We start from the raw sequence: 72,089 nt of genomic DNA, 5'->3' as shown, positions 1-72,089 counted from the left end.
CAGTCATGTGGCCGTACATACCAGGATTGGGGGATGAACAGGCCATGCATACCAGGATTGGGGGATGAGGAGGCCATGCATACCAGGATTGGGGGTTAGGAGGCCATACATACCAGGATTGGGGGATGAGGGGGGGGACATGCATACCACGATTGGAGATGAGGGGGCCATGCATACCAGGATTGGGGATGAGGGGGCCATGCATACCAGGATTGGGGATGAGGGAGCAATGCGTACCAGGATGCGGAAATTTACCAGTAGCTGCTGCATTTCCCACCCTAGGCTTATACTCGAGTCAATACGTTTTCCCAGTTTTTTGTGGTAAAATTAGGTACCTCGGTTTATACTCTAGCATATATGGTACATTTTTTAAAATGACCAATAGTACCATATATAAGGGAAAAATACCGGCACACCATGGCCAGACCACATATTACCACCACATAGTGACCGAACAATACCACATACAAGGGACAAATACCGCCACACTATGACCAGACTACATATTGGCACTAGTGACATTATACACAGGAGCTCTGTATATAGTGTCAGTGTACAGGTAATACAGGGATCACTGATGACATTATACTCAGGATCTCTGTATATAGTGTCAGTGTACAGGTAATACAGTAACTCACCGCTGACAACATACACAGGAGCTCGCTCTGTACATACAGTGGGGAAAATAAGTATTTGATACACTACCGATTTTGCAAGTTTTCCCACCTACAAAGAATGGAGAGGTCTGTAATTTTTATCGTAGGTACACTTCAACTCTGAGAGACAGAATCTAAAGATAAGAACCAGAAACTCATATTGTATGATTTTTAAATAAATTGCATGAAATAAGTTTTTGATCACCTACCAACCAGCAAGAATTCTGGCTCTCACAGGCCTGTTAGTTTTTCTTTAAGAAGCCTTCCTACTCTGCACTCATTACCTGTTTTAATTGCACCTGTTTGCACTCATTACCTGTATAAAAGACACCTGTCCACACAATCACACTCCAACCTCTCCACCATGGCCAAGATCAAAGAACTGTCTAAGGACACCAGGGACAAAATTGTAGACCTGCACAATGCTGGGATGGGCTAAAGGCCAATAGGCAAGCAACTTGTTAAGAAGGCAACAATTGTTGGCACAATTAATAATATTTTTTTTATTTATATAGCGTCAACATATTCCGCAGTACTTTACAATTCAGACACATTATCAGCACTGTCCCCATCGGGGCTCACAATCTAAATTCCCTATCAGTATGTCTTTGGCGGGTGGGAGGAAACCCACACAAACAGGGAGAACATACCAACCCCTTGCAGATGTTGTCCATGGTGGGATTTGAACCCAGGACCCCAGTGCTGCAGGGCTGCAATCCTAACCACTGACCCACTGTGCTGCATTTTATTTGAAAATGGAAGAAACATAAGATGACTGTCTATCTTCCTCGGTCTGGGGCTACATGCAAGATCTTGCCTTGTGGGTTACAGATGATTCAGAGAAAGGTCAGGAATCAGCCCAGAACTACATGGGAGGACCTGATCAATGATGTGAAGAGAGCTGGAACCACAGTCTCAAACATTACCATTAGTAACACACTATGCCGTCATGGATTAAAATCCTGCAGGCCACGCAAGGTCCCCCTGCTCACGCCAGCACGTCAATGCCCATTTGAAGTTTGCCGATGATCCAGAGGAAGTATGGGAGAAGGTCATGTGGTCAAAGGAGACCAAAATAGAACTTTTTGGTATCAACTCCACTTGCCGTGTTTGGAGGAAGAACACCGCCCTAACCGTGAAGCATGGTGGGGGAAACATCATACTTTGGGGGTGCTTTTCTGCAAAGGGGACAGGACGACTGCACCGTATTGAAGAGAGGATGGATGGGGTCATGTATCGCAAAATTTTGGCCAACAACCTCCTTCCCTCAGTAATAGCACTGAAGATAGGTCGTGGCTGGGTCTTCCATCATGACAATGACTTGAAACACACAGCCAGGGCAACTAAGGAGTGGCTCCATAAGAAGCATTTCAAGGTTCGGGAGTTTCCTAGCCAGTCTCCAAACCTGAACCCAATAGAAAATCTTTGGAGGGAGCTGAAACTCAACATTGTCCAGTGACAGCCCCGAAACCTGAAAGATCTGAAGAAGATCTGTATGGAGAAGTGGGCCAAAATCCCTGCTGCAGTGTGTACAAATGTGGTGAAGAACTACAGGAAACGTCTGACCTCTGCAATTGCAAACAAAGGTTTCTGTTTTTCTATTGTATCAAATACTTATTCCATGCAATAAAATGCTAATTAATTATGTACTAATCAATAAAAATTACAGACCTCTCCATTCTTTGTAGGTGGAAAAACTTGCAAAATTGGCAGTGTATCAAATACGTATTTTCCCCACTGTAGTGTCAGTGTACAGATAATATAGTGATCACCAGTGACATTATACACAGGAGCTCTGTATATAGTGTCAGTGTACAGGTAATACAGGGATCACCAGTGACATTATACACAGGAGCTCTGTATATAGTGTCAGTATACAGGTAATACAGTGATCATCAGTGACATTATACACAGGAGCTCTGTATATAGTGTCATTGTACAGGTAATACAGTGATCACCAGTGCCATTATACACAGGAGCTCTGTATATAGTGTCAGTGTACAGGTAATACAGTGATCACCAGTGACATTATACACAGGAGCTCTATATATAGTGTCAGTGTACAGGTAATACAGTGATCATCAGTGACATTATACACAGGAGCTCTGTATATAGTGTCAGTGTACAGGTAATACAGGGATCACCAGTGCCATTATACACAGGAGCTCTGTATATAGTGTCAGTATACAGGTAATACAGTGATCACCGGTGACATTATACACAGGAGCTCTGTATATAGTGTCAGTGTACAGGTAATACAGTGATCACCAGTGCCATTATACACAGGAGCTCTTTATATAGTGTCATTGCACAGGTAATACAGGGATCACCAGTGACATTATACTCAGGAGCTCTGTATATATTGTCAGTGTAAAGGTAATACAGGGATCACCAGTGATATTATACTCAGGAGCTCTGTATATAGTGTCATTGTACAGGTAATACAGTGATCACCAGTGACATTATACACAGGAGCTCTGTATATAGTATATAGTATACAGGTAACACAGTGATAACCAGTGACATTATACACAGGAGCTCGGTATATAGTGTTAGTATACAGGTAATACAGTGATCACCAGTGCCATTATACACAGGAGCTCTGTATATAGTGTATAGTGTACAGGTAATACAGTGATCACCAGTGACATTATACATATGAGCTCTGTATATAGTGTCAGTGTACAGGTAATACAGGGATCACCAGTGACATTATACACAGGAGCTCTGTATATAGTGTATAGTATACAGATAATACAGTGATCACCAGTGACATTATACACAGGAGCTCTGTATATAGTGTCATTGTACAGGTAATACAGTGATCACCAGTGCCATTATACACAGGAGCTCTGTATATAGTGTCAGTGTACAGGTAATACAGTGATCACCAGTGACATTATACACAGGAGCTCTATATGTAGTGTCAGTGTACAGGTAATACAGTGATCACCAGTGACATTATACACAGGAGCTCTGTATATAGTGTCAGTGTACAGGTAATACAGGGATCACCAGTGCCATTATACACAGGAGCTCTGTATATAGTGTCAGTATACAGGTAATACAGTGATCACCGGTGACATTATACACAGGAGCTCTATATATAGTGTCAGTGTACAGGTAATACAGTGATCACCAGTGCCATTATACACAGGAGCTCTGTATATAGTGTCATTGTACAGGTAATACAGGGAACACCAGTGACATTATACTCAGGAGCTCTGTATATAGTGTCATTGTACAGGTAATACAGTGATCACCAGTGACATTTTACACAGGAGCTCTGTATATAATGTATAGTATACAGGTAATACAGTGATAACCAGTGACATTATACACAGGAGCTTTGTATATAGTGTTAGTATACAGGTAATACAGTGATCACCAGTGACATTATACACAGGAGCTCTCTATATAGTGTATAGTGTACATGTAATACAGTGATCACCAGTGACATTATACATATGAGCTCTGTATATAGTGTCAGTGTACAGGTAATACAGGGATCACCAGTGACATTGTACACAGGAGCTCTGTATATAGTGTCAGTGTACAGGTAATACTATGATCACCAGTGACATTATACACAGGAGCTCTGTATACAGTGTCATTGTACAGGTAATACAGTGATCACCAGTGACATTATACACAGGAGCTCTGTATATAGTGTATAGTATACAGGTAATACAGTGATAACCAGTGACATTATACACAGGAGCTCTGTATATAGTGTTAGTATACAGGTAATACAGTGATCACCAGTGACATTATACACAGGAGCTCTGTATATAGTGTATAGTGTACATGTAATACAGTGATCACCAGTGACATTATACATATGAGCTCTGTATATAGTGTCAGTGTACAGGTAATACAGGGATCACCAGTGACATTGTACACAGGAGCTCTGTATATAGTGTCAGTGTACAGGTAATACAATGATCACCAGTGACATTATACACAGGAGCTCTGTATATAGTGTATAGTGTACAGGTAATACAGTGATCACCAGTGACATTATACACAGGAGCTCTGTATATAGTGTCAGTGTACAGGTAATACAGTGCTCACCAGTGACATTATACACAGGAGCTCTGTATATAGTGTCAGTGTACAGGTAATACAGTGATCACCAGTGACATTACACACAGAAGCTCTGTATATAGTGTATAGTGTACAGGTAATACAGGGATCACCAGTGACATTATACACAGGAGCTCTGTATATAGTGTCAGTATACAGGTAATACAGTGATCACCAGTGACATTACACACAGGAGCTCTGTATATAGTGTCAGTGTACAGGTAATACTGGGATCACCAGTGACATTATACTCAGGAGCTCTGTATATAGTGTCAGTGTCCAGGTAATACAGGGATCACCAGTGACATTATACACATTAGCTCTGTATATAGTGTCAGTGTACAGGTAATACAGGGATCACCAGTGCCATTATACACAGGAGCTCTGTATATAGTGTCATTGTATAGTTAATACAGGGATCACCAGTGACATTATACACAGGAGCTCTGTATATAGTGTCAGTGTACAGGTAATATAGTGATCACCAGTGACATTATACACAGGAGCTCTGTATATAGTGTCATTGTACAGGTAATACAGTGATCACCAGTGCCATTATACACAGGAGCTCAGTATATAGTGTCAGTGTACAGGTAATATAGTGATCACCAGTGACATTATACACAGGAGCTCTGTATATAGTGTCAGTATACAGGTAATACAGGGATCACCAGTGACATTATACACAGGAGCTTTGTACATAGTGTGTAGTGTCAGTGTACAGGTAACACACTAGTCCTTCATCTTCGCTTTTTTCTTTCCAGCGCAGACTACCATCACTTCTTCCAGCCACGACTCATCTCTGCATATAATAACAGAGTTATCTAGAGCACCGCTTCCAGAGCACATTCCCCAGTTTTTGCCCAACTTCTACACTACGCAGCTGAATACACACGTGAACCCACCATTAATATATAATTAGGTATTATGCAACCCACCATTCGAAATATAAATTTCAATCTATCACTGTACCCTCACTAACTATTAATAGCCACTTTCCCCCACCCAATAAATATATAAATTAATTAGCACATGTACTCTATTCCCAAATTCAATACCAGTCTCACTCCTGCATCCTCAACACCCCCCACTCTGTACCCGCCGCTCCCCCAATTCATTATATTTACATGCCCCCTTTCGCCCCAATTCATTATGTCATGTCCTCTCTCTCCCACCCCCACCCTCTATTCATTATCAGCTGCTGTCCCCCACCCTCCATGCATCATATGCTCTCCCCCACCCTCAATACAGCATCTTTTGCTCTCCCCCACATTCAATACATCATTTACTCTTCCCCATGTTCAATGTATCGATATCTGCTGCTCCCGACCCCAATTCATCATTTGTTGTCCCCTACCCTCCACTCTCAATTCATCATCATATGCTCTCCCCCACCCTCAATTCATCATCATTTGCTCTCCCCCACCTTCAACACATAATTCTTTACTCTCCCACCCTTAATTCATTATCATTTGCTGTCCCTTACCCTCAACTCATCATTACTTGCTCTCCAGTCCTCATCATTTGCTGTTACCCCCAGTCTCATTTCATCACATTTTTTTAATCACTGATAACAAATGAATAAAATCATTCTGAATATAAGAGTGGGAGATATAACCTTGCCAACATGTCTATCAGTTCTGGCATTCTCATGGAGTCGTTTGATAATCATTATCTCCAATACATTACATCTACCTGGCACACACTGAGCAGGGGGTGCAGCGGGACCCCATTCATATGAACTGGGCTGCCTTAGAAGCGGATGCATTACATCAGCATTAGGGAACCTTCACTTTTAGGATTGAGGATGATCCTAAAGGTCTTGGTCACATAGGTTTGACCCACAATTTATAGTATAAAACAGGACTTATATTTGGTACTTGTTTGGGGATTTTATCAAGACCGGCTATAAGCTTGCTGGAGTAAAGTAAGCCCAATCTATTAAAAGGCTCATGCCTCTTGGCACATTTGGCACATTTTGGGGGCTGTTTGTGCACCAGAAATAAAATATTTTCCAGCTGTGGGCTGTTTTACATTTTAGCTACAAAGTATGCCAGTTTTCTAGTCTTTAAAGTATATTTGTAATGTGGCAGGTGGCCATGCCCCTTTACCTTAGAAAAATGTTGGAGGCGCTGTAAAAGGGGCAAAACGCAAGCCGGAATTACAAGGTTATTCTCACAATCACATTATTTTTCACAAATCGTAGTGCATATTTATTGTTAATATACAGACGAAGCTCAATATAATGTTTCTTTCCTATTCGTACACTACTAGAACTACAATTCCCAGCAACACTGCTGCCAACTCCTTTCTCTGACGCGGACAAATCAGTGAAACTGCAAATGCCACTTTGTTGATGCACATGGCAGAGGATTATCTTCTGTCAGAGCTGCAGGCACCGCAGAGCTATGATAGAAGAAAACCAGCTGAGAGACCCTGCACTCTGCATGATTGACCACAGCAGGAGAACTACAGAAGCACAGATCTAAAGGCAATACAGCCTGCAGGCACCGCAGAGCTATGATAGAAGAAACCAGCTGAGAGACCCTGCACTCTGCATGATGGACCACAGCAGGAGAACTACAGAAGCACAGATCTAAATGCAATAGAGCCTGGAGGCACCGCAGAGCTATGATAGAAGAAACCAGCTGAGAGACCCTGCACTCTGCATGATTGACCAGAGCAGGAGAACTACAGAAGCACAGATCTAAAGGCAATACAGCCTGGAGGCACCGCAGAGCTATGATAGAAGAAAACCAGCTGAGAGACCCTGCACTCTGCATGATTGACCAGAGCAAGAGAACTACAGAAGCACAGATCTAAAGGCAATACAGCCTGCAGGCACTGCAGAGCTATGATAGAAGAAAACCAGCTGAGAGACCCTGCACTCTGCATGATTGACCACAGCAGGAGAACTACAGAAGCACAGATCTAAATGCAATACAGCCTGGAGGCACCGCAGAGCTATGATAGAAGAAAACCAGCTGAGAGACCCTGCACTCTGCATGATTGACCAGAGCAAGAGAACTACAGAAGCACAGATCTAAAGGCAATACAGCCTGCAGGCACTGCAGAGCTATGATAGAAGAAAACCAGCTGAGAGACCCTGCACTCTGCATGATTGACCAGAGCAGGAGAACTACAGAAGCACAGATCTAAAGGCAATACAGCCTGGAGGCACCGCAGAGCTATGATAGAAGAAAACCAGCTGAGAGACCCTGCACTCTGCATGATTGACCAGAGCAAGAGAACTACAGAAGCACAGATCTAAAGGCAATACAGCCTGCAGGCACCGCAGAGCTATGATAGAAGAAAACCAGCTGAGAGACCCTGCACTCTGCATGATTGACCAGAGCAAGAGAACTACAGAAGCACAGATCTAAAGGCAATACAGCCTGCAGGCACTGCAGAGCTATGATAGAAGAAAACCAGCTGAGAGACCCTGCACTCTGCATGATTGACCAGAGCAGGAGAACTACAGAAGCACAGATCTAAAGGCAATACAGCCTAGAGGCACCGCAGAGCTATGATAGAAGAAAACCAGCTGAGAGACCCTGCACTCTGCATGATTGACCACAGCAGGAGAACTACAGAAGCACAGATCTAAATGCAATACAGCCTGGAGGCACCGCAGAGCTATGATAGAAGAAAACCAGCTGAGAGACCCTGCACTCTGCATGATGGACCAGAGCAGGAGAACTACAGAAGCACAGATCTAAATGCAATACAGCCTGCAGGCACCGCAGAGCTATGATAGAAGAAACCAGCTGAGAGACCCTGCACTCTGCATGATTGACCAGAGCAGGAGAACTACAGAAGCACAGATCTAAATGCAATACAGCCTGGAGGCACCGCAGAGCTATGATAGAAGAAACCAGCTGAGAGACCCTGCACTCTGCATGACTGACCAGAGCAGGAGAACTACAGAAGCACAGATCTAAATGCAATACAGCCTGCAGGCACCGCAGAGCTATGATAGAAGAAAACAGCTGAGAGACCCTGCACTCTGCATGATGGACCAGAGCAGGAGAACTACAGAAGCACAGATCTAAATGCAATACAGCCTGCAGGCACCGCAGAGCTATGATAGAAGAAACCAGCTGAGAGACCCTGCACTCTGCATGACTGACCAGAGCAGGAGAACTACAGAAGCACAGATCTAAAGGCAATACAGCCTGGAGGCACCGCAGAGCTATGATAGAAGAAAACCAGCTGAGAGACCCTGCACTCTGCATGATGGACCACAGCAGGAGAACTACAGAAGCACAGACCTAAATGCAATACAGCCTGGAGGCACCGCAGAGCTATGATAGAAGAAACCAGCTAAGAGACCCTGCAGTCTGCATGATTGACTACAGCAGGAGAACTACAGAAGCACAGATCTAAAGGCAATACAGCCTGCAGGCACCGCAGAGCTATGATAGAAGAAAACCAGCTGAGAGACCCTGCACTCTGCATGATGGACCACAGCAGGAGAACTACAGAAGCACAGATCTAAATGCAATACAGCCTGGAGGCACCGCAGAGCTATGATAGAAGAAAACCAGCTGAGAGACCCTGCACTCTGCATGATGGACCACAGCAGGAGAACTACAGAAGCACAGATCTAAATGCAATACAGCCTGGAGGCACCGCAGAGCTATGATAGAAGAAAACCAGCTGAGAGACCCTGCACTCTGCATGATTTACCACAGCAGGAGAACTACAGAAGCACAGATCTAAATGCAATACAGCCTGCAGGCACCGCAGAGCTATGATAGAAGAAAACCAGCTGAGAGACCCTGCACTCTGCATGATGGACCACAGCAGGAGAACTACAGAAGCACAGATCTAAATGCAATACAGCCTGCAGGCACCGCAGAGCTATGATAGAAGAAAACCAGCTGAGAGACTCTGCACTCTGCATGATGGACCACAGCAGGAGAACTACAGAAGCACAGATCTAAATGCAATACAGCCTGGAGGCACCGCAGAGCTATGATAGAAGAAACCAGCTGAGGGACCCTGCACTCTGCATGATTGACCACAGCAGGAGAACTACAGAAGCACAGATCTAAATGCAATACAGCCTGGAGGCACCGCAGAGCTATGATAGAAGAAACCAGCTGAGAGACCCTGCACTCTGCATGATGGACCACAGCAGGAGAACTACAGAAGCACAGATCTAAATGCAATACAGCCTGGAGGCACCGCAGAGCTATGATAGAAGAAAACCAGCTGAGAGACCCTGCACTCTGCATGATGGACCACAGCAGGAGAACTACAGAAGCACAGATCTAAATGCAATACAGCCTGGAGGCACCGCAGAGCTATGATAGAAGAAAACCAGCTGAGAGACCCTGCACTCTGCATGATTGACCACAGCAGGAGAACTACAGAAGCACAGATCTAAAGACAATACAGCCTGCAGGCACCGCAGAGCTATGATAGAAGAAACCAGCTGAGAGACCCTGCACTCTGCATGATTGACCACAGCAGGAGAACTACAGAAGCACAGATCTAAATGCAATACAGCCTGCAGGCACCGCAGAGCTATGATAGAAGAAACCAGCTGAGAGACCCTGCACTCTGCATGACTGACCAGAGCAGGAGAACTACAGAAGCACAGATCTAAATGCAATACAGCCTGCAGGCACCGCAGAGCTATGATAGAAGAAAACCAGCTGAGAGACCCTGCACTCTGCATGACTGACCAGAGCAGGAGAACTACAGAAGCACAGATCTAAAGGCAATACAGCCTGGAGGCACCGCAGAGCTATGATAGAAGAAAACCAGCTGAGAGACCCTGCACTCTGCATGATTGACCAGAGCAGGAGAACTACAGAAGCTCAGATCTAAATGCAATACAGCCTGGAGGCACCGCAGAGCTATGATAGAAGAAAACCAGCTGAGGGACCCTGCACTCTGCATGATTTACCAGAGCAGGAGAACTACAGAAGCACAGATCTAAATGCAATACAGCCTGCAGGCACCGCAGAGCTATGATAGAAGAAAACCAGCTGAGAGACCCTGCACTCTGCATGATTGACCACAGCAGGAGAACTACAGAAGCACAGATCTAAATGCAATACAGCCTGCAGGCACCGCAGAGCTATGATAGAAGAAACCAGCTGAGGGACCCTGCACTCTGCATGATGGACCAGAGCAGGAGAACTACAGAAGCACAGATCTAAAGGCAATACAGCCTGGAGGCACCGCAGAGCTATGATAGAAGAAACCAGCTGAGAGACCCTGCACTCTGCATGATGGACCAGAGCAGGAGAACTACAGAAGCACAGATCTAAAGGCAATACAGCCTGGAGGCACCGCAGAGCTATGATAGAAGAAACCAGCTGAGGGACCCTGCACTCTGCATGATTGACCACAGCAGGAGAACTACAGAAGCACAGATCTAAATGCAATACAGCCTGGAGGCACCGCAGAGCTATGATAGAAGAAAACCAGCTGAGAGACCCTGCACTCTGCAGGATGGACCAGAGCAGGAGAACTACAGAAGCACAGATCTAAAGGCAATACAGCCTGGAGGCACCGCAGAGCTATGATAGAAGGAAACCAGCTGAGAGACCCTGCACTCTGCATGATTGACCACAGCAGGAGAACTACAGAAGCACAGATCTAAAGGCAATACAGCCTGGAGGCACCGCAGAGCTATGATAGAAGAAAACCAGCTGAGAGACCCTGCACTCTGCATGACTGACCACAGCAGGAGAACTACAGACGCACAGATCTAAAGGCAATACAGCCTGGAGGCACCGCAGAGCTATGATAGAAGAAAACCAGCTGAGAGACCCTGCACTCTGCGTGATTGACCAGAGCAGGAGAACTACAGAAGCAAAGATCTAAAGGCAATACAGCCTGGAGGCACCGCAGAGCTATGATAGAAGAAAACCAGCTGAGAGACCCTGCACTCTGCATGATTGACCACAGCAGGAGAACTACAGAAGCACAGATCTAAATGCAATACAGCCTGCAGGCACCGCAGAGCTATGATAGAAGAAACCAGATGAGAGACCCTGCACTCTGCATGATAGACCACAGCAGGAGAACTACAGAAGCACAGATCTAAAGGCAATACAGCCTGGAGGCACCGCAGAGCTATGATAGAAGAAACCAGCTGAGAGACCCTGCACTCTACATGAATGACCAGAGCAGGAGAACTACAGAAGCACAGATCTAAAGGCAATACAGCCTGGAGGCACCGCAGAGCTATGATAGAAGAAACCAGATGAGAGACCCTGCACTCTGCATGATAGACCACAGCAGGAGAACTACAGAAGCACAGATCTAAAGGCAATACAGCCTGGAGGCACCGCAGAGCTATGATAGAAGAAACCAGCTGAGAGACCCTGCACTCTACATGAATGACCAGAGCAGGAGAACTACAGAAGCACGGATCGAAATGCAATACAGCCTGGAGACACCGCAGAGCTATGATACAAGAAACCAGCTGAGAGACCCTGCACTCTGCATGATGGACCAGAGCAGGAGAACTACAGAAGCACAGATCTAAATGCAATACAGCCTGGAGGCACCGCAGAGCTATGATAGAAGAAAACCAGCTGAGAGACCCTGCACTCTGCATGATGGACCACAGCAGGAGAATTACAGAAGCACAGATCTAAATGCAATACAGCCTGGAGGCACCGCAGAGCTATGATAGAAGAAACCAGCTGAGAGACCCTGCACTCTGCATGATTGACCAGAGCAGGAGAACTACAGAAGCACAGATCTAAAGGCAATACAGCCTGCAGGCACCGCAGAGCTATGATAGAAGAAACCAGCTGAGGGACCCTGCACTCTGCATGATTGACCAGAGCAGGAGAACTACAGAAGCACAGATCTAAAGGCAATACAGCCTGCAGGCACCGCAGAGCTATGATAGAAGAAACCAGCTGAGGGACCCTGCACTCTGCATGATTGACCAGAGCAGGAGAACTACAGAAGCACAGATCTAAATGCAATACAGCCTGGAGGCACCGCAGAGCTATGATAGAAGAAACCAGCTGAGGGACCCTGCACTCTGCATGATTGACCACAGCAGGAGAACTACAGAAGCACAGATCTAAAGGCAATACAGCCTGGAGGCACCGCAGAGCTATGATAGAAGAAACCAGCTGAGAGACCCTGCACTCTGCATGATTGACCACAGCAGGAGAACTACAGAAGCACAGATCTAAAGGCAATACAGCCTGGAGGCACCGCAGAGCTATGATAGAAGAAACCAGCTGAGAGACCCTGCACTCTTCATGATTGACCACAGCAGGAGAACTACAGAAGCACAGATCTAAAGGCAATACAGCCTGGAGGCACCGCAGAGCTATGATAGAAGAAACCAGCTGAGAGACCCTGCACTCTGCATGATTGACCACAGCAGGAGAACTACAGAAGCACAGATCTAAAGGCAATACAGCCTGCAGGCACCGCAGAGCTATGATAGAAGAAACCAGCTGAGAGACCCTGCACTCTGCATGATTGACCACAGCAGGAGAACTACAGAAGCACAGATCTAAAGGCAATACAGCCTGCAGGCACCGCAGAGCTATGATAGAAGAAACCAGCTGAGAGACCCTGCACTCTGCATGATTGACCACAGCAGGAGAACTACAGAAGCACAGATCTAAAGGCAATACAGCCTGGAGGCACCGCAGAGCTATGATAGAAGAAAACCAGCTGAGAGACCCTGTACTCTGCATGATTGACCAGAGCAGGAGAACTACAGAAGCACAGATCTAAAGGCAATACAGCCTGCAGGCACCGCAGAGCTATGATAGAAGAAAACCAGCTGAGAGACCCTGCACTCTGCATGACTGACCACAGCAGGAGAACTACAGAAGCACAGATCTAAAGGCAATACAGCCTGGAGGCACCGCAGAGCTATGATAGAAGAAAACCAGCTGAGAGACCCTGCACTCTGCATGACTGACCACAGCAGGAGAACTACAGAAGCACAGATCTAAATGCAATACAGACTGGAGGCACCGCAGAGCTATGATAGAAGAAAACCAGCTGAAAGACCCTGCACTCTGCATGATTGACCAGAGCAGGAGAACTACAGAAGCACAGATCTAAATGCAATACAGCCTGGAGGCACCGCAGAGCTATGATAGAAGAAACCAGCTGAGAGACCCTGCACTCTGCATGATTGACCAGAGCAGGAGAACTACAGAAGCACAGATCTAAATGCAATACAGCCTGGAGGCACCGCAGAGCTATGATAGAAGAAACCAGCTGAGAGACCCTGCACTCTGCATGATTGACCAGAGCAGGAGAACTACAGAACCACAGATCTAAAGGCAATACAGCCTGCATGCACCGCAGAGCTATGATAGAAGAAAACCAGCTGAAAGACCCTGCACTCTGCATGATGGACCAGAGCAGGAGAACAACAGAAGCACAGATCTAAATGCAATACAGCCTGGAGGCACCGCAGAGCTATGATAGAAGAAACCATCTGAGAGAGAGACCCTGCACTCTGCATGATTGACCACAGCAGGAGAACTACAGAAGCTCAGATCTAAAGGCAATACAGCCTGGAGGCACCGCAGAGCTATGATAGAAGAAACCAGCTGAGAGACCCTGCACTCTGCATGATTGACCAGAGCAGGAGAACTACAGAAGCACAGATCTAAAGGCAATACAGCCTGGAGGCACCGCAGAGCTATGACAGAAGAAACCAGCTGAGAGTCCCTGCACTCTGCATGATTGACCAGAGCAGGAGAACTACAGAAGCACAGATCTAAAGGCAATACAGCCTGCAGGCACCGCAGAGCTATGATAGAAGAAACCAGCTAAGAGACCCTGCACTCTGCATGATTGACCAGAGCAGGAGAACTACAGAAGCACAGATCTAAAGGCAATACAGCCTGGAGGCACCGCAGAGCTATGATAGAAGAAAGCAGCTGAGAGACCCTGCACTCTGCATGATTGACCAGAGCAGGAGAACTACAGAAGCACAGATCTAAAGGGAATACAGACTGCAGGCACCGCAGAGCTATGATAGAAGAAACCAGCTGAGAGACCCTGCACTCTGCATGATTGACCAGAGCAGGAGAACTACAGAAGCACAGATCTAAAGGCAATACAGCCTGGAGGCACCGCAGAGCTATGATAGAAGAAACCAGCTGAGAGTCCCTGCACTCTGCATGATTGACCAGAGCAGGAGAACTACAGAAGCACAGATCTAAAGGCAATACAGCCTGGAGGCACCGCAGAGCTATGATAGAAGAAACCAGCTGAGGGACCCTGCACTCTGCATGATTGACCAGAGCAGGAGAACTACAGAAGCACAGATCTAAAGACAATACAGCCTGCAGGCACCGCAGAGCTATGATAGAAGAAACCAGCTGAGAGACCCTGCACTCTGCATGATTGACCAGAGCAGGAGAACTACAGAAGCACAGATCTAAATGCAATACAGCCTGGAGGCACCGCAGAGCTATGATAGAAGAAAACCAGCTGAGAGACCCTGCACTCTGCATGATTGACCACAGCAGGAGAACTGCAGAAGCACAGATCTAAATGCAATACAGCCTGGAGGCACCGCAGATCTATGATAGAAGAAACCAGCTGAGAGACCCTGCACTCTGCATGATTGACCACAGCAGGAGAACTACAGAAGCACAGATCTAAAGGCAATACAGCCTGGAGGCACCGCAGAGCTATGATAGAAGAAACCAGCTGAGAGACCCTGCACTCTGCATGACTGACCAGAGCAGGAGAACTACAGAAGCACAGATCTAAATGCAATACAGCCTGCAGGCACCGCAGAGCTATGATAGAAGAAACCAGCTGAGAGACCCTGCACTCTGCATGATTGACCAGAGCAGGAGAACTACAGAAGCACAGATCTAAATGCAATACAGCCTGCAGGCACCGCAGAGCTATGATAGAAGAAACCAGCTGAGAGACCCTGCACTCTGCATGATTGACCACAGCAGGAGAACTACAGAAGCACAGATCTAAATGCAATACAGCCTGGAGGCACCGCAGAGCTATGATAGAAGAAACCAGCTGAGAGACCCTGCACTCTGCATGATTGACCACAGCAGGAGAACTACAGAAGCACAGATCTAAATGCAATACAGCCTGGAGGCACCGCAGAGCTATGATAGAAGAAACCAGCTGAGAGACCCTGCACTCTGCATGATGGACCAGAGCAGGAGAACTACAGAAGCACAGATCTAAAGACAATACAGCCTGTAGGCACCGCAGAGCTATGATAGAAGAAAAACAGCTGAGAGACCCTGCACTCTGCATGATGGACCAGAGCAGGAGAACTACAGAAGCACAGATCTAAATGCAATACAGCCTGGAGGCACCGCAGAGCTATGATAGAAGAAACCAGCTGAGAGACCCTGCACTCTGCATGATTGACCACAGCAGGAGAACTACAGAAGCACAGATCTAAATGCAGTACAGCCTGGAGGCACCGCAGAGCTGTGATAGAAGAAACCAGCTGAGGGACCCTGCACTCTGCATGATTGACCAGAGCAGGAGAACTACAGAAGCACAGATCTAAAGGCAATACAGCCTGCAGGCACCGCAGAGCTATGATAGAAGAAACCAGCTGAGAGACCCTGCACTCTGCATGATGGACCAGAGCAGGAGAACTACAGAAGCACAGATCTAAATGCAATACAGCCTGGAGGCACCGCAGAGCTATGATAGAAGAAACCAGCTGAGAGACCCTGCACTCTGCATGATGGACCAGAGCAGGAGAACTACAGAAGCACAGATCTAAATGCAATACAGCCTGGAGGCACCGCAGAGCTATGATAGAAGAAAACCAGCCGAGAGACTCTGCACTCTGCATGATTGACCACAGCAGGAGAACTACAGAAGCTCAGATCTAAAGGCAATACAGCCTGCAGGCACCACAGAGCTATGATAGAAGAAACCAGCTGAGAGACCCTGCACTCTGCATGATTGACCAGAGCAGGAGCACTACAGAAGCACAGATCTAAATGCAATACAGCCTGGAGGCACCGCAGAGCTATGATAGAAGAAAACCAGCTGAGAGACTGTGCACTCTGCATGATTGACCACAGCAGGAGAACTACAGAAGCACAGATCTAAAGGCAATACAGCCTGCAGGCACCGCAGAGCTATGATAGAAGAAACCAGCTGAGAGACCCTGCACTCTGCATGATTGACCACAGCAGGAGAACTACAGAAGCACAGATCTAAAGGCAATACAGCCTGCAGGCACCGCAGAGCTATGATAGCAGAAACCAGCTGAGAGACCCTGCACTCTGCATGATGGACCACAGCAGGAGAACTACAGAAGCACAGATCTAAATGCAATACAGCCTGCAGGCACCGCAGAGCTATGATAGAAGAAACCAGCTGAGAGACCCTGCACTCTGCATGATGGACCAGAGCAGGAGAACTACAGAAGCACAGATCTAAAGGCAATACAGCCTGGAGGCACCGCAGAGCTATGATAGAAGAAACCAGCTGAGAGACCCTGCACTCTGCATGATTGACCACAGCAGGAGAACTACAGAAGCACAGATCTAAATGCAATACAGCCTGGAGGCACCGCAGAGCTATGATAGAAGAAAACCAGCTGAGAGACCCTGCACTCTGCATGATGGACCAGAGCAGGAGAACTACAGAAGCACAGATCTAAAGGCAATACAGCCTGGAGGCACCGCAGAGCTATGATAGAAGGAAACCAGCTGAGAGACCCTGCACTCTGCATGATTGACCACAGCAGGAGAACTACAGAAGCACAGATCTAAAGGCAATACAGCCTGGAGGCACCGCAGAGCTATGATAGAAGAAAACCAGCTGAGAGACCCTGCACTCTGCATGACTGACCACAGCAGGAGAACTACAGAAGCACAGATCTAAAGGCAATACAGCCTGGAGGCACTGCATAGCTATGAGAGAGGAAACCAGCTGAGAGACCCTGCACTCTGCATGATTGACCAGAGCAGGAGAACTACAGAAGCAAAGATCTAAATGCAATACAGCCTGGAGGCACCGCAGAGCTATGATAGAAGAAAACCAGCTGAGAGACCCTGCACTCTGCATGATGGACCAGAGCAGGAGAACTACAGAAGCACAGATCGAAATGCAATACAGCCTGGAGGCACCGCAGAGCTATGATACAAGAAACCAGCTGAGAGACCCTGCACTCTGCATGATGGACCAGAGCAGGAGAACTACAGAAGCACAGATCTAAATGCAATACAGCCTGGAGGCACCGCAGAGCTATGATAGAAGAAACCAGCTGAGAGACCCTGCACTCTGCACGATGGACCACAGCAGGAGAATTACAGAAGCACAGATCTAAATGCAATACAGCCTGGAGGCACCGCAGAGCTATGATAGAAGAAACCAGCTGAGGGACCCTGCACTGTGCATGATTGACCAGAGCAGGAGAACTACAGAAGCACAGATCTAAATGCAATACAGCCTGGAGGCACCGCAGAGCTATGATAGAAGAAACCAGCTGAGGGACCCTGCACTCTGCATGATTGACCACAGCAGGAGAACTACAGAAGCACAGATCTAAAGGCAATACAGCCTGGAGGCAGCGCAGAGCTATGATAGAAGAAACCAGCTGAGAGACCCTGCACTCTTCATGATTGACCACAGCAGGAGAACTACAGAAGCACAGATCTAAAGGCAATACAGCCTGGAGGCACCGCAGAGCTATGATAGAAGAAAACAGCTGAGGGACCCTGCACTCTGCATGATGGACCAGAGCAGGAGAACTACAGAAGCACAGATCTAAAGGCAATACAGCCTGGAGGCACCGCAGAGCTATGATAGAAGAAAACCAGCTGAGAGACCCTGCACTCTGCATGATGGACCAGAGCAGGAGAACTACAGAAGCACAGATCTAAATGCAATACAGCCTGGAGGAACCGCAGAGCTATGATAGAAGAAACCAGCTGAGAGACCCTGCACTCTGCATGACTGACCACAGCAGGAGAACTACAGAAGCACAGATCTAAATGCAATACAGCCTGGAGGCACCGCAGAGCTATGATAGAAGAAACCAGCTGAGAGACCCTGCACTCTGCATGATTGACCACAGCAGGAGAACTACAGAAGCACAGATCTAAAGGCAATACAGCCCGCAGGCATCGCAGAGCTATGATAGAAGAAACCAGCTGAGAGACTCTGCACTCTGCATGATTGACCACAGCAGGAGAACTACAGAAGCACAGATCTAAAGGCAATACAGCCTGCAGGCACCGCAGAGCTATGATAGAAGAAACCAGCTGAGAGACCCTGCACTCTGCATGATTGACCACAGCAGGAGAACTACAGAAGCACAGATCTAAAGGCAATACAGCCTGGAGGCTCCGCAGAGCTATGATAGAAGAAACCAGCTGAGAGACCCTGCACTCTGCATGATTGACCAGAGCAGGAGAACTACAGAAGCACAGATCTAAAGGCAATACAGCCTGCAGGCACCGCAGAGCTATGATAGAAGAAACCAGCTGAGAGACCCTGCACTCTGCATGATTGACCACAGCAGGAGAACTACAGAAGCACAGATCTAAATGCAATACAGCCTGCAGGCATCGCAGAGCTATGATAGAAGAAACCAGCTGAGAGACCCTGCACTCTGCATGATTGACCACAGCAGGAGAACTACAGAAGCACAGATCTAAAGGCAATACAGCCTGCAGGCACCGCAGAGCTATGATAGAAGAAAACCAGCTGAGAGACCCTGTACTCTGCATGATTGACCAGAGCAGGAGAACTACAGAAGCACAGATCTAAAGGCAATACAGCCTGCAGGCACCGCAGAGCTATGATAGAAGAAACCAGCTGAGAGACCCTGCACTCTGCATGATTGACCACAGCAGGAGAACTACAGAAGCACAGATCTAAAGGCAATACAGCCTGGAGGCACCGCAGAGCTATGATAGAAGAAAACCAGCTGAGAGACCCTGTACTCTGCATGATTGACCAGAGCAGGAGAACTACAGAAGCACAGATCTAAAGGCAATACAGCCTGCAGGCACCGCAGAGCTATGATAGAAGAAACCAGCTGAGAGACCCTGCACTCTGCATGACTGACCACAGCAGGAGAACTACAGAAGCACAGATCTAAAGGCAATACAGCCTGGAGGCACCGCAGAGCTATGATAGAAGAAAACCAGCTGAGAGACCCTGCACTCTGCATGATTGACCAGAGCAGGAGAACTACAGAAGCACAGATCTAAAGGCAATACAGCCTGGAGGCACCGCAGAGCTATGATAGAAGAAACCAGCTGAGAGACCCTGCACTCTGCATGATTGACCAGAGCAGGAGAACTACAGAAGCACAGATCTAAAGGCAATACAGCCTGCAGGCACCGCAGAGCTATGATAGAAGAAACCAGCTGAGGGACCCTGCACTCTGCATGACTGACCAGAGCAGGAGAACTACAGAAGCTCAGATCTAAATGCAATACAGCCTGGAGGCACCGCAGAGCTATGATAGAAGAAACCAGCTGAGAGACCCTGCACTCTGCATGATTGACCAGAGCAGGAGAACTACAGAAGCACAGATCTAAAGGGAATACAGACTGCAGGCACCGCAGGGCTATGATAGAAGAAAACCAGCTGAGAGACCCTGCACTCTGCATGATTGACCAGAGCAGGAGAACTACAGAAGCACAGATCTAAAGGCAATACAGCCTGGAGGCACCGCAGAGCTATGATAGAAGAAACCAGCTGAGAGTCCCTGCACTCTGCATGATTGACCAGAGCAGGAGAACTACAGAAGCACAGATCTAAAGGCAATACAGCCTGGAGGCACCGCAGAGCTATGATAGAAGAAACCAGCTGAGAGTCCCTGCACTCTGCATGATTGACCAGAGCAGGAGAACTACAGAAGCACAGATATAAATGCAATACAGCCTGGAGGCACCGCAGAGCTATGATAGAAGAAAACCAGCTGGGAGACCCTGCACTCTGCATGATGGACCAGAGCAGGAGAACTACAGAAGCACAGATCTAAAGGGAATACAGACTGCAGGCACCGCAGGGCTATGATAGAAGAAAACCAGCTGAGAGACCCTGCACTCTGCATGATTGACCAGAGCAGGAGAACTACAGAAGCACAGATCTAAAGGCAATACAGCCTGGAGGCACCGCAGAGCTATGATAGAAGAAACCAGCTGAGAGTCCCTGCACTCTGCATGATTGACCAGAGCAGGAGAACTACAGAAGCACAGATCTAAAGGCAATACAGCCTGGAGGCACCGCAGAGCTATGATAGAAGAAACCAGCTGAGAGTCCCTGCACTCTGCATGATTGACCAGAGCAGGAGAACTACAGAAGCACAGATATAAATGCAATACAGCCTGGAGGCACCGCAGAGCTATGATAGAAGAAAACCAGCTGGGAGACCCTGCACTCTGCATGATGGACCAGAGCAGGAGAACTACAGAAGCACAGATCTAAAGGCAATACAGCCTGGAGGCACCGCAGAGCTATGATAGAAGAAACCAGCTGAGAGTCCCTGCACTCTGCATGATTGACCAGAGCAGGAGAACTACAGAAGCACAGATCTAAAGGCAATAGAGCCTGGAGGCACCGCTGAGCTATGATAGAAGAAACCAGCTGAGAGACCCTGCACTCTGCATGATTGACCACAGCAGGAGAACTACAGAAGCACAGATCTAAATGCAATACAGCCTGGAGGCACCGCAGAGCTATGATAGAAGAAAACCAGCTGGGAGACCCTGCACTCTGCATGATGGACCAGAGCAGGAGAACTACAGAAGCTCAGATCTAAATGCAATACAGCCTGCAGGCACCGCAGAGCTATGATAGAAGAAAAGCAGCTGAGAGAGCCTGCACTCTGCATGATTGACCAGAGCAGGAGAACTACAGAAGCACAGATCTAAATGCAATACAGCCTGCAGGCACCGCAGAGCTATGATAGAAGAAAACCAGCTGAGAGACCCTGCACTCTGCATGATTGACCACAGCAGGAGAACTACAGAAGCACAGATCTAAATGCAATACAGCCTGGAGGCACCGCAGAGCTATGATAGAAGAAAACCAGCTGAGAGACCCTGCACTCTGCATGATTGACCACAGCAGGAGAACTACAGAAGCACAGATCTAAATGCAATACAGCCTGGAGGCACCGCAGATCTATGATAGAAGAAACCAGCTGAGAGACCCTGCACTCTGCATGATGGACCACAGCAGGAGAACTACAGAAGCACAGATCTAAATGCAATACAGCCTGGAGGCACCGCAGAGCTATGATAGAAGAAACCAGCTGAGAGACCCTGCACTCTGCATGACTGACCAGAGCAGGAGAACTACAGAAGCACAGATCTAAATGCAATACAGCCTGGAGGCACCGCAGAGCTATGATAGAAGAAACCAGCTGAGAGACCCTGCACTCTGCATGATTGACCAGAGCAGGAGAACTACAGAAGCACAGATCTAAATGCAATACAGCCTGGAGGCACCGCAGAGCTATGATAGATGAAACCAGCTGAGAGACCGTGCACTCTGCATGATTGACCACAGCAGGAGAACTACAGAAGCACAGATCTAAATGCAATACAGCCTGGAGGCACCGCAGAGCTATGATAGAAGAAACCAGCTGAGAGACCCTGCACTCTGCATGATGGACCAGAGCAGGAGAACTACAGAAGCACAGATCTAAAGACAATACAGCCTTTAGGCACCGCAGAGCTATGATAGAAGAAAACCAGCTGAGAGACCCTGCACTCTGCATGATTGACCACAGCAGGAGAACTACAGAAGCACAGATCTAAATGCAGTACAGCCTGGAGGCACCGCAGAGCTGTGATAGAAGAAACCAGCTGAGGGACCCTGCACTCTGCATGATTGACCAGAGCAGGAGAACTACAGAAGCACAGATCTAAAGGCAATACAGCCTGGAGGCACCGCAGAGCTATGATAGAAGAAACCAGCTGAGAGACCCTGCACTCTGCATGATGGACCAGAGCAGGAGAACTACAGAAGCACAGATCTAAATGCAATACAGCCTGGAGGCACCGCAGAGCTATGATGGAAGAAAACCAGCTGAGAGACCCTGCACTCTGCATGATGGACCAGAGCAGGAGAACTACAGAAGCACAGATCTAAATGCAATACAGCCTGCAGGCACCGCAGAGCTATGATAGAAGAAAACCAGCTGAGAGACCCTGCACTCTGCATGATGGACCAGAGCAGGAGAACTACAGAAGCACAGATCTAAATGCAATACAGCCTGGAGGCACCGCAGAGCTATGATGGAAGAAAACCAGCTGAGAGACCCTGCACTCTGCATGATTGACCACAGCAGGAGAACTACAGAAGCACAGATCTAAAGGCAATACAGCCTGCAGGCACCGCAGAGCTATGATAGAAGAAACCAGCTGAGAGACCCTGCACTCTGCATGATTGACCACAGCAGGAGAACTACAGAAGCTCAGATCTAAAGGCAATACAGCCTGGAGGCACCGCAGAGCTATGATAGAAGAAACCAGCTGAGAGACCCTGCACTCTGCATGATTGACCACAGCAGGAGAACTACAGAAGCACAGATCTAAAGGCAATACAGCCTGCAGGCACCGCAGAGCTATGATAGAAGAAACCAGCTGAGAGACCCTGCACTCTGCATGATTGACCACAGCAGGAGAACTACAGAAGCTCAGATCTAAAGGCAATACAGCCTGCAGGCACCACAGAGCTATGATAGAAGAAACCAGCTGAGAGACCCTGCACTCTGCATGATTGACCACAGCAGGAGAACTACAGAAGCACAGATCTAAAGGCAATACAGCCTGCAGGCACCGCAGAGCTATGATAGCAGAAACCAGCTGAGAGACCCTGCATTCTGCATGATTGACCAGAGCAGGAGAACCACAGAAGCACAGATCTAAAGGCAATACAGCCTGCAGGCACCGCAGAGCTATGATAGAAGAAACCAGCTGAGAGACCCTGCACTCTGCATGATGGACCACAGCAGGAGAACTACAGAAGCACAGATCTAAAGGCAATACAGCCTGGAGGCACCGCAGAGCTATGATAGAAGAAACCAGCTGAGAGACCCTGCACTCTGCATGATTGACCAGAGCAGGAGAACTACAGAAGCACAGATCTAAATGCAATACAGCCTGGAGGCACCGCAGAGCTATGATAGAAGAAACCAGCTGAGAGACCCTGCACTCTGCATGATTGACCACAGCAGGAGAACTACAGAAGCACAGATCTAAATGCAATACAGCCTGGAGGCACCGCAGAGCTATGATAGAAGAAACCAGCTGAGAGACCCTGCACTCTGCATGATTGACCACAGCAGGAGAACTACAGAAGCACAGATCTAAATGCAATACAGCCTGGAGGCACCGCAGAGCTATGATAGAAGAAACCAGCTGAGAGACCCTGCACTCTGCATGATGTACCACAGCAGGAGAACTACAGAAGCACAGATCTAAAGGCAATACAGCCTGGAGGCACCGCAGAGCTATGATGGAAGAAAACCAGCTGAGAGACCCTGCACTCTGCATGATGGACCAGAGCAGGAGAACTACAGAAGCACAGATCTAAATGCAATACAGCCTGGAGGCACCGCAGAGCTATGATAGAAGAAAACCAGCCGAGAGACTCTGCACTCTGCATGATTGACCACAGCAGGAGAACTACAGAAGCACAGATCTAAAGGCAATACAGCCTGCAGGCACCGCAGAGCTATGATAGAAGAAACCAGCTGAGAGACCCTGCACTCTGCATGATTGACCAGAGCAGGAGAACTACAGAAGCACAGATCTAAATGCAATACAGCCTGGAGGCACCGCAGAGCTATGATAGAAGAAACCAGCTGAGGGACCCTGCACTCTGCATGATTGACCAGAGCAGGAGAACTACAGAAGCACAGATCTAAAGGCAATACAGCCTGGAGGCACCGCAGAGCTATGATAGAAGAAACCAGCTGAGAGACCCTGCACTCTGCATGACTGACCAGAGCAGGAGAACTACAGAAGCACAGATCTAAATGCAATACAGCCTGGAGGCACCGCAGAGCTATGATAGAAGAAACCAGCTGAGAGACCCTGCACTCTGCATGATTGACCACAGCAGGAGAACTACAGAAGCACAGATCTAAATGCAATACAGCCTGGAGGCACCGCAGAGCTATGATAGAAGAAACCAGCTGAGAGACCCTGCACTCTGCATGATTGACCAGAGCAGGAGAACTACAGAAGCTCAGATCTAAATGCAATACAGCCTGCAGGCACCGCAGAGCTATGATAGAAGAAACCAGCTGAGAGACCCTGCACTCTGCATGACTGACCAGAGCAGAAGAACTACAGAAGCACAGATCTAAATGCAATACAGCCTGGAGGCACCGCAGAGCTATGATGGAAGAAAACCAGCTGAGAGACCCTGCACTCTGCATGATGGACCAGAGCAGGAGAACTACAGAAGCACAGATCTAAATGCAATACAGCCTGGAGGCACCGCAGAGCTATGATAGAAGAAAACCAGCCGAGAGACTCTGCACTCTGCATGATTGACCACAGCAGGAGAACTACAGAAGCTCAGATCTAAAGGCAATACAGCCTGCAGGCACCGCAGAGCTATGATAGAAGAAACCAGCTGAGAGACCCTGCACTCTGCATGACTGACCAGAGCAGGAGAACGACAGAAGCTCAGATGTAAATGCAATACAGCCTGGAGGCACCGCAGAGCTATGATAGAAGAAAACCAGCTGAGAGACCCTGCACTCTGCATGATTGACCAGAGCAGGAGAACTACAGAAGCACAGATCTAAATGCAATACAGCCTGCAGGCACCGCAGAGCTATGATAGAAGAAACCAGCTGAGAGACCCTGCACTCTGCATGATGGACCAGAGCAGGAGAACTACAGAAGCACAGATCTAAAGGCAATACAGCCTGCAGGCACCGCAGAGCTATGATAGAAGAAAACCAGCTGAGAGACCCTGCACTCTGCATGATTGACCAGAGCAGGAGAACTACAGAAGCACAGATCTAAATGCAATACAGCCTGGAGGCACCGCAGAGCTATGATAGAAGAAAACCAGCTGAGGGACCCTGCACTCTGCATGATTGACCAGAGCAGGAGAACTACAGAAGCACAGATCTAAATGCAATACAGCCTGGAGGCACCGCAGAGCTATGATAGAAGAAAACCAGCTGAGGGACCCTGCACTCTGCATGATTGACCAGAGCAGGAGAACTACAGAAGCACAGATCTATAGGCAATACATCCTGCAGGCACCGCAGAGCTATGATAGAAGAAACCAGCTGAGAGACCCTGCACTCTGCATGATGGACCAGAGCAGGAGAACTACAGAAGCACAGATCTAAAGGCAATACAGCCTGCAGGCACCGCAGAGCCATGATGGAAGAAAACCAGCTGAGAGACCCTGCACTCTGCATGATTGACCAGAGCAGGAGAACTACAGAAGCACAGATCTAAAGGCAATACAGCCTGGAGGCACCGCAGAGCTATGATAGAAGAAACCAGCTGAGAGACCCTGCACTCTGCATGATTGACCAGAGCAGGAGAACTACAGAAGCACAGATCTAAAGGCAATACAGCCTGCAGGCACCGCAGAGCTATGATAGAAGAAACCAGCTGAGAGACCCTGCACTCTGCATGATGGACCACAGCAGGAGAACTACAGAAGCACAGATCTAAATGCAATACAGCCTGGAGGCACCGCAGATCTATGATAGAAGAAACCAGCTAAGAGACCCTGCACTCTGCATGATGGACCAGAGCAGGAGAACTACAGAAGCACAGATCTAAATGCAATACAGCCTGGAGGCACCGCAGAGCTATGATAGAAGAAAACCAGCTGAGAGACCCTGCACTCTGCATGATTGACCAGAGCAGGAGAACTACAGAAGCACAGATCTAAATGCAATACAGCCTGCAGGCACCGCAGAGCTATGATAGAAGAAACCAGCTGAGAGACCCTGCACTCTGCATGATGGACCAGAGCAGGAGAACTACAGAAGCACAGATCTAAATGCAATACAGCCTGCAGGCACCGCAGAGCTATGATAGAAGAAACCAGCTGAGAGACCCTGCACTCTGCATGATTGACCACAGCAGGAGAACTACAGAAGCACAGATCTAAAGGCAATACAGCATGCAGGCACCGCAGAGCTATGATAGAAGAAAACCAGCTGAGGGACCCTGCACTCTGCATGATTGACCAGAGCAGGAGAACTACAGAAGCACAGATCTAAATGCAATACAGCCTGGAGGCACCGCAGAGCTATGATAGAAGAAAACCAGCTGAGGGACCCTGCACTCTGCATGATTGACCAGAGCAGGAGAACTACAGAAGCACAGATCTAAAGGCAATACATCCTGCAGGCACCGCAGAGCTATGATAGAAGAAACCAGCTGAGAGACCCTGCACTCTGCATGATGGACCAGAGCAGGAGAACTACAGAAGCACAGATCTAAAGGCAATACAGCCTGGAGGCACCGCAGAGCTATGATAGAAGAAACCAGCTGAGAGACCCTGCACTCTGCATGATTGACCAGAGCAGGAGAACTACAGAAGCACAGATCTAAATGCAATACAGCCTGGAGGCACCGCAGAGCTATGATAGAAGAAACCAGCTGAGAGACCCTGCACTCTGCATGATGGACCAGAGCACGAGAACTACAGAAGCACAGATCTAAATGCAATACAGCCTGGAGGCACCGCAGAGCTATGATAGAAGAAACCAGCTGAGAGACCCTGCACTCTGCATGACTGACCACAGCAGGAGAACTACAGAAGCACAGATCTAAAGACAATACAGCCTGGAGGCACCGCAGAGCTATGATAGAAGAAACCAGCTGAGAGACCCTGCACTCTGCATGATTGACCAGAGCAGGAGAACTACAGAAGCACAGATCTAAAGGCAATACATCCTGCAGGCACCGCAGAGCTATGATAGAAGAAACCAGCTGAGAGACCCTGCACTCTGCATGATGGACCAGAGCAGGAGAACTACAGAAGCACAGATCTAAAGGCAATACAGCCTGCAGGCACCGCAGAGCTATGATGGAAGAAAACCAGCTGAGAGACCCTGCACTCTGCATGATTGACCAGAGCAGGAGAACTACAGAAGCACAGATCTAAAGGCAATACAGCCTGGAGGCACCGCAGAGCTATGATAGAAGAAACCAGCTGAGAGACCCTGCACTCTGCATGATTGACCACAGCAGGAGAACTACAAAAGCACAGATCTAAAGACAATACAGCCTGCAGGCACCGCAGAGCTATGATAGAAGAAACCAGCTGAGGGACCCTGCACTCTGCATGATGGACCAGAGCACGAGAACTACAGAAGCACAGATCTAAATGCAATACAGCCTGGAGGCACCGCAGAGCTATGATAGAAGAAACCAGCTGAGGGACCCTGCACTCTGCATGATGGACCACAGCAGGAGAACTACAGAAGCACAGATCTAAATGCAATACAGCCTGGAGGCACCGCAGAGCTATGATAGAAGAAACCAGCTGAGAGACCCTGCACTCTGCATGATTGACCACAGCAGGAGAACTACAGAAGCACAGATCTAAATGCAATACAGCCTGGAGGCACCGCAGAGCTATGATAGAAGAAACCAGCTGAGAGACCCTGCACTCTGCATGATGGACCAGAGCACGAGAACTACAGAAGCACAGATCTAAATGCAATACAGCCTGGAGGCACCGCAGAGCTATGATAGAAGAAACCAGCTGAGAGACCCTGCACTCTGCATGACTGACCAGAGCAGGAGAACTACAGAAGCACAGATCTAAATGCAATACAGCCTGGAGGCACCGCAGAGCTATGAGAGAAGAAACCAGCTGAGAGACCCTGCACTCTGCATGATTGACCACACCAGGAGAACTACAGAAGCACAGATCTAAATGCAATACAGCCTGGAGGCACCGCAGAGCTATGATAGAAGAAACCAGCTGAGAGACCCTGCACTCTGCATGATGGACCAGAGCACGAGAACTACAGAAGCACAGATCTAAATGCAATACAGCCTGGAGGCACCGCAGAGCTATGATAGAAGAAACCAGCTGAGAGACCCTGCACTCTGCATGATTGACCAGAGCAGGAGAACTACAGAAGCACAGATCTAAATGCAATACAGCCTGGAGGCACCGCAGAGCTATGATAGAAGAAACCAGCTGAGAGACCCTGCACTCTGCATGATGGACCACAGCAGGAGAACTACAGAAGCACAGATCTAAATGCAATACAGCCTGGAGGCACCGCAGAGCTATGATAGAAGAAACCAGCTGAGAGACCCTGCACTCTGCATGATGGACCAGAGCACGAGAACTACAGAAGCACAGATCTAAATGCAATACAGCCTGGAGGCACCGCAGAGCTATGATAGAAGAAACCAGCTGAGAGACCCTGCACTCTGCATGACTGACCAGAGCAGGAGAACTACAGAACCACAGATCTAAATGCAATACAGCCTGGAGGCACCGCAGAGCTATGAGAGAAGAAACCAGCTGAGAGACCCTGCACTCTGCATGATTGACCACACCAGGAGAACTACAGAAGCACAGATCTAAATGCAATACAGCCTGGAGGCACCGCAGAGCTATGATAGAAGAAACCAGCTGAGAGACCCTGCACTCTGCATGATTGACCACAGCAGGAGAACTACAGAAGCACAGATCTAAATGCAATACAGCCTGCATGCACCGCAGAGCTATGATAGAAGAAACCAGCTGAGAGACCCTGCACTCTGCATGATGGACCAGAGCACGAGAACTACAGAAGCACAGATCTAAATGCAATACAGCCTGGAGGCACCGCAGAGCTATGATAGAAGAAACCAGCTGAGAGACCCTGCACTCTGCATGATTGACCAGAGCAGGAGAACTACAGAAGCACAGATCTAAATGCAATACAGCCTGGAGGCACCGCAGAGCTATGATAGAAGAAACCAGCTGAGAGACCCTGCACTCTGCATGATTGACCACAGCAGGAGAACTACAGAAGCACAGATCTAAATGCAATACAGCCTGGAGGCACCGCAGAGCTATGATAGAAGAAACCAGCTGAGAGACCCTGCACTCTGCATGATGGACCAGAGCACGAGAACTACAGAAGCACAGATCTAAATGCAATACAGCCTGGAGGCACCGCAGAGCTATGATAGAAGAAACCAGCTGAGAGAACCTGCACTCTGCATGATGGACCAGAGCAGGAGAACTACAGAAGCACAGATCTAAATGCAATACAGCCTGGAGGCACCGCAGAGCTATGATAGAAGAAAACCAGCCGAGAGACTCTGCACTCTGCATGATTGACCACAGCAGGAGAACTACAGAAGCACAGATCTAAAGGCAATACAGCCTGCAGGCACCGCAGAGCTATGATAGAAGAAAACCAGCTGAGAGACCCTGCACTCTGCATGATTGACCACAGCAGGAGAACTACAGAAGCTCAGATCTAAAGGCAATACAGCCTGCAGGCACCGCAGAGCTATGATAGAAGAAACCAGCTGAGAGACCCTGCACTCTGCATGACTGACCAGAGCAGGAGAACTACAGAAGCTCAGATCTAAATGCAATACAGCCTGGAGGCACCGCAGAGCTATGATAGAAGAAACCAGCTGAGAGACCCTGCACTCTGCATGATTGACCACAGCAGGAGAACTACAGAAGCACAGATCTAAATGCAATACAGCCTGGAGGCACCGCAGAGCTATGATAGAAGAAAACCAGCTGAGGGACCCTGCACTCTGCATGATTGACCACAGCAGGAGGACTACAGAAGCACAGATCTAAAGGCAATACAGCCTGCAGGCACCGCAGAGCTATGATAGAAGAAAACCAGCTGAGGGACCCTGCACTCTGCATGATTGACCAGAGCAGGAGAACTACAGAAGCACAGATCTAAATGCAATACAGCCTGGAGGCACCGCAGAGCTATGATAGAAGAAAACCAGCTGAGGGACCCTGCACTCTGCATGATTGACCAGAGCAGGAGAACTACAGAAGCACAGATCTAAATGCAATACAGCCTGGAGGCACCGCAGAGCTATGATAGAAGAAAACCAGCTGAGAGACCCTGCACTCTGCATGATTGACCAGAGCAGGAGAACTACAGAAGCACAGATCTAAAGGCAATACATCCTGCAGGCACCGCAGAGCTATGATAGAAGAAACCAGCTGAGAGACCCTGCACTCTGCATGATGGACCAGAGCAGGAGAACTACAGAAGCACAGATCTAAAGGCAATACAGCCTGGAGGCACCGCAGAGCTATGATGGAAGAAAACCAGCTGAGAGACCCTGCACTCTGCATGATTGACCAGAGCAGGAGAACTACAGAAGCACAGATCTAAAGGCAATACATCCTGCAGGCACCGCAGAGCTATGATAGAAGAAACCAGCTGAGAGACCCTGCACTCTGCATGATTGACCACAGCAGGAGAACTACAGAAGCACAGATCTAAAGGCAATACAGCCTGCAGGCACCGCAGAGCTATGATAGAAGAAAACCAGCTGAGGGACCCTGCACTCTGCATGATTGACCAGAGCAGGAGAACTACAGAAGCACAGATCTAAAGGCAATACAGCCTGCAGGCACCGCAGAGCTATGATAGAAGAAAACCAGCTGAGGGACCCTGCACTCTGCATGACTGACCACAGCAGGAGAACTACAGAAGCACAGATCTAAATGCAATACAGCCTGGAGGCACCGCAGAGCTATGATAGAAGAAAACCAGCTGAGAGACCCTGCACTCTGCATGATTGACCAGAGCAGGAGAACTACAGAAGCACAGATCTAAAGGCAATACAGCCTGCAGGCACCGCAGAGCTATGATAGAAGAAACCAGCTGAGAGACCCTGCACTCTGCATGATGGACCACAACAGGAGAACTACAGAAGCACAGATCTAAATGCAATACAGCCTGGAGGCACCGCAGAGCGATGATAGAAGAAAACCAGCTGAGAGACCCTGCACTCTGCATGATTGACCAGAGCAGGAGAACTACAGAAGCACAGATCTAAATGCAATACAGCCTGCAGGCATCGCAGAGCTATGATAGAAGAAACCAGCTGAGAGACCCTGCACTCTGCATGATGGACCAGAGCACGAGAACTACAGAAGCACAGATCTAAATGCAATACAGCCTGCAGGCACCGCAGAGCTATGATAGAAGAAACCAGCTGAGAGACCCTGCACTCTTCATGATTGACCAGAGCAGGAGAACTACAGAAGCACAGATCTAAATGCAATACAGCCTGGAGGCACCGCAGAGCTATGATAGAAGAAACCAGCTGAGAGACCCTGCACTCTGCATGATTGACCAGAGCAGGAGAACTACAGAAGCACAGATCTAAATGCAATACAGCCTGGAGGCACCGCAGAGCTATGATAGAAGAAAACCAGCCGAGACACTCTGCACTCTGCATGATTGACCACAGCAGGAGAACTACAGAAGCACAGATCTAAAGGCAATACATCCTGCAGGCACCGCAGAGCTATGATAGAAGAAACCAGCTGAGAGACCCTGCACTCTGCATGATGGACCAGAGCAGGAGAACTACAGAAGCACAGATCTAAAGGCAATACAGCCTGCAGGCACCGCAGAGCTATGATGGAAGAAAACCAGCTGAGAGACCCTGCACTCTGCATGATTGACCAGAGCAGGAGAACTACAGAAGCACAGATCTAAAGGCAATACAGCCTGGAGGCACCGCAGAGCTATGATAGAAGAAACCAGCTGAGAGACCCTGCACTCTGCATGATTGACCAGAGCAGGAGAACTACAGAAGCACAGATCTAAAGGCAATACAGCCTGCAGGCACCGCAGAGCTATGATAGAAGAAACCAGCTGAGAGACCCTGCACTCTGCATGATGGACCACAGCAGGAGAACTACAGAAGCACAGATCTAAATGCAATACAGCCTGGAGGCACCGCAGAGCGATGATAGAAGAAAACCAGCTGAGAGACCCTGCACTCTGCATGATTGACCAGAGCAGGAGAACTACAGAAGCACAGATCTAAATGCAATACAGCCTGCAGGCACCGCAGAGCTATGATAGAAGAAACCAGCTGAGAGACCCTGCACTCTGCATGATTGACCAGAGCAGGAGAACTACAGAAGCACAGATCTAAATGCAATACAGCCTGGAGGCACCGCAGAGCGATGATAGAAGAAACCAGCTGAGAGACCCTGCACTCTGCATGATTGACCAGAGCAGGAGAACTACAGAAGCACAGATCTAAATGCAATACAGCCTGGAGGCACCGCAGAGCTATGATAGAAGAAAACCAGCCGAGACACTCTGCACTCTGCATGATTGACCACAGCAGGAGAACTACAGAAGCACAGATCTAAAGGCAATACATCCTGCAGGCACCGCAGAGCTATGATAGAAGAAACCAGCTGAGAGACCCTGCACTCTGCATGATGGACCAGAGCAGGAGAACTACAGAAGCACAGATCTAAAGGCAATACAGCCTGCAGGCACCGCAGAGCTATGATGGAAGAAAACCAGCTGAGAGACCCTGCACTCTGCATGATTGACCAGAGCAGGAGAACTACAGAAGCACAGATCTAAAGGCAATACAGCCTGGAGGCACCGCAGAGCTATGATAGAAGAAACCAGCTGAGAGACCCTGCACTCTGCATGATTGACCAGAGCAGGAGAACTACAGAAGCACAGATCTAAAGGCAATACAGCCTGCAGGCACCGCAGAGCTATGATAGAAGAAACCAGCTGAGAGACCCTGCACTCTGCATGATGGACCACAGCAGGAGAACTACAGAAGCACAGATCTAAATGCAATACAGCCTGGAGGCACCGCAGAGCGATGATAGAAGAAAACCAGCTGAGAGACCCTGCACTCTGCATGATTGACCAGAGCAGGAGAACTACAGAAGCACAGATCTAAATGCAATACAGCCTGCAGGCACCGCAGAGCTATGATAGAAGAAACCAGCTGAGAGACCCTGCACTCTGCATGATTGACCAGAGCAGGAGAACTACAGAAGCACAGATCTAAATGCAATACAGCCTGGAGGCACCGCAGAGCGATGATAGAAGAAACCAGCTGAGAGACCCTGCACTCTGCATGATTGACCAGAGCAGGAGAACTACAGAAGCACAGATCTAAATGCAATACAGCCTGGAGGCACCGCAGAGCGATGATAGAAGAAACCAGCTGAGAGACCCTGCACTCTGCATGATGGACCACAGCAGGAGAACTACAGAAGCACAGATCTAAATGCAATACAGCCTGGAGGCACCGCAGAGCGATGATAGAAGAAAACCAGCTGAGAGACCCTGCACTCTGCATGATTGACCAGAGCAGGAGAACTACAGAAGCACAGATCTAAATGCAATACAGCCTGCAGGCACCGCAGAGCTATGATAGAAGAAACCAGCTGAGAGACCCTGCACTCTGCATGATTGACCAGAGCAGGAGAACTACAGAAGCACAGATCTAAATGCAATACAGCCTGGAGGCACCGCAGAGCGATGATAGAAGAAACCAGCTGAGAGACCCTGCACTCTGCATGATTGACCAGAGCAGGAGAACTACAGAAGCACAGATCTAAATGCAATACAGCCTGGAGGCACCGCAGAGCGATGATAGAAGAAACCAGCTGAGAGACCCTGCACTCTGCATGATTGACCACAGCAGGAGAACTACAGAAGCACAGATCTAAATGCAATACAGCCTGGAGGCTCCGCAGAGCTATGATAGAAGAAACCAGCTGAGAGACCCTGCACTCTGTGTAGCACCCTGAGGATTCGGCTGCTACAGGGGTATTGCACCTCAACCCAGAGGTGTGATATTCCACTCCCGGGTAAGGATGGAGTGTGGAACTGAGCTCGGTAGGCTGCATGCACTACACACATCCCATTTCCGGGGAGCAGACCAACGGTACTCCCACTTAGAAATGTGCAGGTACGACCGAGTCTGTTCCTGGCTGGAGTGGGAGGGGGGGTGGTACATCCCAAGTAGTGTAGGGGCAGATAGGGGGAGCAGCCTGGGTAAAGATAGGAGCTCATTGGGTGCTGGTCACCTGAGCTCACACATAGAGGGAGTATTTAAGGTGGGCACCATCAAAGAGCAGGGTCAGTCAGTCTGTCAGAGTGGAGTAAGTCAGCCTTTGCAGAGGAGTGAAAGAGAGCAGAGGAGCAGAGCAGCCTGAGCCAGAGTGAGAGAGGAGAAGAAAGAGAGACCCAGAGGGGGAAAAGAAGAGACTCTAAGAACCCAAATTCAATCCCCGGGTGAAGAGTCGGCAATAGGGTACCGGAGCCCAAACTGGTGGGGGCAAAAGCACACCCTAGCCAGAGACCGGAGGCCGTGGGCAGCGTCTGCCACGGCCACCCACCACATCCACCCCGAAGGCAGACCACGTGGAGGGTCAGGGAACCCAAGGCCAAGGGTCTCCCAACAGAAGGCCCGAGGGAGCTGGACCTAGGTGGATCACTAGTGGGGACGGCCAGAGGAAAGGACAGAAGGAGAGCTCAGGGTCACGCTCCGGACTTGCTTGGGGGTTGGCTGGATCCAGGACCTGGTGGACGCAGCACGGCTCGGGTGGTCACTTGAAGCTGGAGTGACCGGAACATCAGCAGTGAGTAAATACCCTAAACTGCACAACCCGACTCTGTCTTCATTTTACATCTACGCTGCACCACCACAACCCCCATCCTCTGCACCTGACCCCCTGAGGCTATACCCCACCCGTTGGGGGTTATACCATCAAAAGCTGCACCAACACCATCAGCCTCAGCGGACCCTGCTGCAGCGGCGGCCATAGTGACCGCAATACAACGGGTGGCGTAGTCGACATTAAGAACTTAATAACATCTGTAGGACTGCCACATACAACTGAGTTTGACACCCTGGGCACGGACCGGGTCACAGCCACTCGGAAGACTACAACCCCCATCTGATCCGGCTCCGGGTATTCCCCTAAAGAATATGGCCCAGGGGGCGCGTCAACTTTGGCGTAGTCGGCAGGATTACGTGCCCGCAACACCCGGGTACTGCGTGCCTGAAGAAAAGAACGAGTTTACCTCAAAAAGAAGTCTCCTGCCGGTTCCGGAGGGTCCCCGCCATCGGACCCCATCACCAGTCGATTCCCGCCGGTTGTCCGCCATTAACAGCTTTTTCCCGCCATCTGCAGAGTTTCCCGCCACTGGGAAGCGGTTCCCGCCATTTCCAAAGGTTTCCCGCCTTGGAAGAGCGGACGCCATTATGGGCGTGCCAGAGGGTGGCAAGAGGCCACCTCCCATCGTGGGCCAGGACCGAAAATGGCGCCAAAAGTGGAAACCGCCCCCACCAACAGAGACTGTGATGCTAGAGGTGTCTATCAGCGTGAAAGAACAGCCCCTGGAGCTGACAGTCACCAAGTGGCCCCGGGACCGCCCTCGAAGGGGGAGGAGACGAAAGGAGAGAGCAAAGATGGGTGTCGCTTGGAGCAGTCTGGAGAGAGCGCACCCGGAGGCAAGAAGCCTGGAGAAGAATATCGGAGGAGCTTACCCGGAGATGGCGAGAAAGCAGAGCAGCACCGGCCCGTTGGCCAGGAGCCTGCTAGAAACGGAGGAGGAAGAGCAGAGCAGCACCGGCCCGCTGGCCAGGAGCCTGCTGGAGACAACGGAAGGAGAGCAGAGCAGCACCGACCCGTTGGTCAGGAGCCTGCTGGAAACAACGACCCCACTAGGCCTAGTGGAGGTCCTAGCACAGCTCCCCCGAGACCGGGAGTGTGTACAGACCGCTCTGGAGGGCCTCGCAAGGAGGATGGCCCGGGTGCAGCGAGAGACGTTGGCGGAGTGGAGCCGTGAGATGGCCCAGCAGACCGAGACCTGTCAGCGGAGCACGCCACCCGAGACGAGGAAACAGACCGCCTCTGAGGATGGCGCGGGAGGATTGAAGGCCGGAGACGGCGCCGAGAAGGGAGCCGAACGAGTGGAGGCAGGTAAAGGGGACGTCTATACCCCAAACCGGGAAACCGCGTACCTGCCCCAGCTCCCCGTCGCAGAGCCCGAAGTCTATCCTGCCGTGCCCGTCGCTGCAACGTCACCGCCGCAGACTAGGCCTCAAACGGGAGCCGCGACCCCTGTGACGTCACACGCCCCGACCCCGAGCGTGACCAAGCAGGAAGTACCACCAGCCTGCTCGCAAGGCCTAGTACCCCCGGGCGCCGCAATACCAACAGCGCCCCCTACCTCCGCGGAGCCCCCGGCCTGGTCGCAGGGCCAAGTAGCCCAGGGCGCCGCCGTCCTTACGGTGCCCTTCACCTTCCAGATACCCCAGGCCTGGCCGCAAGGCTCGGACAACCCGGGCGCTAACACCACCGCGCCCATAAGACCAAGAGTGCCGCATCTGGGAGAGGACCTGTACGCCCAGCATACGTGCCCGGATGGGCAGCCATTTATATGGCCACCGGAGTTTCACCATCCCCGACTCCGGAGAGAGAGACCCCTGGATGAACCCCTGATCCCGGCTCCAAAGCCCGTAAAGAGGATCTCGCCCCCGCTAGCAGAAGCGCAGTTCGAGTGGGATCCCACCGGAGAAGATCTCATGGGGTTCACTCAAGAGACTCGGGCAGCTGCAGCGGAGCGTGCAGAGTGCTGCCGCCAACAACTCGAGGTCTTCGAGAGGGAGCGGAGAGAGAGGCGGGTCCGGGAACAGCAAGCTCAAATAAGGAGCGCGGAGCAGAAGAGCCGGGCCAGGAGAGACCCCCGTGCAGAGCATAGTCCCCGCACCACCGGGACTGTGATTAAGTTTAACATGCAGCATGGGTGGGGCTTCATCCGAGACCACCGCACCCTAGGCGACGTCTTTGTAACCAGGAGAGACGTTGAGTCCCACCTACCGGAGGGACACCGAGGTCGTGACCTTTACATCGGGGACGAGGTCACCTTCACCCGGCACAAGTGTGCCAAAGGACCTTACGCCCTCCATGTGCATCGCCTGACGGAGGAAGAGCTGCGGTGTGAGGAGGAAGAACAAGAGGACCCAGACGGGTCTGAAACAAGAGTTAGAGGTAACCATAAAGAAAGAGCAGGAGGACGCCGTCGTTAAGTACAGCGGAGCCGAAGCTGTATATAGTTGCCCGTCGGGGCACAGTGAACTGTTACTGTTGCTAATATAGTCCCCGTTGGGACCAGAGAATTGAACTGTTTACCCGTTTAACCCCTAAATCCCACTGACCGAGGACTGAGAGCGGTCATTCCTCCCTAATACCTGGCCGAGGACTGAGAGCGGCCATAGTCCCTGTATATAGTTGCGCGTCCTAAAGCGCCCCCTACCGGTTTTATAGGAAAACCATGTTTTTAAGAAAAAACTGTTGCACTTTTCCTGGGCACACGTTGCACAGTGTCCGGAGGAGGAGCTAGAAGCAAGAAGTGACTACGAGAAAGTTTTATATGAAGAGTTTTATTGATATATATATATATAATGTTTTATATGTTTATGCAAAAATTTGTATGTTTTGGTGTTATTTATGTCTTACAGCCCGAGGACGTGCTGTGATTTACCAGGGGGGAATGTAGCACCCTGAGGATTCGGCTGCTACAGGGGTATTGCACCTCAACCCAGAGGTGTGATATTCCACTCCCGGGTAAGGATGGAGTGTGGAACTGAGCTCGGTAGGCTGCATGCACTACACACATCCCATTTCCGGGGAGCAGACCAACGGTACTCCCACTTAGAAATGTGCAGGTACGACCGAGTCTGTTCCTGGCTGGAGTGGGAGGGGGGGTGGTACATCCCAAGTAGTGTAGGGGCAGATAGGGGGAGCAGCCTGGGTAAAGATAGGAGCTCATTGGGTGCTGGTCACCTGAGCTCACACATAGAGGGAGTATTTAAGGTGGGCACCATCAAAGAGCAGGGTCAGTCAGTCTGTCAGAGTGGAGTAAGTCAGCCTTTGCAGAGGAGTGAAAGAGAGCAGAGGAGCAGAGCAGCCTGAGCCAGAGTGAGAGAGGAGAAGAAAGAGAGACCCAGAGGGGGAAAAGAAGAGACTCTAAGAACCCAAATTCAATCCCCGGGTGAAGAGTCGGCAATAGGGTACCGGAGCCCAAACTGGTGGGGGCAAAAGCACACCCTAGCCAGAGACCGGAGGCCGTGGGCAGCGTCTGCCACGGCCACCCACCACATCCACCCCGAAGGCAGACCACGTGGAGGGTCAGGGAACCCAAGGCCAAGGGTCTCCCAACAGAAGGCCCGAGGGAGCTGGACCTAGGTGGATCACTAGTGGGGACGGCCAGAGGAAAGGACAGAAGGAGAGCTCAGGGTCACGCTCCGGACTTGCTTGGGGGTTGGCTGGATCCAGGACCTGGTGGACGCAGCATGGCTCGGGTGGTCACTTGAAGCTGGAGTGACCGGAACATCAGCAGTGAGTAAATACCCTAAACTGCACAACCCGACTCTGTCTTCATTTTACATCTACGCTGCACCACCACAACCCCCATCCTCTGCACCTGACCCCCTGAGGCTATACCCCACCCGTTGGGGGTTATACCATCAAAAGCTGCACCAACACCATCAGCCTCAGCGGACCCTGCTGCAGCGGCGGCCATAGTGACCGCAATACAACGGGTGGCGTAGTCGACATTAAGAACTTAATAACATCTGTAGGACTGCCACATACAACTGAGTTTGACACCCTGGGCACGGACCGGGTCACAGCCACTCGGAAGACTACAACCCCCATCTGATCCGGCTCCGGGTATTCCCCTAAAGAATATGGCCCAGGGGGCGCGTCAACTTTGGCGTAGTCGGCAGGATTACGTGCCCGCAACACCCGGGTACTGCGTGCCTGAAGAAAAGAACGAGTTTACCTCAAAAAGAAGTCTCCTGCCGGTTCCGGAGGGTCCCCGCCATCGGACCCCATCACCAGTCGATTCCCGCCGGTTGTCCGCCATTAACAGCTTTTTCCCGCCATCTGCAGAGTTTCCCGCCACTGGGAAGCGGTTCCCGCCATTTCCAAAGGTTTCCCGCCTTGGAAGAGCGGACGCCATTATGGGCGTGCCAGAGGGTGGCAAGAGGCCACCTCCCATCGTGGGCCAGGACCGAAAATGGCGCCAAAAGTGGAAACCGCCCCCACCAACAGAGACTGTGATGCTAGAGGTGTCTGTCAGCGTGAAAGAACAGCCCCTGGAGCTGACAGTCACCAAGTGGCCCCGGGACCGCCCTCGAAGGGGGAGGAGACGAAAGGAGAGAGCAAAGATGGGTGTCGCTTGGAGCAGTCTGGAGAGAGCGCACCCGGAGGCAAGAAGCCTGGAGAAGAATATCGGAGGAGCTTACCCGGAGATGGCGAGAAAGCAGAGCAGCACCGGCCCGTTGGCCAGGAGCCTGCTAGAAACGGAGGAGGAAGAGCAGAGCAGCACCGGCCCGCTGGCCAGGAGCCTGCTGGAGACAACGGAAGGAGAGCAGAGCAGCACCGACCCGTTGGTCAGGAGCCTGCTGGAAACAACGACCCCACTAGGCCTAGTGGAGGTCCTAGCACAGCTCCCCCGAGACCGGGAGTGTGTACAGACCGCTCTGGAGGGCCTCGCAAGGAGGATGGCCCGGGTGCAGCGAGAGACGTTGGCGGAGTGGAGCCGTGAGATGGCCCAGCAGACCGAGACCTGTCAGCGGAGCACGCCACCCGAGACGAGGAAACAGACCGCCTCTGAGGATGGCGCGGGAGGATTGAAGGCCGGAGACGGCGCCGAGAAGGGAGCCGAACGAGTGGATGCAGGTAAAGGGGACGTCTATACCCCAAACCGGGAAACCGCGTACCTGCCCCAGCTCCCCGTCGCAGAGCCCGAAGTCTATCCTGCCGTGCCCGTCGCTGCAACGTCACCGCCGCAGACTAGGCCTCAAACGGGAGCCGCGACCCCTGTGACGTCACACGCCCCGACCCCGAGCGTGACCAAGCAGGAAGTACCACCAGCCTGCTCGCAAGGCCTAGTACCCCCGGGCGCCGCAATACCAACAGCGCCCCCTACCTCCGCGGAGCCCCCGGCCTGGTCGCAGGGCCAAGTAGCCCAGGGCGCCGCCGTCCTTACGGTGCCCTTCACCTTCCAGATACCCCAGGCCTGGCCGCAAGGCTCGGACAACCCGGGCGCTAACACCACCGCGCCCATAAGACCAAGAGTGCCGCATCTGGGAGAGGACCTGTACGCCCAGCATACGTGCCCGGATGGGCAGCCATTTATATGGCCACCGGAGTTTCACCATCCCCGACTCCGGAGAGAGAGACCCCTGGATGAACCCCTGATCCCGGCTCCAAAGCCCGTAAAGAGGATCTCGCCCCCGCTAGCAGAAGCGCAGTTCGAGTGGGATCCCACCGGAGAAGATCTCATGGGGTTCACTCAAGAGACTCGGGCAGCTGCAGCGGAGCGTGCAGAGTGCTGCCGCCAACAACTCGAGGTCTTCGAGAGGGAGCGGAGAGAGAGGCGGGTCCGGGAACAGCAAGCTCAAATAAGGAGCGCGGAGCAGAAGAGCCGGGCCAGGAGAGACCCCCGTGCAGAGCATAGTCCCCGCACCACCGGGACTGTGATTAAGTTTAACATGCAGCATGGGTGGGGCTTCATCCGAGACCACCGCACCCTAGGCGACGTCTTTGTAACCAGGAGAGACGTTGAGTCCCACCTACCGGAGGGACACCGAGGTCGTGACCTTTACATCGGGGACGAGGTCACCTTCACCCGGCACAAGTGTGCCAAAGGACCTTACGCCCTCCATGTGCATCGCCTGACGGAGGAAGAGCTGCGGTGTGAGGAGGAAGAACAAGAGGACCCGGACGGGTCTGAAACAAGAGTTAGAGGTAACCATAAAGAAAGAGCAGGAGGACGCCGTCGTTAAGTACAGCGGAGCCGAAGCTGTATATAGTTGCCCGTCGGGGCACAGTGAACTGTTACTGTTGCTAATATAGTCCCCGTTGGGACCAGAGAATTGAACTGTTTACCCGTTTAACCCCTAAATCCCACTGACCGAGGACTGAGAGCGGTCATTCCTCCCTAATACCTGGCCGAGGACTGAGAGCGGCCATAGTCCCTGTATATAGTTGCGCGTCCTAAAGCGCCCCCTACCGGTTTTATAGGAAAACCATGTTTTTAAGAAAAAACTGTTGCACTTTTCCTGGGCACACGTTGCACAGTGTCCGGAGGAGGAGCTAGAAGCAAGAAGTGACTACGAGAAAGTTTTATATGAAGAGTTTTATTGATATATATATATATAATGTTTTATATGTTTATGCAAAAATTTGTATGTTTTGGTGTTATTTATGTCTTACAGCCCGAGGACGTGCTGTGATTTACCAGGGGGGAATGTAGCACCCTGAGGATTCGGCTGCTACAGGGGTATTGCACCTCAACCCAGAGGTGTGATATTCCACTCCCGGGTAAGGATGGAGTGTGGAACTGAGCTCGGTAGGCTGCATGCACTACACACATCCCATTTCCGGGGAGCAGACCAACGGTACTCCCACTTAGAAATGTGCAGGTACGACCGAGTCTGTTCCTGGCTGGAGTGGGAGGGGGGGTGGTACATCCCAAGTAGTGTAGGGGCAGATAGGGGGAGCAGCCTGGGTAAAGATAGGAGCTCATTGGGTGCTGGTCACCTGAGCTCACACATAGAGGGAGTATTTAAGGTGGGCACCATCAAAGAGCAGGGTCAGTCAGTCTGTCAGAGTGGAGTAAGTCAGCCTTTGCAGAGGAGTGAAAGAGAGCAGAGGAGCAGAGCAGCCTGAGCCAGAGTGAGAGAGGAGAAGAAAGAGAGACCCAGAGGGGGAAAAGAAGAGACTCTAAGAACCCAAATTCAATCCCCGGGTGAAGAGTCGGCAATAGGGTACCGGAGCCCAAACTGGTGGGGGCAAAAGCACACCCTAGCCAGAGACCGGAGGCCGTGGGCAGCGTCTGCCACGGCCACCCACCACATCCACCCCGAAGGCAGACCACGTGGAGGGTCAGGGAACCCAAGGCCAAGGGTCTCCCAACAGAAGGCCCGAGGGAGCTGGACCTAGGTGGATCACTAGTGGGGACGGCCAGAGGAAAGGACAGAAGGAGAGCTCAGGGTCACGCTCCGGACTTGCTTGGGGGTTGGCTGGATCCAGGACCTGGTGGACGCAGCATGGCTCGGGTGGTCACTTGAAGCTGGAGTGACCGGAACATCAGCAGTGAGTAAATACCCTAAACTGCACAACCCGACTCTGTCTTCATTTTACATCTACGCTGCACCACCACAACCCCCATCCTCTGCACCTGACCCCCTGAGGCTATACCCCACCCGTTGGGGGTTATACCATCAAAAGCTGCACCAACACCATCAGCCTCAGCGGACCCTGCTGCAGCGGCGGCCATAGTGACCGCAATACAACGGGTGGCGTAGTCGACATTAAGAACTTAATAACATCTGTAGGACTGCCACATACAACTGAGTTTGACACCCTGGGCACGGACCGGGTCACAGCCACTCGGAAGACTACAACCCCCATCTGATCCGGCTCCGGGTATTCCCCTAAAGAATATGGCCCAGGGGGCGCGTCATCTGCATGATTCACCACAGCAGGAGAACTACAGAAGCACAGATCTAAATGCAATACAGCCTGGAGGCACCGCAGAGCTATGATAGAAGAAACCAGCTGAGAGACCCTGCACTCTGCATGATTGACCACAGCAGGAGAACTACAGAAGCACAGATCTAAAGGCAATACAGCCTGCAGGCACCACAGAACTATGATGGAAGAAAACCAGCTGAGAGACCCTGCACTCTGCATGATGGACCAGAGCAGGAGAACTACAGAAGGACAGATCTAAAGGCAATACAGCCTGCAGGCACCGCAGAGCTATGATAAAAGAAACCAGCTGAGAGACCCTGCACTCTGCATGATTGACCAGAGCAGGAGAACTACAGAAGCACAGATCTAAAGGCAATACAGCCTGGAGGCACAGCAGAGCTATGATAGAAGAAACCAGCTGAGAGACCCTGCACACTGCATGATTGACCAGAGCAGGAGAACTACAGAAGCACAGATCTAAATGCAATACAGCCTGCAGCCTGCATCAGAGCTATGATAGAAGAAAACCAGCTGAGAGACCCTGCACTCTGCATGATGGACCAGAGCAGGAGAACTACAGAAGCACAGATCTAAAGGCAATACAGCCTGGAGGCACCGCAGAGCTATGATAGAAGAAACCAGCTGAGAGACCCTGCACTCTGCATGATTGACCAGAGCAGGAGAACTACAGAAGCACAGATCTAAATGCAATACAGCCTGGAGGCTCCGCAGAGCTATGATAGAAGAAAACCAGCTGAGAGACCCTGCACTCTGCATGATTGACCACAGCAGGAGAACTACAGAAGCACAGATCTAAAGGCAATACAGCCTGGAGGCACCGCAGAGCTATGATAGAAGAAAACCAGCTGAGAGACCCTGCACTCTGCATGATGGACCAGAGCAGGAGAACTACAGAAACACAGATCTAAATGCAATACAGCCTGCAGGCACCGCAGAGCTATGATAGAAGAAACCAGCTGAGGGACCCTGCACTCTGCATGATTGACCACAGCAGGAGAACTACAGAAGCACAGATCTAAATGCAATACAGCCTGGAGGCACCGCAGAGCTATGATAGAAGAAACCAGCTGAGAGACCCTGCACTCTGCATGATGGACCAGAGCAGGAGAACTACAGAAGCACAGATCTAAATGCAATACAGCCTGGAGGCACCGCAGAGCTATGATAGAAGAAAACCAGCCGAGAGACTCTGCACTCTGCATGATTGACCACAGCAGGAGAACTACAGAAGCACAGATCTAAAGGCAATACAGCCTGCAGGCACCGCAGAGCTATGATAGAAGAAACCAGCTGAGAGACCCTGCACTCTGCATGATTGACCACAGCAGGAGAACTACAGAAGCACAGATCTAAAGGCAATACAGCCTGGAGGCACCGCAGAGCTATGATAGAAGAAAACCAGCTGAGAGACCCTGCACTCTGCATGATTGACCACAGCAGGAGAACTACAGAAGCTCAGATCTAAATGCAATACAGCCTGCAGGCACCGCAGAGCTATGATAGAAGAAAACCAGCTGAGAGACCCTGCACTCTGCATGACTGACCAGAGCAGGAGAACTACAGAAGCTCAGATCTAAATGCAATACAGCCTGCAGGCACCGCAGAGCTATGATAGAAGAAAACCAGCTGAGAGACCCTGCACTCTGCATGACTGACCACAGCAGGAGAACTACAGAAGCACAGATCTAAATGCAATACAGCCTGCAGGCACCGCAGAGCTATGATAGAAGAAACCAGCTGAGAGACCCTGCACTCTGCATGATGGACCAGAGCAGGAGAACTACAGAAGCACAGATCTAAATGCAATACAGCCTGCAGGCACCGCAGAGCTATGATAGAAGAAACCAGCTGAGAGACCCTGCACTCTGCATGATGGACCAGAGCAGGAGAACTACAGAAGCACAGATCTAAATGCAATACAGCCTGGAGGCACCGCAGAGCTATGATAGAAGAAAACCAGCTGAGAGAACCTGCACTCTGCATGATTGACCACAGCAGGAGAACTACAGAAGCACAGATCTAAAGGCAATACAGCCTGCAGGCACCGCAGAGCTATGATAGAAGAAAACCAGCTGAGGGACCCTGCACTCTGCATGATTGACCAGAGCAGGAGAACTACAGAAGCACAGATCTAAATGCAATACAGCCTACAGGCACCGCAGAGCTATGATGGAAGAAAACCAGCTGAGAGACCCTGCACTCTGCATGATTGACCAGAGCAGGAGAACTACAGAAGCACAGATCTAAAGGCAATACATCCTGCAGGCACCGCAGAGCTATGATAGAAGAAACCAGCTGAGGGACCCTGCACTCTGCATGATGGACCAGAGCAGGAGAACTACAGAAGCACAGATCTAAATGCAATACAGCCTGCAGGCACCGCAGAGCTATGATAGAAGAAACCAGCTGAGAGACCCTGCACTCTGCATGATGGACCAGAGCAGGAGAACTACAGAAGCACAGATCTAAATGCAATACAGCCTGGAGGCACCGCAGAGCTATGATAGAAGAAAACCAGCTGAGAGAACCTGCACTCTGCATGATTGACCACAGCAGGAGAACTACAGAAGCACAGATCTAAAGGCAATACAGCCTGCAGGCACCGCAGAGCTATGATAGAAGAAAACCAGCTGAGGGACCCTGCACTCTGCATGATTGACCAGAGCAGGAGAACTACAGAAGCACAGATCTAAATGCAATACAGCCTACAGGCACCGCAGAGCTATGATGGAAGAAAACCAGCTGAGAGACCCTGCACTCTGCATGATTGACCAGAGCAGGAGAACTACAGAAGCACAGATCTAAAGGCAATACATCCTGCAGGCACCGCAGAGCTATGATAGAAGAAACCAGCTGAGAGACCCTGCACTCTGCATGATGGACCAGAGCAGGAGAACTACAGAAGCACAGATCTAAAGGCAATACAGCCTGCAGGCACCGCAGAGCTATGATGGAAGAAAACCAGCTGAGAGACCCTGCACTCTGCATGATTGACCAGAGCAGGAGAACTACAGAAGCACAGATCTAAAGGCAATACAGCCTGGAGGCACCGCAGAGCTATGATAGAAAAAACCAGCTGAGAGACCCTGCACTCTGCATGATTGACCAGAGCAGGAGAACTACAGAAGCACAGATCTAAAGGCAATACAGCCTGCAGGCACCGCAGAGCTATGATAGAAGAAACCAGCTGAGAGACCCTGCACTCTGCATGATGGACCAGAGCAGGAGAACTACAGAAGCACAGATCTAAATGCAATACAGCCTGGAGGCACCGCAGAGCGATGATAGAAGAAAACCAGCTGAGAGACCCTGCACTCTGCATGATTGACCAGAGCAGGAGAACTACAGAAGCACAGATCTAAAGACAATACAGCCTGGAGGCACCGCAGAGCTATGATAGAAGAAACCAGCTGAGAGACCCTGCACTCTGCATGATGGACCAGAGCAGGAGAACTACAGAAGCACAGATCTAAATGCAATACAGCCTGGAGGCACCGCAGAGCTATGATAGAAGAAAACCAGCCGAGACACTCTGCACTCTGCATGATTGACCACAGCAGGAGAACTACAGAAGCACAGATCTAAAGGCAATACAGCCTGCAGGCACCGCAGAGCTATGATAGAAGAAACCAGCTGAGAGACCCTGCACTCTGCATGATGGACCAGAGCAGGAGAACTACAGAAGCACAGATCTAAATGCAATACAGCCTGCAGGCACCGCAGAGCTATGATAGAAGAAACCAGCTGAGAGACCCTGCACTCTGCATGATTGACCACAGCAGGAGAACTACAGAAGCACAGATCTAAAGGCAATACAGCCTGGAGGCACCGCAGAGCTATGATAGAAGAAAACCAGCTGAGGGACCCTGCACTCTGCATGATTGACCAGAGCAGGAGAACTACAGAAGCACAGATCTAAAGGCAATACATCCTGCAGGCACCGCAGAGCTATGATAGAAGAAACCAGCTGAGAGACCCTGCACTCTGCATGATGGACCAGAGCAGGAGAACTACAGAAGCACAGATCTAAATGCAATACAGCCTGGAGGCTCCGCAGAGCTATGATAGAAGAAACCAGCTGAGAGACCCTGCACTCTGCATGATTGACCAGAGCAGGAGAACTACAGAAGCACAGATATAAAGGCAATACAGCCTGGAGGCACCGCAGAGCTATGATAGAAGAAACCAGCTGAGAGACCCTGCACTCTGCATGATTGACCACAGCAGGAGAACTACAGAAGCACAGATCTAAATGCAATACAGCCTGGAGGCTCCGCAGAGCTATGATAGAAGAAACCAGCTGAGAGACCCTGCACTCTGCATGATTCACCACAGCAGGAGAACTACAGAAGCACAGATCTAAATGCAATACAGCCTGGAGGCACTGCAGAGCTATGATAGAAGAAACCAGCTGAGAGACCCTGCACTCTGCATGATTGACCACAGCAGGAGAACTACAGAAGCACAGATCTAAAGGCAATACAGCCTGGAGGCACCGCAGAGATATGATAGAAGAAAACCAGCTGAGAGACCCTGCACTCTGCATGATTGACCACAGCAGGAGAACTACAGAAGCACAGATCTAAAGGCAATACAGCCTGCAGGCACCACAGAGCTATGATGGAAGAAAACCAGCTGAGAGACCCTGCACTCTGCATGATGGACCAGAGCAGGAGAACTACAGAAGCACAGATCTAAAGGCAATACAGCCTGCAGGCACCGCAGAGCTATGATAGAAGAAACCAGCTGAGAGACCCTGCACTCTGCATGATTGACCAGAGCAGGAGAACTACAGAAGCACAGATCTAAAGGCAATACAGTCTGGAGGCACCGCAGAGCTATGATAGAAGAAACCAGCTGAGAGACCCTGCACTCTGCATGACTGACCAGAGCAGGAGAACTACAGAAGCACAGATCTAAAGGCAATACAGCCTGCAGCCTGCATCAGAGCTATGATAGAAGAAAACCAGCTGAGAGACCCTGCACTCTGCATGATGGACCAGAGCAGGAGAACTACAGAAGCACAGATCTAAAGGCAATACAGCCTGGAGGCACCGCAGAGCTATGATAGAAGAAACCAGCTGAGAGACCCTGCACTCTGCATGATTGACCAGAGCAGGAGAACTACAGAAGCACAGATCTAAATGCAATACAGCCTGCAGGCACCGCAGAGCTATGATAGAAGAAACCAGCTGAGAGACCCTGCACTCTGCATGATTGACCACAGCAGGAGAACTACAGAAGCACAGATCTAAAGGCAATACAGCCTGGAGGCACCGCAGAGCTATGATAGAAGAAACCAGCTGAGAGACCCTGCACTCTGCATGATTGACCACAGCAGGAGAACTACAGAAGCTCAGATCTAAATGCAATACAGCCTGGAGGCACCGCAGAGCTATGATAGAAGAAAACCAGCTGAGAGACCCTGCACTCTGCATGATTGACCACAGCAGGAGAACTACAGAAGCTCAGATCTAAATGCAATACAGCCTGCAGGCACCGCAGAGCTATGATAGAAGAAAACCAGCTGAGAGACCCTGCACTCTGCATGACTGACCAGAGCAGGAGAACTACAGAAGCTCAGATCTAAATGCAATACAGCCTGGAGGCACCGCAGAGCTATGATAGAAGAAACCAGCTGAGAGACCCTGCACTCTGCATGATTGACCACAGCAGGAGAACTACAGAAGCACAGATCTAAATGCAATACAGCCTGCAAGCACCGCAGAGCTATGATAGAAGAAACCAGCTGAGAGACCCTGCACTCTGCATGATGGACCAGAGCAGGAGAACTACAGAAGCACAGATCTAAAGGCAATACAGCCTGCAGGCACCGCAGAGCTATGATAGAAGAAAACCAGCTGAGGGACCCTGCACTCTGCATGATTGACCAGAGCAGGAGAACTACAGAAGCACAGATCTAAAGGCAATACATCCTGCAGGCACCGCAGAGCTATGATAGAAGAAACCAGCTGAGGGACCCTGCACTCTGCATGATTGACCAGAGCAGGAGAACTACAGAAGCACAGATCTAAATGCAATACAGCCTGCAGGCACCACAGAGCTATGATAGAAGAAACCAGCTGAGAGACCCTGCACTCTGCATGATTGACCAGAGCAGGAGAACTACAGAAGCACAGATCTAAAGGCAATACAGCCTGCAGGCACCGCAGAGCTATGATAGAAGAAACCAGCTGAGAGACCCTGCACTCTGCATGATTGACCAGAGCAGGAGAACTACAGAAGCACAGATCTAAAGGCAATACAGCCTGCAGGCACCGCAGAGCTATGATAGAAGAAACCAGCTGAGAGACCCTGCACTCTGCATGATTGACCAGAGCAGGAGAACTACAGAAGCACAGATCTAAATGCAATACAGCCTGGAGGCACCGCAGAGCTATGATAGAAGAAACCAGCTGAGAGACCCTGCACTCTGCATGACTGACCACAGCAGGAGAACTACAGAAGCACAGATCTAAAGGCAATACAGCCTGCAGGCACCGCAGAGCTATGATAGAAGAAACCAGCTGAGAGACCCTGCACTCTGCATGATTGACCAGAGCAGGAGAACTACAGAAGCACAGATCTAAAGGCAATACAGCCTGGAGGCACCGCAGAGCTATGATAGAAGAAACCAGCTGAGAGACCCTGCACTCTGCATGATGGACCAGAGCACGAGAACTACAGAAGCACAGTTCTAAATGCAATACAGCCTGGAGGCACCGCAGAGCTATGATAGAAGAAACCAGCTGAGAGACCCTGCACTCTGCATGATGGACCAGAGCAGGAGAACTACAGAAGCACAGATCTAAATGCAATACAGCCTGGAGGCACCGCAGAGCTATGATAGAAGAAAACCAGCCGAGACACTCTGCACTCTGCATGATTGACCACAGCAGGAGAACTACAGAAGCACAGATCTAAAGGCAATACAGCCTGCAGGCACCGCAGAGCTATGATAGAAGAAACCAGCTGAGAGACCCTGCACTCTGCATGATGGACCAGAGCAGGAGAACTACAGAAGCACAGATCTAAATGCAATACAGCCTGCAGGCACCGCAGAGCTATGATAGAAGAAAACCAGCTGAGGGACCCTGCACTCTGCATGATTGACCAGAGCAGGAGAACTACAGAAGCACAGATCTAAATGCAATACAGCCTGGAGGCACCGCAGAGCTATGATAGAAGAAAACCAGCTGAGGGACCCTGCACTCTGCATGATTGACCAGAGCAGGAGAACTACAGAAGCACAGATCTAAAGGCAATACATCCTGCAGGCACCGCAGAGCTATGATGGAAGAAAACCAGCTGAGAGACCCTGCACTCTGCATGATTGACCAGAGCAGGAGAACTACAGAAGCACAGATCTAAAGGCAATACAGCCTGGAGGCACCGCAGAGCTATGATAGAAGAAACCAGCTGAGAGACCCTGCACTCTGCATGATTGACCAGAGCAGGAGAACTACAGAAGCACAGATCTAAAGGCAATACAGCCTGCAGGCACCGCAGAGCTATGATAGAAGAAACCAGCTGAGAGACCCTGCACTCTGCATGATGGACCACAGCAGGAGAACTACAGAAGCACAGATCTAAATGCAATACAGCCTGGAGGCACCGCAGAGCGATGATAGAAGAAAACCAGCTGAGAGACCCTGCACTCTGCATGATTGACCAGAGCAGGAGAACTACAGAAGCACAGATCTAAATGCAATACAGCCTGCAGGCACCGCAGAGCTATGATAGAAGAAACCAGCTGAGAGACCCTGCACTCTGCATGATTGACCAGAGCAGGAGAACTACAGAAGCACAGATCTAAATGCAATACAGCCTGGAGGCACCGCAGAGCGATGATAGAAGAAACCAGCTGAGAGACCCTGCACTCTGCATGATTCACCACAGCAGGAGAACTACAGAAGCACAGATCTAAATGCAATACAGCCTGCAGGCACCGCAGAGCTATGATAGAAGAAACCAGCTGAGAGACCCTGCACTCTGCATGATTGACCAGAGCAGGAGAACTACAGAAGCACAGATCTAAATGCAATACAGCCTGGAGGCACCGCAGAGCTATGATAGAAGAAACCAGCTGAGGGACCCTGCACTCTGCATGATTGACCAGAGCAGGAGAACTACAGAAGCACAGATCTAAATGCAATACAGCCTGGAGGCACCGCAGAGCTATGATAGAAGAAACCAGCTGAGAGACCCTGCACTCTGCATGATGGACCAGAGCAGGAGAACTACAGAATGTAACGGGTCCGGGAGGCGGAACCTCTGAGCTACTATACAAGGGGGCGGCCCTTGTAAGGGAGCGGGTGGCAGTCTCTGGGTGAACGGACAGGGAGTTACGGCAAGTGATCAGGGCAGTCTCTGGGTAAGGGGTAGGTACGACCTGTGATGGCAGAGCCTCCGGGTAGGCTAGCAGGCAGATGGTAGATGTGTGCTCCCAGGTGAGCAAGCGAGAGTCTCTGGAATAGCAGGTGGTCACGGCACGTGACGGCGGAACCTCCGGGCTGGCAGGCAGGTAGGTAACGGAGAAGCGCTCCCAGGTGAGCGGGCAAGAGTCTCTGGAATAGCTGGTGGTCACCGCACGTGACAACGGGACCTCCGGGCTGGCAAGCAGGCAGGTAACGGAGATGCGCTCCCAGGTGAGCGGGCAAGAGTCTCTGAGATAGCTGGTGGTCACAGCATGTGACAACGGAGCCTCCGGGCTGGCAAGCAGGCAGGTAACGGAGATGCGCTCCCAGGTGAGCGGGCAAGCTGGTCCATAGACAGACTGACCGGAGTAGTAAGGCAGACCGTCGGACCTCAGGCAAGCAGGCAGGTAGCTGATATGCGCTCCCAGGTGAGCGGGCAGGCTGGTCCTTTAGACAGACTGACAGGAGTAGTAAGGCAGACCGTCGGACCTCAGACTGGCAGACAGGTAACAAGTATTCAGGCAGGAATCAGGCAGGTAACTGGCAGGTAACTGGCAGGAAACTGGCAGGTAACTGGCAACGGGACCTGAGGGCTGAAGCACAGGTGAGACACAGGTGCAAACAACATTGCTCGGGCACCTCCATTTTGGAGGAGGTGCCTTAAATATGATGAAGTCCTCCGGCCATTGGCCGGGGACTCTTTAGGGCGGCGCGCGCGGCCCCTTTAAGAGGAGGGGAGCGCGCGCGCGCCCTAAGCACAGGGGCCGGGAAGGAGCGCGCGCTGAGAGCAGAGCAGGAGGAGGACGCCGGGACGGAGCGCGCGCTGACAGCAGAGCGGGGGGAGGAAGCCGGGCACGGAGCAGAGCGGTGAGGGGAGCAGCGTCCCTGCCTAGCAGAGGGCAGGGACGCCGGCACTACAGTACCCCCCCCTTTAGGCCCCCCCTTTTTTAGGCCAGACAGAAATTTAGCTAGGATGAGAGGGGCATGGATGTTCTCCCGGGGCTCCCACGTTCTCTCCTCAGGACCAAACCCCTTCCAATCTACCAGGAAAAAGGTCTTTCCTCTTACCCTTTTGGTGGCAAGAATGTTCTCTACCTCAAACTCGTCCTCAGCAGAAACCGGAGCAGGAGGCGTACCTGTAGACTTGGAAAAAGAGTTAAGCACCACAGGTTTGAGGAGAGACACATGGAAGGAGTTAGGGATCCGTAAGTTGGCCGGGAGTTTCAATTTATAGGCCACCGGGTTGATCTGACTGATGACCTCCAGTGGGCCGATGAACCGAGGCCCTAACTTATAGGAAGGGATCTTGAGCCGGACATATTTGGACGAGAGCCAGACTTTATCCCCAGGGCGGAATTGAGGAGGGTCCAGACGTTTTTTGTCAGCGTGTCTTTTTCGGATGACAGAAGGAGTGCGGACCGGGTACTCTCCCATATGGAGGAAAATTTGTTAACAAGAGATTCCGCAGCCGGATTGTCCGCCGAGGTGGAGACGGGAAACGGGATCCGAGGATGCTGACCGTAGACTACAAAAAACGGGGATTTGGAGGAAGACTCGCTCTCGTGATTGTTGTACGAGAATTCGGCCCATGGCAGGAGATCCACCCAGTCAGAATGGTGGGCATTAACGAAGTGCCGAAGGTAACTGGTCAGGTTCTGATTGATCCGCTCCACTTGACCATTAGACTGTGGGTGGTAAGCGGAGGAGAAGTCCAGGGTGACGTCCAGCAATTTACAAGTGGCTCTCCAGAAACGGGAAGTGAACTGTACCCCACGATCCGACACGATGTGACGGGGCAGGCCATGAAGACGGAAGATGTGGCGGATAAAGTCTTTAGCCAGCTCGGGTGCAGACGGAAGACCTGGCAGTGGAGTGAAGTGAGCCATCTTGGAGAAGCGGTCAGCGACCACCCAAATGACCGTACAACCGGCAGAGACGGGCAGATCAGTAATGAAGTCCATCGCTATATGCTGCCAGGGGGCAGCAGGTACTGGCAGAGGTAGGAGGCGGCCGGCCGGCAGGTGTCTCGGAACTTTGTTGCGGGCGCAGGACACACAGGCAGAAACAAAGTCTATTACATCCTTGTGCAGGTTAGGCCACCAGTAGTGCCGGGTAATAAGCTGGAGGGTCTTTTTCTGACCGGCGTGGCCAGCTAGTTTAGACGAATGACCCCAGTGTAGGATCTTCTCCCGATCAGGTACTGGTACGAACGTCTTACCAGGAGGAAGACGATTTAGACTCACGGGAGCCACCTGCATTACTCTGGCGGGATCGATGATATGTTTCGGATCCTCCTCGAGATCAGACACCAGAAAGGATCGAGACAAGGCGTCCGCCTTGACGTTTTTGTCAGCCGGGCGAAAATGAAGGACAAAATCAAAACGAGCAAAAAACAAGGACCACCGGGCTTGGCGCGGGTTAAGTCTCTGGGCATGCTGGAGGTAAGCCAAGTTCTTGTGGTCAGTGTAAATTATTACCGGGTGAAGAGCCCCCTCGAGCAGGTAACGCCACTCCTCCAATGCCAGTTTGATGGCCAATAACTCTCGGTCTCCTATGGAATAGTTGCGCTCAGAGGAGGAGAAGAGTTTAGAGAAGAAGCCACAAGTTACCATCCTCCCGGAAGATGATTTTTGAGTAAGTACCGCTCCGGCTCCAGAGGAGGAGGCGTCAACTTCCAGGAAGAACTGCTTGTTGCCATCTGGGCGATGCAGCACCGGGGCGGAAGAGAAGGCCTGTTTAAGGGAAAGAAAGGCCTCCTCTGCTTCGGGTGGCCACTCTTTGGGATTAGTACCTTTACGGGTGAGCGCAGAAATTGGGGCCGTCCGGGAAGAGAAGTGTGGTATGAAGAGGCGGTAGTAGTTGGCGAAGCCCAGGAATCGCTGAATGGCCTTCAACCCCTCCGGTCGGGGCCATTTCTCGATGGCAGACAGTTTCTCAGGATCCATTTGTAGGCCGGTCTGAGAGATAATGTAGCCCAGAAACGGAAGCGAGGTCTGCTCAAAGAGGCAATTCTCAAATTTAGCGTAGAGATGGTTCTGCCTTAGCCTGAGCAGGACCTGACGAACGTCCCTCCGGTGAGTCTGGAGATCCGGAGAGAAGACCAAGATGTCGTCCAGGTACACCACTACGCAGGAGTAGAGAAGGTCCCGGAAGATGTCATTGACCAACTCTTGAAAGACGGCAGGAGCGTTACAGAGACCAAAGGGCATTACCAGGTATTCATAGTGGCCGTCCCGGGTGTTGAATGCCGTCTTCCATTCATCCCCCTGACGAATACGAACCAGGTTGTACGCCCCACGAAGGTCCAGTTTGGTGAAGATCCTAGCCCCCCTCAGACGATCAAATAATTCTGGAATGAGCGGAAGGGGGTACTTATTCTTCACCGTGATCAGGTTTAGGCCTCTATAGTCTATACAGGGACGGAGAGAGCCGTCCTTCTTTTTGACGAAAAAGAAGCCTGCTCCCGCCGGGGAGGTAGATTTCCGGATGAATCCTCTGGCCAGATTCTCCTCAATATATTCGGACATTGACCGGGTCTCAGCAGCGGATAAAGGATAGATACGCCCACGGGGAGGAGTAGTACCGGGTAGCAGATCGATGGGACAGTCGTATGGTCTATGTGGTGGTAATGTCTCTGCCTCCTTTTTATTAAAGACATCTGCATAAGACCAATAAGGAATCGGAAGTCCAGGTAGATTAGCTGGGGTAGGAGAGGGACGGACGGGATGGACGGGAACCAGGCAGGTTTTATGACAGTCTTGTCCCCAGCGAAGGACCTCTCCGGTTTGCCAGTCTAGCACGGGTGCATGTCTCTGGAGCCAGGGCAAACCTAGCAAGAGGGCGTGAGAGAGTCCAGGCAGAACATGAAAGGAGATACTTTCAGAATGCAGCATTCCCACCTGCAGGGTAATGGATTCGGTGATGAGTTGAATGGGGCGAGGTAAGAGGCCCCCATCCACGGCAGCGACAGACAAGGGTACAGCCAGAGGTTTGGTGGGGATGCGGTATTTCTCAACCAGGGACTGTGAAATAAGGTTCCCGGCTGCTCCAGAGTCAAGTTGGGCTAGTTCGAAATAACGGTTCTCCCCGTAGATGATCGAAACTGACAACAGCAGGGATGGAGAGGATTTATTCTTGTCTAGGTGGACCTCTCTGAGCGAACCTAGACACAGGCGTTTCCCGACCTCTCCGGGCAGGCACGGATCCGGTGCTCCTTACTGCCACAGTAGAAGCAGCTCCCCTCGGCACGGCGTGAGTCCTGACGGGTTTTGACCATCTTGGTCTGGTCGACCTGCATAGGCTCAGGAGAGTGTACCTGGGGAGAGATGGAGGGAATGACGGGTTTCTGGAAAGTAGGAGCTAAACGTGGAATCCTTCTCTCACGGGTGACCTCTTTGGCACGCTCCTGGAACCGTAGGTCAATCCGGGTGGCAAGAGTTATTAAGTCATCGAGAGTGGTAGGAATGTCCCGACCGGCAAGTTCATCTTTAATACGGCCGGACAGACCCTCCCAGAAGACGGAAACCAGAGCGTCGTTATCCCAGGCCAGCTCCGAGGCAAGGGTACGGAACCGTATGGCATATTGGCCCACGGTGAGACTCCCCTGACGGAGGCGTAGCAACGATGATGCAGATGAGGTCTTCCGTCCGGGTTCGTCGAAGACTTTCCGGAAAGCCGTGAGAAAAGCAGGCAAGTTGGACACCAGGGGGTCTCCTCTCTCCCATAGAGGATTCAGCCAGGCCAGGGCCTCCCCGGTGAGATGGGACATGATGAAGGCAATTTTGGCCCGGTCGGAGTTAAACTGGTAGTACAAAAGTTCAAAATGCAGGGTGCACTGATTTAAGAAGCCCCGAGCCTGGACGGGGTCGCCTCCGAAGCGAGGAGGTGCAGAAAGCCGGGGTCCGGGGTAGGATACCATAGTATTAGTGGGCAGCGGAGCTGCCGGATTGCAAGATATGGCACTGGCGGAGGTTGTTGGTGGATCAGACAGAGTGTTCAGGCGAGTATTAACATTCCGCAGGTGACCCAGGATGGCCTCCTGTTGGGACCTCTGACGGGACAGTTCAAGACAGAGGTCCGAGAGCGAGGGAGCTTGGGTGCCACCGGGTTCCATGGCCCGAGCAAACTGTAACGGGTCCGGGAGGCGGAACCTCTGAGCTACTATACAAGGGGGCGGCCCTTGTAAGGGAGCGGGTGGCAGTCTCTGGGTGAACGGACAGGGAGTTACGGCAAGTGATCAGGGCAGTCTCTGGGTAAGGGGTAGGTACGACCTGTGATGGCAGAGCCTCCGGGTAGGCTAGCAGGCAGATGGTAGATGTGTGCTCCCAGGTGAGCAAGCGAGAGTCTCTGGAATAGCAGGTGGTCACGGCACGTGACGGCGGAACCTCCGGGCTGGCAGGCAGGTAGGTAACGGAGAAGCGCTCCCAGGTGAGCGGGCAAGAGTCTCTGGAATAGCTGGTGGTCACCGCACGTGACAACGGGACCTCCGGGCTGGCAAGCAGGCAGGTAACGGAGATGCGCTCCCAGGTGAGCGGGCAAGAGTCTCTGAGATAGCTGGTGGTCACAGCACGTGACAACGGAGCCTCCGGGCTGGCAAGCAGGCAGGTAACGGAGATGCGCTCCCAGGTGAGCGGGCAAGCTGGTCCATAGACAGACTGACCGGAGTAGTAAGGCAGACCGTCGGACCTCAGGCAAGCAGGCAGGTAGCTGATATGCGCTCCCAGGTGAGCGGGCAGGCTGGTCCTTTAGACAGACTGACAGGAGTAGTAAGGCAGACCGTCGGACCTCAGACTGGCAGACAGGTAACAAGTATTCAGGCAGGAATCAGGCAGGTAACTGGCAGGTAACTGGCAGGAAACTGGCAGGTAACTGGCAACGGGACCTGAGGGCTGAAGCACAGGTGAGACACAGGTGCAAACAACATTGCTCGGGCACCTCCATTTTGGAGGAGGTGCCTTAAATATGATGAAGTCCTCCGGCCATTGGCCGGGGACTCTTTAGGGCGGCGCGCGCGGCCCCTTTAAGAGGAGGGGAGCGCGCGCGCGCGCGCCCTAAGCACAGGGGCCGGTAAGGAGCGCGCGCTGAGAGCAGAGCAGGAGGAGGACGCCGGGACGGAGCGCGCGCTGACAGCAGAGCGGGGGGAGGGAGCCGGGCACGGAGCAGAGCGGTGAGGGGAGCAGCGTCCCTGCCTAGCAGAGGGCAGGGACGCCGGCACTACACAGAAGCACAGATCTAAATTCAATACAGCCTGCAGGCACCGCAGATCTATGATAGAAGAAACCAGCTGAGAGACCCTGCACTCTGCATGATTGACCACAGCAGGAGAACTACAGAAGCACAGATCTAAATGCAAAACAGCCTGAAGGCACCGCAGATCTATGATAGAAGAAACCAGCTGAGAGACCCTGCACTCTGCATGATTGACCACAGCAGGAGAACTACAGAAGCACAGATCTAAAGGCAATACAGCCTGGAGGCACCGCAGAGCTATGATAGAAGAAACCAGCTGAGAGACCCTGCACTCTGCATGATTGACCACAGCAGGAGAACTACAGAAGCACAGATCTAAAGGCAATACAGCCTGCAGGCACCGCAGATCTATGATAGAAGAAACCAGCTGAGAGACCCTGCACTCTGCATGATTGACCACAGCAGGAGAACTACAGAAGCACAGATCTAAAGGCAATACAGCCTGGAGGCACCGCAGAGCTATGATAGAAGAAACCAGCTGAGGGACCCTGCACTCTGCATGATGGACCAGAGCAGAACTACAGAAGCTCAGATCTAAAGGCAATACAGCCTGGAGGCACCGCAGAGCTATGATAGAAGAAACCAGCTGAGGGACCCTGCACTCTGCATGATGGACCAGAGCAGGAGAACTACAGAAGCTCAGATCTAAAGACAATACAGCCTGGAGGCACCGCAGAGCTATGATAGAAGAAACCAGCTGAGAGACCCTGCACTCTGCATCATTGACCACAGCAGGAGAACTACAGAAGCACAGATCTAAAGGCAATACAGCCTGGAGGCACCGCAGAGCTATGATAGAAGAAACCAGCTGAGGGACCCTGCACTCTGCATGATGGACCAGAGCAGGAGAACTACAGAAGCTCAGATCTAAAGGCAATACAGCCTGGAGGCACCGCAGAGCTATGATAGAAGAAACCAGCTGAGAGACCCTGCACTCTGCATGACTGACCACAGCAGGAGAACTACAGAAGCACAGATCTAAAGACAATACAGCCTGCAGGCACCGCAGAGCTATGATAGAAGAAACCAGCTGAGGGACCCTGCACTCTGCATGATGGACCAGAGCAGGAGAACTACAGAAGCACAGATCTAAAGGCAATACAGCCTGCAGGCACCGCAGAGCTATGATAGAAGAAACCAGCTGAGAGACCCTGCACTCTGCATGATTGACCACAGCAGGAGAACTACAGAAGCACAGATCTAAAGGCAATACAGACTGGAGGCACCGCAGAGCTATGATAGAAGAAACCAGCTGAGAGACCCTGCACTCTGCATGACTGACCACAGCAGGAGAACTACAGAAGCACAGATCTAAAGGCAATACAGCCTGCAGGCACCGCAGAGCTATGATAGAAGAAACCAGCTGAGGGACCCTGCACTCTGCATGATGGACCAGAGCAGGAGAACTACAGAAGCACAGATCTAAAGGCAATACAGCCTGCAGGCACCGCAGAGCTATGATAGAAGAAACCAGCTGAGGGACCCTGCACTCTGCATGATTGACCAGAGCAGGAGAACTACAGAAGCACAGATCTAAATGCAATACAGCCTGCAGGCACCGCAGAGCTATGATAGAAGAAAACCAGCTGAGAGACCCTGCACTCTGCATGATTGACCACAGCAGGAGAACTACAGAAGCACAGATCTAAAGGCAATACAGCCTGCAGGCACCGCAGAGCTATGGTAGAAGAAACCAGCTGAGAGACCCTGCACTCTGCATGATTGACCACAGCAGGAGAACTACAGAAGCACAGATCTAAAGGCAATACAGCGTGCAGGCACCGCAGAGCTATGATAGAGGAAACCAGCTGAGAGACCCTGCACTCTGCATGATGGACCAGAGCAGGAGAACTACAGAAGCTCAGATCTAAAGGCAATACAGCCTGCAGGCACCGCAGAGCTATGATAGAAGAAACCAGCTGAGAGACCCTGCACTCTGCATAACTGACCACAGCAGGAGAACTACAGAAGCACAGATCTAAATGCAATACAGCCTGCAGGCACCGCAGAGCTATGATAGAAGAAAACCAGCTGAGAGACCCTGCACTCTGCATGATTGACCACAGCAGGAGAACTACAGAAGCACAGATCTAAATGCAATACAGCCTGGAGGCACCGCAGAGCTATGATAGAAGAAACCAGCTGAGAGACCCTGCACTCTGCATGATTGACCACAGCAGGAGAACTACAGAAGCACAGATCTAAATGCAATACAGCCTGGAAGCACCGCATAGCTATGTTAGAAGAAACCAGCTGAGAGACCCTGCACTCTGCATGATGGACCAGAGCAGGAGAACTACAGAAGCTCAGATCTAAAGGCAATACAGCCTGCAGGCACCGCAGAGCTATGATAGAAGAAAACCAGCTGAGAGATCCTGCACTCTGCATCATGGACCAGAGCAGGAAAACTACAGAAGCTCAGATCTAAATGCAATACAGCCTGCAGGCACCGCAGAGCTAAGATAGAAGAAACCAGCTGAGAGACCCTGCACTCTGCATGATGGACCAGAGCAGGAAAACTACAGAAGCTCAGATCTAAATGCAATACAGCCTGCAGGCACCGCAGAGCTATGATAGAAGAAACCAGCTGAGAGAGCCTGCACTCTGCATGATTGACCACAGCAGGAGAACTACAGAAGCACATATCTAAATGCAATACAGCCTGGAGGCACCGCAGAGCTATGATAGAAGAAAACCAGCTGAGAGACCCTGCACTCTGCATGATGGACCAGAGCAGGAGAACTACAGAAGCACAGATCTAAAGGCAATACAGCCTGGAGGCACCGCAGAGCTATGATAGAAGAAACCAGCTGAGAGACCATGCACTCTGCATGATGGACCACAGCAGGAGAACTACAGGAGCACAGATCTAAAGGCAATACAGCCAGCAGGCACCGCAGAGCTATGATAGAAGAAAACCAGCTTAGAGACCCTGCACTCTGCATGATTGACCACAGCAGGAGAACTACAGAAGCACAGATCTAAAGGCAATACAGCCTGGAGGCACCGCAGAGCTATGATAGAAGAAACCAGCTGAGGGACCCTGCACTCTGCATGATGGACCAGAGCAGGAGAACTACAGAAGCTCAGATCTAAAGGCAATACAGCCTGGAGGCACCGCAGAGCTATGATAGAAGAAACCAGCTGAGAGACCCTGCACTCTTCATGATTGACCACAGCAGGAGAACTACAGATGCACAGATCTAAATGCAATACAGTCTGGAGGCACCGCAGAGCTATGATAGAAGAAAACGAGCTGAGAGACCCTGCACTCTGCATGATTGACCACAGCAGGAGAACTACAGATGCACAGATCTAAATGCAATACATCCTGCAGGCTCCGCAGAGCTATGGTAGAAGAAACCAGCTGAGGGACCCTGCACTCTGCATGATGCACCAGAGCAGGAGAACTACAGAAGCACAGATCTAAATGCAATACAGCCTGCAGGCTCCGCAGAGCTATGATAGAAGAAAACCAGCTGAGGGACCCTGCACTCTGCATGATGGACCAGAGCAGGAGAACTACAGAAGCACAGATCTAAAGGCAATACAGCCTGGAGGCACCGCAGAGCTATGATAGAAGAAACCAGCTGAGGGACCCTGCACTCTGCATAATGGACCAGAGCAGGAGAACTACAGAAGCACAGATCTAAAGGCAATACAGCCTGGAGGCACCGCAGAGCTATGATAGAAGAAGCCAGCTGAGAGACCCTGCACTCTGCATGATTGACCACAGCAGGAGAACTACAGATGCACAGATCTAAATGCAATACATCCTGCAGGCTCCGCAGAGCTATGATAGAAGAAACCAGCTGAGGGACCCTGCACTCTGCATGATGCACCAGAGCAGGAGAACTACAGAAGCACAGATCTAAATGCAATACAGCCTGCAGGCTCCGCAGAGCTATGATAGAAGAAAACCAGCTGAGGGACCCTGCACTCTGCATGATGGACCAGAGCAGGAGAACTACAGAAGCACAGATCTAAAGGCAATACAGCCTGGAGGCACCGCAGAGCTATGATAGAAGAAACCAGCTGAGGGACCCTGCACTCTGCATAATGGACCAGAGCAGGAGAACTACAGAAGCACAGATCTAAAGGCAATACAGCCTGCAGGCACCGCAGAGCTATGATAGAAGAAAACCAGCTGAGGGACCCTGCACTCTGCATGATGGACCAGAGCAGGAGAACTACAGAAGCACAGATCTAAAGGCAATACAGCCTGGAGGCTCCGCAGAGCTATGATAGAAGAAAACCAGCTGAGGGACCCTGCACTCTGCATGATGGACCACAGCAGGAGAACTACAGAAGCACAGATCTAAAGGCAATACAGCCTGGAGGCACCGCAGAGCTATGATAGAAGAAAACCAGCTGAGAGACCCTGCACTCTGCATGATTGACCAGAGCAGGAGAACTACAGAAGCACAGATCTAAATGCAATACAGCCTGCAGGCACCGCAGAGCTATGATAGAAGAAAACCAGCTGAGAGACCCTGCACTCTGCATGATTGACCAGAGCAGGAGAACTACAGAAGCACAGATCTAAATGCAATACAGCCTGGAGGCACCGCAGAGCTATGATAGAAGAAAACCAGCGGAGAGACCCTGCACTCTGCATGATTGACCACAGCAGGAGAACTACAGAAGCACAGATCTAAATGCAATACAGCCTGCAGGCACCGCAGAGCTATGATAGAAGAAAACCAGCTGAGAGACCCTGCACTCTGCATGATTGACCACAGCAGGAGAACTACAGAAGCACAGATCTAAATGCAATACAGCCTGCAGGCACCGCAGAGCTATGATAGAAGAAAACCAGCTGAGAGACCCTGCACTCTGCATGATTGACCACAGCAGGAGAACTACAGAAGCACAGATCTAAATGCAATACAGCCTGCAGGCACCGCAGAGCTATGATAGAAGAAAACCAGCTGAGAGACCCTGCACTCTGCATGATGGACCAGAGCAGGAGAACTACAGAAGCACAGATCTAAATGCAAAACAGCCTGCAGGCACCGCAGAGCTATGATAGAAGAAACCAGCTGAAAGACCCTGCACTCTGCATGATTGACCACAGCAGGAGAACTACAGAAGCACAGATCTAAATGCAAAACAGCCTGCAGGCACCGCAGAGCTATGATAGAAGAAAACCAGCTGAGAGACCCTGCACTCTGCATGATGGACCAGAGCAGGAGAACTACAGAAGCACAGATCTAAATGCAATACAGCCTGGAGGCACCGCAGAGCTATGATAAAAGAAAACCAGCTGAGAGACCCTGCACTCTGCATGATTGACCAGAGCAGGAGAACTACAGAAGCACAGATCTAAAGGCAATGCAGCCTGGAGGCACCGCAGAGCTATGATAGAAGAAAACCAGCTGAGAGACCCTGCACTCTGCATGATTGACCACAGCAGGAGAACTACAGAAGCACAGATCTAAATGCAAAACAGCCTGCAGGCACCGCAGAGCTATGATAGAAGAAAACCAGCTGAGAGACCCTGCACTCTGCATGATGGACCAGAGCAGGAGAACTACAGAAGCACAGATCTAAAGGCAATACAGCCTGGAGGCACCGCAGAGCTATGATAGAAGAAAACCAGCTGAGGGACCCTGCACTCTGCATGATGGACCAGAGCAGGAGAACTACAGAAGCACAGATCTAAAGGCAATACAGCCTGCAGGCACCGCAGAGCTATGATAGAAGAAACCAGCTGAGAGACCCTGCACTCTGCATGATTGACCAGAGCAGGAGAACTACAGAAGCACAGATCTAAAGGCAATACAGCCTGGAGGCACCGCAGAGCTATGATAGAAGAAAACCAGCTGAGAGACCCTGCACTCTGCATGATTGACCACAGCAGGAGAACTACAGAAGCACAGATCTAAATGCAATACAGCCTGGAGGCACCGCAGAGCTATGATAGAAGAAAACCAGCTGAGAGACCCTGCACTCTGCATGATTAACCAGAGCAGGAGAACTACAGAAGCACAGATCTAAATGCAATACAGCCTGGAGGCACCGCAGAGCTATGATAGAAGAAACCAGCTGAGACCCTGCACTCTGCATGATTGACCACAGCAGGAGAACTACAGAAGCACAGATCTAAAGGCAATACAGCCTGGAGGCACCGCAGAGCTATGATAGAAGAATCCAGCTGAGAGACCCTGCACTCTGCATGATTGACCAGAGCAGGAGAACTACAGAAGCACAGATCTAAATGCAATACAGCCTGCAGGCTCCGCAGAGCTATGATAGAAGAAACCAGCTGAGGGACCCTGCACTCTGCATGATGGACCAGAGCAGGAGAACTACAGAAGCACAGATCTAAATGCAATACAGCCTGCAGGCTCCGCAGAGCTATGATAGAAGAAAACCAGCTGAGGGTCCCTCCACTCTGCATGATGGACCAGAGCAGGAGAACTACAGAAGCACAGATCTAAAGGCAATACAGCCTGGAGGCACCGCAGAGCTATGATAGAAGAAACCAGCTGAGGGACCCTGCACTCTGCATAATGGACCAGAGCAGGAGAACTACAGAAGCACAGATCTAAAGGCAATACAGCCTGGAGGCACCGCAGAGCTATGATAGAAGAAACCAGCTGAGGGACCCTGCACTCTGCATGATTGACCAGAGCAGGAGAACTACAGAAGCACAGATCTAAATGCAATACAGCCTGCAGGCTCCGCAGAGCTATGATAGAAAAAAAACCAGCTGAGGGACCCTGCACTCTGCATGATGGACCAGAGCAGGAGAACTACAGAAGCACAGATCTAAAGGCAATACAGCCTGGAGGCACCGCAGAGCTATGATAGAAGAAACCAGCTGAGGGACCCTGCACTCTGCATGACTGACCAGAGCAGGAGAACTACAGAAGCACAGATCTAAATGCAATACAGCCTGCAGGCACTGCAGAGCTATGATAGAAGAAAACCTGCTGAGGGACCCTGCACTCTGCATGATGGACCAGAGCAGGAGAACTACAGAAGCACAGATCTAAAGGCAATACAGCCTGGAGGCTCCGCAGAGCTATGATAGAAGAAAACCAGCTGAGGGACCCTGCACTCTGCATGATGGACCACAGCAGGAGAACTACAGAAGCACAGATCTAAAGGCAATACAGCCTGGAGGCACCGCAGAGCTATGATAGAAGAAAACCAGCTGAGAGACCCTGCACTCTGCATGATTGACCAGAGCAGGAGAACTACAGAAGCACAGATCTAAAGGCAATACAGCCTGGAGGCACCGCAGAGCTATGATAGAAGAAAACCAGCGGAGAGACCCTGCACTCTGCATGATTGACCACAGCAGGAGAACTACAGAAGCACAGATCTAAATGCAATACAGCCTGCAGGCACCGCAGAGCTATGATAGAAAAAAACCAGCTGAGAGACCCTGCACTCTGCATGATTGACCACAGCAGGAGAACTACAGAAGCACAGATCTAAATGCAAAACAGCCTGCAGGCACCGCAGAGCTATGATAGAAGAAAACCAGCTGAGAGACCCTGCACTCTGCATGATGGACCAGAGCAGGAGAACTACAGAAGCACAGATCTAAATGCAATACAGCCTGGAGGCACCGCAGAGCTATGATAGAAGAAAACCAGCTGAGAGACCCTGCACTCTGCATGATTGACCAGAGCAGGAGAACTACAGAAGTACAGATCTAAATGCAATACAGCCTGGTGGCACCGCAGAGCTATGATAGAAGAAAACCAGCTGAGGGACCCTGCACTCTGCATGATGGACCAGAGCAGGAGAACTACAGAAGCACAGATCTAAAGGCAATACAGCCTGCAGGCACCGCAGAGCTAAGATAGAAGAAACCAGCTGAGAGACCCTGCACTCTGCATGATTAACCAGAGCAGGAGAACTACAGAAGCACAGATCTAAATGCAATACATCCTGCAGGCACCGCAGAGCTATGATAGAAGAAACCAGCTGAGAGACCCTGCACTCTGCATGATGGACCACAGCAGGAGAACTACAGAAGCTCAGATCTAAAGGCAATACAGCCTGGAGGCACCGCAGAGCTATGATAGAAGAAACCAGCTGAGAGACCCTGCACTCTGCATGATTGACCACAGCAGGAGAACTACAGAAGCACAGATCTAAAGGCAATACAGCCTGCAGGCACCGCAGAGCTATGATAGAAGAAACCAGCTGAGAGACCCTGCACTCTGCATGATTGACCAGAGCAGGAGAACTACAGAAGCACAGATCTAAAGGCAATACAGCCTGCAGGCACCGCAGAGCTATGATAGAAGAAAACCAGCTGAGAGACCCTGCACTCTGCATGATTGACCAGAGCAGGAGAACTACAGAAGCACAGATCTAAATGCAATACAGCCTGGAGGCACCACAGAGCTATGATAGAAGAAACCAGCTGAGAGACCCTGCACTCTGCATGATTGACCACAGCAGGAGAACTACAGAAGCACAGATCTAAAGGCAATACAGCCTGGAGGCACCGCAGAGCTATGATAGAAGAAAACCAGCTGAGAGACCCTGCACTCTGCATGATTGACCACAGCAGGAGAACTACAGAAGCACAGATCTAAATGCAATACAGCCTGGAGGCACCACAGAGCTATGATAGAAGAAACCAGCTGAGAGACCCTGCACTCTGCATGATTGACCACAGCAGGAGAACTACAGAAGCACAGATCTAAAGGCAATACAGCCTGGAGGCACCGCAGAGCTATGATAGAAGAAACCAGCTGAGAGACCCTGCACTCTGCATGATTGACCAGAGCAGGAGAACTACAGAAGCACAGATCTAAATGCAATACAGCCTGGAGGCACCGCAGAGCTATGATAGAAGAAACCAGCTGAGAGACCCTGCACTCTGCATGATTGACCACAGCAGGAGAACTACAGAAGCACAGATCTAAAGGCAATACAGCCTGGAGGCACCGCAGAGCTATGATAGAAGAAACCAGCTGAGAGACCCTGCACTCTGCATGATTGACCAGAGCAGGAGAACTACAGAAGCACAGATCTAAATGCAATACAGCCTGGAGGCACCGCAGAGCTATGATAGAAGAAACCAGCTGAGAGACCCTGCACTCTGCATGATTGACCACAGCAGGAGAACTACAGAAGCACAGATCTAAAGGCAATACAGCCTGGAGGCACCGCAGAGCTATGATAGAAGAAACCAGCTGAGAGACCCTGCACTCTGCATGACTGACCAGAGCAGGAGAACTACAGAAGCACAGATCTAAATGCAATACAGCCTGCAGGCACCGCAGAGCTATGATAGAAGAAAACCAGCTGAGAGACCCTGCACTCTACATGATTGACCACAGCAGGAAAACTACAGAAGCACAGATCTAAAGGCAATACAGCCTGCAGGCACCGCAGAGCTATAATAGAAGAAAACCAGCTGAGAGACCCTGCACTCTGCATGATTGACCAGAGCAGGAGAACTACAGAAGCACAGATCTAAATGCAATACAGCCGGAGGCACCGCAGAGCTATGATAGAAGAAACCAGCTAAGAGACCCTGCACTCTGCATGATTGACCACAGCAGGAGAACTACAGAAGCACAGATCTAAATGCAATACAGCCTGGAGGCACCGCAGAGCTATGACAGAAGAAACCAGCTGAGAGACCCTGCACTCTGCATGACTGACCAGAGCAGGAGAACTACAGAAGCACAGATCTAAATGCAATACAGCCTGGAGGCACCGCAGAGCTATGATAGAAGAAACCAGCTGAGGGACCCTGCACTCTGCATGATGGACCAGAGCAGGAGAACTACAGAAGCTCAGATCTAAAGGCAACACAGCCTGCAGGCACCGCAGAGCTATGATAGAAGAAACCAGCTGAGAGACCCTGCACTCTGCATGATTGACCACAGCAGGAGAACTACAGATGCACAGATCTAAATGCAATACAGTCTGGAGGCACCGCAGAGCTATGATAGAAGAAAACCAGCTGAGAGACCCTGCACTCTGCATGATTGACCACAGCAGGAGAACTACAGATGCACAGATCTAAATGCAATACATCCTGCAGGCTCCGCAGAGCTATGATAGAAGAAACCAGCTGAGGGACCCTGCACTCTGCATGATGGACCAGAGCAGGAGAACTACAGAAGCTCAGATCTAAAGGCAACACAGCCTGCAGGCACCGCAGAGCTATGATAGAAGAAACCAGCTGAGAGACCCTGCACTCTGCATGATTGACCACAGCAGGAGAACTACAGATGCACAGATTAGATATTAGAAAAAACTTTTTGACAGTTAGGGTGATTAATGAGTGGAACAGGCTGCCACGAGAGGTGGTGAGTTCCCCTTCAATGGACGTCTTCAAACAGAGGCTGGACAGACATCTGTCTGAAATGATCTAGTGAATCCTGCTTTGAGCAGGGGGTTGGACCAGATGACCCAGGAGGTCCCTTCCAACTCTACCATTCTATGATTCTATGATTCTATGAGATCTAAATGCAATACAGCCTGGAGGCACCGCAGAGCTATGATAGAAGAAACCAGCTGAGAGACCCTGCACTCTTCATGATTGACCACAGCAGGAGAACTACAGATGCACAGATCTAAATGCAATACAGTCTGGAGGCACCGCAGAGCTATGATAGAAGAAATCCAGCTGAGAGACCCTGCACTCTGCATGATTGACCACAGCAGGAGAACTACAGATGCACAGATCTAAATGCAATACATCCTGCAGGCTCCGCAGAGCTATGATAGAAAAAAACCAGCTGAGGGACCCTGCACTCTGCATGATGGACCAGAGCAGGAGAACTACAGAAGCACAGATCTAAAGGCAATACAGCCTGGAGGCACCGCAGAGCTATGATAGAAGAAAACCAGCTGAGGGACCCTGCACTCTGCATGATGGACCAGAGCAGGAGAACTACAGAAGCACAGATCTAAAGGCAATACAGCCTGGAGGCACCGCAGAGCTATGATAGAAGAAACCAGCTGAGGGACCCTGCACTCTGCATGATTGACCAGAGCAGGAGAACTACAGAAGCACAGATCTAAATGCAATACAGCCTGCAGGCTCCGCAGAGCTATGATAGAAGAAAACCAGCTGAGGGACCCTGCACTCTGCATGATTGACCACAGCAGGAGAACTACATAATCACAGATCTAAATGCAATACAGCCTGGAGGCACCGCAGAGCTATGATAGAAGAAACCAGCTGAGAGACCCTGCACTCTGCATGATTGACCACAGCAGGAGAACTACAGAAGCACAGATCTAAATGCAATACAGCCTGGAGGCACCGCAGAGCTATGATAGAAGAAACCAGCTGAGAGACCCTGCACTCTGCATGATGGACCAGAGCAGGAGAACTACAGAAGCTCAGATCTAAAGGCAATACAGCCTGCAGGCACCGCAGAGCTATGATAGAAGAAAACCAGCTGAGAGACCCTGCACTCTGCATGATGGACGAGAGCAGGAAAACTACAGAAGCTCAGATCTAAATGCAATACAGCCTGCAGGCACCGCAGAGCTAAGATAGAAGAAACCAGCTGAGAGACCCTGCACTCTGCATGATGGACCAGAGCAGGAGAACTACAGAAGCTCAGATCTAAATGCAATACAGCCTGCAGGCACCGCAGAGCTATGATAGAAGAAACCAGCTGAGAGACCCTGCACTCTGCATGATTGACCACAGCAGGAGAACTACAGAAGCACATATCTAAATGCAATACAGCCTGGAGGCACCGCAGAGCTATGATAGAAGAAACCAGCTGAGAGACCCTGCACTCTGCATGATGGACCACAGCAGGAGAACTACAGGAGCACAGATCTAAAGGCAATACAGCCAGCAGGCACCGCAGAGCTATGATAGAAGAAACCAGCTGAGGGACCCTGCACTCTGCATGATGGACCAGAGCAGGAGAACTACAGAAGCTCAGATCTAAAGGCAATACAGCCTGGAGGCACCGCAGAGCTATGATAGAAGAAACCAGCTGAGAGACCCTGCACTCTTCATGATTGACCACAGCAGGAGAACTACAGAAGCACAGATCTAAATGCAATACAGTCTGGAGGCACCGCAGAGCTATGATAGAAGAAAACCAGCTGAGAGACCCTGCACTCTGCATGATTGACCACAGCAGGAGAACTACAGATGCACAGATCTAAATGCAATACATCCTGCAGGCTCCGCAGAGCTATGATAGAAGAAAACCAGCTGAGGGACCCTGCACTCTGCATGATGGACCAGAGCAGGAGAACTACAGAAGCACAGATCTAAAGGCAATACAGCCTGGAGGCACCGCAGAGCTATGATAGAAGAAACCAGCTGAGGGACCCTGCACTCTGCATGATTGACCAGAGCAGGAGAACTACAGAAGCACAGATCTAAATGCAATACAGCCTGCAGGCTCCGCAGAGCTATGATAGAAGAAAACCAGCTGAAGGACCCTGCACTCTGCATGATGGACCAGAGCAGGAGAACTACAGAAGCACAGATCTAAAGGCAATACAGCCTGGAGGCACCGCAGAGCTATGATAGAAGAAACCAGCTGAGGGACCCTGCACTCTGCATAATGGACCAGAGCAGGAGAACTACAGAAGCACAGATCTAAAGGCAATACAGCCTGGAGGCACCGCAGAGCTATGATAGAAGAAACCAGCTGAGGGACCCTGCACTCTGCATGATTGACCAGAGCAGGAGAACTACAGAAGCACAGATCTAAATGCAATACAGCCTGCAGGCTCCGCAGAGCTATGATAGAAGAAAACCAGCTGAGGGACCCTGCACTCTGCATGATGGACCAGAGCAGGAGAACTACAGAAGCACAGATCTAAAGGCAATACAGCCTGGAGGCACCGCAGAGCTATGATAGAAGAAACCAGCTGAGAGACCCTGCACTCTGCATGATTGACCAGAGCAGGAGAACTACAGAAGCACAGATCTAAATGCAATACAGCCTGCAGGCACCGCAGAGCTATGATAGAAGAAAACCAGCTGAGGGACCCTGCACTCTGCATGATGGACCAGAGCAGGAGAACTACAGAAGCACAGATCTAAAGGCAATACAGCCTGGAGGCTCCGCAGAGCTATGATAGAAGAAAACCAGCTGAGGGACCCTGCACTCTGCATGATGGACCACAGCAGGAGAACTACAGAAGCACAGATCTAAAGGCAATACAGCCTGGAGGCAACGCAGAGCTATGATAGAAGAAAACCAGCTGAGAGACCCTGCACTCTGCATGATTGACCAGAGCAGGAGAACTACAGAAGCACAGATCTAAAGGCAATACAGCCTGGAGGCACCGCAGAGCTATGATAGAAGAAAACCAGCGGAGAGACCCTGCACTCTGCATGATTGACCACAGCAGGAGAACTACAGAAGCACAGATCTAAATGCAATACAGCCTGCAGGCACCGCAGAGCTATGATAGAAGAAAACCAGCTGAGAGACCCTGCACTCTGCATGATTGACCAGAGCAGGAGAACTACAGAAGAACAGATCTAAATGCAATACAGCCTGGAGGCACCGCAGAGCTATGATAGAAGAAAACCAGCTGAGGGACCCTGCACTCTGCATGATGGACCAGAGCAGGAGAACTACAGAAGCACAGATCTAAAGGCAATACAGCCTGCAGGCACCGCAGAGCTATGATAGAAGAAACCAGCTGAGAGACCCTGCACTCTGCATGATTGACCAGAGCAGGAGAACTACAGAAGCACAGATCTAAAGGCAATACAGCCTGGAGGCACCGCAGAGCTATGATAGAAGAAAACCAGCTAAGAGACCCTGCACTCTGCATGATTGACCACAGCAGGAGAACTACAGAAGCACAGATCTAAATGCAATACAGCCTGGAGGCACCGCAGAGCTATGATAGAAGAAAACCAGCTGAGAGACCCTGCACTCTGCATGATTAACCAGAGCAGGAGAACTACAGAAGCACAGATCTAAATGCAATACAGCCTGCAGGCACCGCAGAGCTATGATAGAAGAAACCAGCTGAGAGACCCTGCACTCTGCATGATTGACCAGAGCAGGAGAACTACAGAAGCACAGATCTAAAGGCAATACAGCCTGGAGGCACCGCAGAGCTATGATAGAAGAAACCAGCTGAGAGACCCTGCACTCTGCATGATTGACCACAGCAGGAGAACTACAGAAGCACAGATCTAAAGGCAATACAGCCTGGAGGCACCGCAGAG

This window comes from Phyllobates terribilis, unplaced genomic scaffold (assembly GCF_046119375.1).
Source record: "Phyllobates terribilis strain yellow unplaced genomic scaffold, ASM4611937v1 Scaffold_92__1_contigs__length_6168646, whole genome shotgun sequence".
Lineage (NCBI taxonomy): Eukaryota > Metazoa > Chordata > Amphibia > Anura > Dendrobatidae > Phyllobates > Phyllobates terribilis.
Note: the sequence above shows the minus strand (reverse complement) of the source record.